The 66,356-nt window shown below is 48.2% G+C and overlaps 16 protein-coding genes across 16 annotated transcripts; 4 read left to right on the top strand and 12 right to left on the bottom strand.

The window, feature by feature from the left end:
• Positions 1-16,169: 16,169 nt before the first annotated feature.
• On the bottom strand, positions 16,170-16,896 carry VC83_09379 (uncharacterized protein; the record flags this gene model as incomplete). Its single annotated transcript, XM_024472818.1, has 3 exons — positions 16,170-16,360; positions 16,640-16,776; positions 16,799-16,896. 3 exons carry the CDS (start codon positions 16,894-16,896, stop codon positions 16,170-16,172), a joined length of 426 nt encoding a protein of 141 aa, XP_024319640.1.
• Positions 16,897-19,047: 2,151 nt separating this feature from the next.
• Positions 19,048-24,000, top strand: VC83_09378 (uncharacterized protein). The gene is made up of 8 exons (XM_024472817.1): positions 19,048-19,301; positions 19,364-20,023; positions 20,091-20,267; positions 20,353-20,424; positions 20,473-20,988; positions 21,039-21,183; positions 21,227-23,332; positions 23,425-24,000. Exons 2-8 carry the CDS (start codon positions 20,000-20,002, stop codon positions 23,451-23,453), a joined length of 3,069 nt encoding a protein of 1,022 aa, XP_024319638.1. The 5' UTR covers positions 19,048-19,301; positions 19,364-19,999; the 3' UTR covers positions 23,454-24,000.
• Positions 24,001-24,247: 247 nt separating this feature from the next.
• Positions 24,248-25,677, bottom strand: VC83_09377 (uncharacterized protein). Its single transcript, XM_024472816.1, has 3 exons — positions 25,535-25,677; positions 24,478-25,478; positions 24,248-24,421 (listed from the first exon to the last, which is right to left on the bottom strand). Exons 1-3 carry the CDS (start codon positions 25,535-25,537, stop codon positions 24,355-24,357), a joined length of 1,071 nt encoding a protein of 356 aa, XP_024319639.1. The 5' UTR covers positions 25,538-25,677; the 3' UTR covers positions 24,248-24,354.
• A 195-nt stretch (positions 25,678-25,872) lies between these two features.
• Positions 25,873-27,857, bottom strand: OLA1 (Obg-like ATPase). Its single transcript, XM_024472815.1, has 4 exons — positions 27,584-27,857; positions 27,432-27,503; positions 26,893-27,378; positions 25,873-26,709 (listed from the first exon to the last, which is right to left on the bottom strand). Exons 1-4 carry the CDS (start codon positions 27,656-27,658, stop codon positions 26,158-26,160), a joined length of 1,185 nt encoding a protein of 394 aa, XP_024319646.1. The 5' UTR covers positions 27,659-27,857; the 3' UTR covers positions 25,873-26,157.
• Positions 27,858-27,997: 140 nt separating this feature from the next.
• VC83_09375 (uncharacterized protein) lies at positions 27,998-29,047 on the top strand. The gene is made up of 2 exons (XM_024472814.1): positions 27,998-28,272; positions 28,351-29,047. The coding sequence occupies exons 1-2, from the start codon at positions 28,165-28,167 to the stop codon at positions 28,996-28,998; spliced, it is 756 nt and encodes a 251-aa protein (XP_024319642.1). The 5' UTR covers positions 27,998-28,164; the 3' UTR covers positions 28,999-29,047.
• Positions 29,048-29,057: 10 nt separating this feature from the next.
• Positions 29,058-30,105, bottom strand: VC83_09374 (uncharacterized protein). Its single transcript, XM_024472813.1, has one exon. It carries the CDS (start codon positions 29,946-29,948, stop codon positions 29,217-29,219), a length of 732 nt encoding a protein of 243 aa, XP_024319641.1. The 5' UTR covers positions 29,949-30,105; the 3' UTR covers positions 29,058-29,216.
• On the top strand, positions 30,106-32,372 carry TIM44 (protein translocase subunit). Its single transcript, XM_024472812.1, has 2 exons — positions 30,106-31,205; positions 31,255-32,372. Exons 1-2 carry the CDS (start codon positions 30,262-30,264, stop codon positions 31,928-31,930), a joined length of 1,620 nt encoding a protein of 539 aa, XP_024319645.1. The 5' UTR covers positions 30,106-30,261; the 3' UTR covers positions 31,931-32,372.
• A 44-nt stretch (positions 32,373-32,416) lies between these two features.
• VC83_09372 (uncharacterized protein) lies at positions 32,417-34,038 on the bottom strand. Its single transcript, XM_024472811.1, has 6 exons — positions 33,720-34,038; positions 33,587-33,665; positions 33,478-33,534; positions 33,373-33,418; positions 33,023-33,317; positions 32,417-32,943 (listed from the first exon to the last, which is right to left on the bottom strand). Exons 1-6 carry the CDS (start codon positions 33,782-33,784, stop codon positions 32,454-32,456), a joined length of 1,032 nt encoding a protein of 343 aa, XP_024319644.1. The 5' UTR covers positions 33,785-34,038; the 3' UTR covers positions 32,417-32,453.
• A 317-nt stretch (positions 34,039-34,355) lies between these two features.
• VC83_09370 (uncharacterized protein) lies at positions 34,356-37,758 on the bottom strand. The gene is made up of 2 exons (XM_024472810.1): positions 35,323-37,758; positions 34,356-35,260 (listed from the first exon to the last, which is right to left on the bottom strand). Exons 1-2 carry the CDS (start codon positions 37,370-37,372, stop codon positions 35,001-35,003), a joined length of 2,310 nt encoding a protein of 769 aa, XP_024319643.1. The 5' UTR covers positions 37,373-37,758; the 3' UTR covers positions 34,356-35,000.
• On the bottom strand, positions 37,759-42,666 carry VC83_09369 (uncharacterized protein). The gene is made up of 3 exons (XM_024472809.1): positions 40,853-42,666; positions 40,209-40,802; positions 37,759-40,154 (listed from the first exon to the last, which is right to left on the bottom strand). The coding sequence occupies exons 1-3, from the start codon at positions 41,918-41,920 to the stop codon at positions 38,166-38,168; spliced, it is 3,651 nt and encodes a 1,216-aa protein (XP_024319630.1). The 5' UTR covers positions 41,921-42,666; the 3' UTR covers positions 37,759-38,165.
• Positions 42,667-43,940: 1,274 nt separating this feature from the next.
• VC83_09368 (uncharacterized protein) lies at positions 43,941-44,730 on the top strand (the record flags this gene model as incomplete). Its single annotated transcript, XM_024472808.1, has 3 exons — positions 43,941-44,406; positions 44,467-44,552; positions 44,616-44,730. The coding sequence occupies exons 1-3, from the start codon at positions 44,269-44,271 to the stop codon at positions 44,728-44,730; spliced, it is 339 nt and encodes a 112-aa protein (XP_024319631.1). The 5' UTR covers positions 43,941-44,268.
• A 3,846-nt stretch (positions 44,731-48,576) lies between these two features.
• GWT1 (Glucosaminyl phosphatidylinositol (GlcN-PI) nositol acylation protein) lies at positions 48,577-50,299 on the bottom strand. The gene is made up of 2 exons (XM_024472807.1): positions 50,096-50,299; positions 48,577-50,048 (listed from the first exon to the last, which is right to left on the bottom strand). The coding sequence occupies exons 1-2, from the start codon at positions 50,189-50,191 to the stop codon at positions 48,672-48,674; spliced, it is 1,473 nt and encodes a 490-aa protein (XP_024319632.1). The 5' UTR covers positions 50,192-50,299; the 3' UTR covers positions 48,577-48,671.
• A 2,207-nt stretch (positions 50,300-52,506) lies between these two features.
• On the bottom strand, positions 52,507-54,387 carry VC83_09366 (uncharacterized protein; the record flags this gene model as incomplete). The annotated part of the gene is made up of 6 exons (XM_024472806.1): positions 52,507-52,999; positions 53,211-53,350; positions 53,402-53,499; positions 53,592-53,722; positions 53,772-53,820; positions 54,219-54,387. The coding sequence occupies 6 exons, from the start codon at positions 54,385-54,387 to the stop codon at positions 52,897-52,899; spliced, it is 690 nt and encodes a 229-aa protein (XP_024319633.1). The 3' UTR covers positions 52,507-52,896.
• A 3,849-nt stretch (positions 54,388-58,236) lies between these two features.
• Positions 58,237-59,173, bottom strand: VC83_09365 (uncharacterized protein; the record flags this gene model as incomplete). The annotated part of the gene is made up of 2 exons (XM_024472805.1): positions 58,237-58,645; positions 58,701-59,173. The coding sequence occupies 2 exons, from the start codon at positions 59,171-59,173 to the stop codon at positions 58,237-58,239; spliced, it is 882 nt and encodes a 293-aa protein (XP_024319634.1).
• Positions 59,174-59,222: 49 nt separating this feature from the next.
• VC83_09364 (uncharacterized protein) lies at positions 59,223-59,682 on the bottom strand (the record flags this gene model as incomplete). The annotated part of the gene is made up of 2 exons (XM_024472804.1): positions 59,223-59,426; positions 59,608-59,682. 2 exons carry the CDS (start codon positions 59,680-59,682, stop codon positions 59,223-59,225), a joined length of 279 nt encoding a protein of 92 aa, XP_024319635.1.
• A 581-nt stretch (positions 59,683-60,263) lies between these two features.
• On the bottom strand, positions 60,264-62,303 carry DLD1 (D-lactate ferricytochrome c oxidoreductase; the record flags this gene model as incomplete). The annotated part of the gene is made up of 3 exons (XM_024472803.1): positions 60,264-60,356; positions 60,413-61,863; positions 61,964-62,303. 3 exons carry the CDS (start codon positions 62,301-62,303, stop codon positions 60,264-60,266), a joined length of 1,884 nt encoding a protein of 627 aa, XP_024319636.1.
• Positions 62,304-66,356: the final 4,053 nt, after the last annotated feature.

Genomic DNA, 66,356 nt, shown 5'->3' with positions numbered 1-66,356 from the left:
TTCAGTCCCTCAACCTACAATAGATTCGAACATGCAAAACAAGACACAGAAGCTGTATCGACCACCGCATCAAGATCCAGCAAAAGAAATGCTCATGAAACTTGGAAATGCTTCATATGCCGACAAAATGGACATCGAGCTCGAGACTGTCCCCAGAAGCTCAAAGCTCAAGTGAATGAGGTATCTACAGCTGAGTCTATCATTGATTCGGAAAACGAATAGCCTCTAGGACAAGTCATCACTAGAGGCAGTGCAGCCAGAATTGCAGGCTTGTTCCTCGAGATCCAGTTTTGATCCGGGACACCCCTTTCTTAGCTACTTGTAGAATAGGAAAATACAAAGCTATTGTCCATGCATTGATCGATACTGGTGCCACAGGTGGAAACTTCATTAATGCTGCTGATGCAGAAAGAATATGTGAAATCGAAGGGATAGCCCCAGTCGAACTTGTGAAGCCAAAACAAGTTGAAGGATTCAATGGAGAGGCTGCCCCTGCTATCACACATGCTATATATCCTCGACTACAAGTGGGAGAGCATGTGGAAAGCCTATGTCCATTATTCATCACTTCGCTAGGAAAACATTCCATCATTCTCGGGAAAGCTTGGATGAAGCAACATGGAGTTGTTCTCGATATGATCAATGATCAAGTCCTCTTCACTGGAGATTATTGCAACCATTCTATACCAGATCGAGCCCTCGAAACAGAGTATATCGAAAAGCAAAAGACAAAGGCCAAAGAAGAAAGCCAAAGAAATGCCTCCTCCGGAACCTGCTCCGAAAGTGGAAAAACCAAAACCTTGCACCATAGCAATGATTGGCGCAGCACCATTTCGAATGCTCATGAAGCAAAGAGGAGCTCAAGTCTTTGCTATATCAATGGAGGACATAATCGAGCACAAGAACAAGACCAAAACTGAAGAAATTGACTCTCGACTGATCCTTCTGAAGGAATTTCATGAATTTTTGGATGTTTTTTCAAAAATGGCAGCAGACAAGCTACCTCCCCATCGACCTTCAAACCATCATATTGAACTCGAAGGTGATGCAAAGCTGGGATATGCACCACTCTGGAATATGTCAAAGGAAGAACTTGATTTGGTCGAAGAATATGTCTTCGAGCACTTGCCAAAAGGGTTCATTGAAGCAAGCAAAGCCCCATACTCTTCACCCATTATGTTTGTAAGAAAGCCAGGTGGTGGTCTTCGATTCTGTGTTGACTACAGGAAGCTAAATGCCATAACGAAAAAGGATCGATATCCCATACCACTCATTGATGAAACACTGGCCCAAGTCATAGGAGCAAAATATCTCACCAAACTGGACATTCGACATGCCTTCAATCGAATTCGAATGCAGAGAGAAGAAGATGAAGACCTCACTACATTCAGAACTCGATTTGGATCCTACAAATACAAGGTCATGCCCTTCGGACTCACAAATGGTCCAGCAACATTCCAGAGGTACATGAATGAAACCCTCATGGATGTCATACTGACATTCGTTGCACTCAGTTTGCTATCAAACTCAAGAGCAAACTTGGAAATCTCCTCCTCAAACCTACAAGTCACTATACATATTTTGGCTTATCACACCAACAACAAGAGCAATACTACTCAACGATTGCTACAACCATCTATGATTCATTACACATCATCGCTCCTTAGTTACTGGGCCGATATTACCACATAGCATATCTCTACAACCCTCTATGATTCATTACATGACATCACTCATACTACCACATGACATATCTCTAACAACTAGAGGCCTAGGAGCATGAACGATAGCTCTAAAAGCTCCTACGAACCTCTATGATTCATTACATGTCATCGCTCTTTAGTTACCCACAAGATTGGTTAAGTTCTGACATAATTTGTCTATGACATAATTTGTCTATGACATAATTTGTCTATGACATAATTTGTCTATAGGGGTACTCTGACCTTGGACCTCCTTTTACTTCCTATAGGCTACGAACCTAAGAGATGGTTCTATGGGATTCTCTTATGTCGACTACAGTTACCAAGCCTGGTAAGTCATGGAAAGTCTTGGAAAATGAGAGAACTATACTCCTTTAGCATAAATAGGATTGCCCTTTCCTTAAGAAAGGGCAAGCAGACAATACAGTAAATCGACTATCACATACTTCCACGTCTTTTCCAAGCTTCCAAGCATTCATCTTGTTACTCCTTGTTTCTGAAAAGTCAGTGAGGTGTTAACCTCTGACTTACCCCTGAGTTCCCAGACTCAACATTTGTTGCAACTTGTCTGAACCACTTCACTACATCACACACCTGATTGCTGCGTTGTGGAATAGTCTAAGCTACGACCCTTTGGCTCTGTTTTCTAAGACAGTGTGTTGTCTTAGTAAATTCATCCCTTCCTTGGGTGGCTAGATTCTCACATCTGGTGCACCCACCATTACAATGGATTACCTCAACCAATTCGTCACCGCATACATGGATGACATTCTTATCTACAGTGCTACTCGAGCAGAGCATACAGAGCACATAAGGAAAGTCCTACAGAAGCTTCGAGAAGCTGGACTGCAAGCAGATATCTCAAAATGTGAGTTTTTCGTCCAAGAAACCAAATTCCTAGGACTCATTGTGGGAGTCAATGGCATTCGCATGGACCCTGCAAAGGTTTCTACTATATTGGAATGGGGAACTCCAAAATCGCTCAGGGATATGCAAGCTTTCATTGGATTCTGCAATTTCATCAAGGTTCATCCGAAATTACTCCAGCATCATGAGGCCATTGGTGAACCTTACCAGAAAGGATCAGATATTGGAATGGACTCATGCATGCCAAACTGCATTCGAGCTGTTGAAACAAACAGTCACAGAAGCTCCTGTCTTGAGGCATTTTCGATAAGAAACAAGACAGCCTATGTCGAAGCAGAATCCTCAGACTTCATCTCATCAGGAGTCTTGTCACAAAAAGATGATCAAGGGGTTCTACATCCAGTGGCATACTTCTCGAAAAAGCTAGCACCTGCAGAATGCAATTACGAGATATATGACAAGGAATTGCTTGCAATCATCAGATGTTTCGAAGCATGGAGACCAGAACTTGAAGGGACAGATTTTCCAGTCCAAGTCTTGTCTGATCACAAAAGCTTGGAATACTTCATGTCCACCAAGAAGCTGACAAGAAGACAAGCTCGATGGGCTGAATTCCTCTCTCGATACAACTTCCAGATCATCTATAGGCCTGGGAAGCAAAATGGAAAAGCAGATGCTTTGACTCAAAGGCCTGGTTGCAGAGCAGAAGGCAATGATGAGGATGATCGACAAAAGCAACAGCTTCAGATGTTGCTACCACCTTCGAGGCTACATCCAGACATTCAGAAACTCGAAGAACAAGGCCAAACAGCTCAGCTAGCTCCACTGGAAACTCATATCAGAGAAATGACAATTCTTGAGAAAATCCAAAAGTCTCAACTGGAAGACAAATTCTGCAAGGCTACACTACAGAAGCTTGAGTATGGTGATTGAACAAGCAAAGAGGTTGCATTGGCTTATTGCGAACTCAAAAACGGCATGCTAGAATATCAAAATCGAGTTAGGGTGCCAGAAACCATTCAGGTGGACTCGTCGAGAGAAGTTCATGAACAACCTTCTATGGGACATCCAGGAGCTGGAAAGATGCTGCGAGTCATGAAACAGCACTATTACTGGCCAAACATGGACAAAACAATAGTTCGATATGTCAAAAACTGCCGTAGTTGTCAAAGATTGAAACCATCTCGAGATGCCTACAATGGACTTCTACAACCAATCCCTATTGACAGTCGACCATGGATAGATATATCAATGGATTTCGTGACAGGATTACCACTCTGTGAAGGGAACAATGCTATCTTAGTTGTTGCATGCAGGTTGACGAAAGAAAGACATTTCATTCCGTGTTTCGCTGGGCAAGAAGGGACTACTGCAGAAGCTACAGCACAGCTCTTACTTTGACATGTATGGAAGCACCATGGTCTACCAAACTCGATAATATCAGACAGAGGTCCTCAGTTCATTGCAGAAGTCTGGAGTTTGCTCTGCAAAATTTGGAAAATTTCAGCCAAACTTTCAACTGCCTTCCACCCAGAAACAGATGGACAGACTGAGCGATTCAATGCAGAGCTCGAACGCTACTTGCGAGCTCATGTGAACTATCTTCAAGGCAATTGGGTTTCATACTTGTGCATGGCGGAGTTTGCTGCCAACAGTGTGCCATCAGATGCAACCAAGACAAGCGTGTTTTTTGCGTAACAAGGGCTATGAACCAAGAATGAGCTTCGATACAGAGCAGCAAGCATATCACGAAGCCAAACAAGAGCACAAGTACATAGCTCAGACCATGGCAAAGGTTTGGGAGTTTCTGCAGGATGAAATCACGCTCTCGCAAGCAAAAATGGAACATTTCGCAAACAAGAAAAGGAAACCTGCACCACGCTATCAAGTGGGAGACAGAGTATGGCTTTCAACTCAAAATATAAAGACACAGAGGCCATCAAAGAAGCTAGACCACAAGCAAGTGGGACCTTTTGAAATTCTAGAGTGAATTGGGCAAGTTGCATATCAGCTCAAACTTCCAAACAGCATGAAGATTCATCCAGTCTTTCATGCCAATCTATTAAGACTCGACTCGAATGATGCAATCGAAGGGCATCAACAGGAGCCAGAGCCTCCAGTTATTGTCAATGGCGAAGAGGAGTGGGAAGTGGACGAAATCCTCGACTCAAAAGTTATACGAAAAAAGCTTTTCTACAAGGCAGCTTGGAAGAACTACTGTTAACCTCCTTAAAGCAATACAGTGGACTCGAATTGCATGGAACGATTGCATTACTAATACAACAATTCAATGCTACTTCGTCAAGTTAACAGTAGTTAAGAAACCAGTTGAGATTAAGGTTTGAGAGGCTGATGAAATTGCTGATCAAGAGGCCCTCCTTCAAGCTTAAATGGCATAGATACTAGAGGTTTAAGATCTATTGACAATTAAAGAATTTGTTAACCCTCCTGCTAAAGAGATCGATGATCTGGATGATGAAATAGAGACAATTATCGAAACTTACAGTCAAGATCAAGAAGATAATATAGGAGATGTTTACGATGGTCATAGAGGTCATGATGCCAGTCCAGGAAAAGTAATCTAGATTGAATCTAAAGAGAGAAGAAGAAGAAGAAGGAAGGAAGGTGAGGCTATTCCTCATAACATACAGTTGTCTGCTTAGCGGTTGTAACCTTGGTGGCTAAGGCTACACCCATAATCCCCATAACAACCGTAATAACCATAATAACCGTAACAACCGTAACAACCGTAACAACCGTAACAACCGTAACAACCGTAACAAGCTGTGACAAGCTGTAAGCTATAATCGTAACACTACCCCCCCCCCCCCACTAAGATTGATCTCCTGATCAAGAGTAAGATCATTGTGGCTTCTGTGGGTATTTTCGAGGGAAAGCTTGTGTGAGTTCAGGTGCATTGTTGAAGTTTGTAGCGGGATACCAAGTGTTGTCTGGTGGGTGGTTCTTCCATACTGCCATATAGAACAGCTTCTTCCATAGGAATTTAGAATCTAGGATTTCTTCAACTTCCCATTCAAGTTCATCTTCTATAATGATTGGCAGGGGTGGTTCATGGTGCTGGGCTTGTAAAGCATCATCTGAGTCAAGTCGTAAGAGGTTGCTATGAAACACAGGGTGTGTCTTCATGCTTGGTGGTAGCTGGAGTCGGTATGCAACATTCCCAATTCGCTCAAGGATTTGAAATGGACCAACTTGCTTATGGTCAAGTTTCTTTGAGGGTCGTTGGGTTTTGATATTCTGAGTAGAAAGCCAGACTCGGTCTCCTATCTTATATCTTGGTGCTGGCTTCCTGTTTTGATTTGCAAAATGCTCCATTCGGGTTTGTGAGAGGGCAATCTGGTCTTGTAGGAATTCCCAAATATCTTTCATGTTTTGAGCTATGTCCTTATGTTCTTGAAGGGCAGTTTGGAACATGCTATCCTCTATATCAAAGCTTATTCTTGGCTCGAAACCCTTGTTTGCAAAAAATGGGCTAACTTTTGTTGAGTCTGATGGAAGGGCATTTGCTGTGAATTCAGCCATACAAAGATATTTAACCCAGTTATCTTGGAGATAGTTGACATGAGCCCGTAAATATCGCTCGAGTTCTGCATTAAACCTCTCAGTTTGCCCATCCGTTTCTGGGTGGAAGGCTGTAGACAATTTGATTGTAACTTTCCAAACTTTGCAGAGGATTTTCCACACTACAGCTACAAACTGGGGCCCTCTGTCTGAGATGATGGAATTTGGTAAACCATGGTGTTTCCATACATGCTGGAGTAGTAACCTCGCTGTAGCTTCTGCTGTAGTGCCTTCTTTACCTGCAAAGCATGGGATAAAATGGCGCTCTTTTGTAAGTCGGCATGCTACTACAAGGATAGAATTGTTTCCTTCACATAATGGTAATCCTGTAATAAAATCAAGTGATATGTCCTTCCATGGTTGGCTTCCAATTGGGATTGGTTGTAGGAGTCCATTGTATGCATCCCGGGTTGGTTTTGATCTCTTGCAGGTATGGCAATTCCTCACATATTGAGTGATAGTCTTGTCCATCCGGGGCCAGTAGTACTGTCTCTTAATGATTCGAATCAGCTTCCCAATTCCAGGGTGTCCCATTGCTGGCTGGTCCTGAACCTCATGAAGGAGTTTAACTCGGACGTCTTCTGGGATCCAAACTCGATTTTGGTAGAGTAGGAGTCCATTTCTCTCTTCGCAATGTGCTAAGGCTATATTTGGGCTATCTCGCTCATTGTTCTGTAGTCTTCGGATTGTATCCTTGCATAATTCATCCTGGAGCTGCGCAGCTTGAATCTGGTCATGGATGCTTTGATCTTGTGGTAGGATTGGTGCAAGTTGAGCATCTTGTGCCTGCCCTTGACTTTTGAGTTCTAGCTGCTGTGCGAGATCCAGATGGAGTCTCTCAAGGGGTAATAGGGTTTGAGGCTGTTGTTTTTGATGGTCATCTTCTTCATTCCCTTCTGGTCTATCTCCTGGTCTTCGAGTTAACGCATCTGCTTTTCCGTTCTGCTTGCCAGGTCGATATATGATTTGGCAATTGTATCGAGAGAGGAATTCTGCCCATCGAGCTTGCCGCCTAGTAAGCTTTTTTGTGCTCATGAAATATTCAAGACTCTTGTGGTCTGACAAAACTTGTACTGGCATTGCTATGCCCTCAACTTCTGGTCTCCATGCTTCGAAGCATCTAATGATGGCCAGTAGCTCCTTGTCATAGATCTCGTAATTGCACTCAGCAGGTGTCATTTCCTTTAAGAAGAAGGCAATGGGGTGTAGTACTCCTTGGCCGTCCTTCTGTGATAGAACTCCTGAGGATATATAGTCTGAGGTGTCTGCTTCCACATACGCTGTTTTGTCCCGGTCGAAGTGTTGTAGCATGGGTGCTTCTGTAACAGTCTTCTTAATCAACTCAAAGGCTGCCTGGCAGGCTTGGTTCCATTTGAATATTTGACCTTTCTTTGTCAGATTTACCAGTGGCTTCATAATAGTAGAGTAGCTTCTTATAAACCACCAGTAGAACACACAGAACCCAATGAAGGCTTGTGTATCTCGGAGCAACCTTGGTGCTTTCCATTCAAGTATAGTTTGGACTTTTGCGGGGTCCATTCTCATGCCATAGATTGCAATGATAAGCCCTAGGAATTTTGTTTCTTGGACATAGAATTCACATTTTGCAATGTCTGCTTGTAGTCCAGCTTCGCGGAGCTTCTGTAAACCCATTTGCACGTGCTGGGTATGCTCAGATCGATGAGCACTATAGATGAAAAGATCATCCATATATGCTGTAACAAATTTGTTTATGTATTCCATAAGGGTTTCATTCAGGTAGTGAGATCTTCATCTTCTTTTGTTTGCATACGGATCGATTTGCATGACGAATGTCAATCTTTGTAAGATATTTGGCACCTGTGATCTGAGCCAATGTTTCATCGATGAGGGGTAGCGGGTATGAGTCTTTTCTTGTAATGGCATTTAACTTGCGGTAATCAACACAGAATCAAAGTCCGCCACCTGGTTTGCGGATGAAAAGGACAGGAGAGGCAAAGGGAGCTTTGCTAGCTTCAATAAATTCTTTCGACAAGTTGTCGTCAATATATTTCTTCACAAGATCAAGTTCCTCCTTTGACATGTTGTAAAGGGGCGCATTTCCTAATTTCGAATCTTGTTCTAAGACGATGTGGTGGTCTGCATATCGGTGAGGGGGGAGTTCATCTGCAGCCTGCTTTGAGAACACATCGAGATATTCATGGAACTTCTTTGGGAGGATCAGTTTTGGGTCGATTTCCTTCACTTTCTCCTTTGCCTGTTCAGCGAGTATATCTTTAAATGATACTGCAAAAACCTCAGCTCCCTTCTGCTTCCGAAGCATATTAAATGGTGCGGCTCCAATCATTGCGACAGTGCATGTGTTCTTGTTCTTATAAGGAGGCTGGAGGGCTGGCTTCCAAGCTTTGTCATCTTGTATTTGCTTATTGACTTGGGGTAATGTAGGTTTTGGATTTTGAGTATTCGTTGGTGTAGTGTGCTGGCAATGACCTTTAGTAAATATGACTTGGTCATTTACCATGTCAAAAATAACTCCATGTTGCTTCATCCAAGCCTTCCCAAGAATGACAGAATGTTTCCCAACAGTGGTGATGAATAGAGGGCATAGACTTTCAACATGGTCTTGGACCTGTAGGTGAGGGTATATAGCATGAGTGATGGGAGGGGCTACTGTTCCATCAAAGCCTTGAATAGGGCGTAGCTTTAAAAGCTCTACTGGTGATATGCCTTCTATCTCACAAATTCGTTCTGCGTCAACAGCATTCACAAAGTTTCCTCCAGTAGCTCCAGTATTGATAAGAGCTTGTGCTTTGATTTTTGATTTTTCTATCATACAAGTAACTATGAATGGAGTATCTGGATCTAATCCAAAGCTTGAGGAAGAAGTTGCAATTCTGGCTGTCATGACACCTTCAGTGACGTCTTGTCTGAAGGTTATTCTTTTCCTGAAAGTGGAGCATCATAAGTGCTAACTTCAAGGACTTGAGCATTCTTGGTAGGACATTCATAAGCTCGGTGTCCAGTTTGCTGGCAATGGAAGCAGCGGCCTTCCTGCTTTCTCAGTTGCAGGGTTCTGATGTGGTGCACGATATAGTCTTGGTGGTCTAAAGCCAGCAGGTGGGTTTGTAGTAGGCTGCTTAGCCTTACTGTGAAATGTCATACTGACATTCGTTGCACTCAGTTTGCTATCAAACTCAAGAGCAAACTTAGAAATCTCCTCCTCAAACCTACAAGTCACTATACATATTTTGGCTTGTCACACCAACAACAAGAGCAATACTACTCAATGATTGCTACAACCCTCTATGATTCATTACACGTCATTGCTCCTTAGTTACTGGGCCGATATGACCACATAGCATATCTCTACAACCCTCTATGATTCATTACATGACATCACTCCTTAGTTACTGGGCTAATACTACACATGACATATCTCTATCAACTAGAGGCCTAGGAACATGAATGATAGCTCCAAAAGCTTCTACAACCCTCTATGATTCATTACACGTCATCGCTCCTTAGTTACCCACAAGATTGGTTAAGTTATGACATAATTTGTCTATAGGGGTACTCTGACCTTGGACCTCCTTTCACTTCCTATAGGCTAGGAACTTAGGAGATGGTTCTATGGGATTCTCTTACGTCGACTACAGTTACCAAGCCTGGTTAGTCATGGAAAGTCTTGGAAAATGAGAGAACTACACTCCTTTATCATAATAGGATTGCCCTTTCCTTAAGAAAGGGCAAGCAGACAATACAGTAAATCGACTATCACATACTTCCACGTCTTTTCCAAGCTTCCAAGCATTGATCTTGTTACTCCTTGTTTCTGAAAAGTCAGTGAGGTGCTAACCTCTTGACTTATCCCTGAGTTCTCAGACTCAACATTTGTTACAACTTGTCTAAACCACTCCACTACATCATACACCTGATTGCTGTGTTGTGGAATAGTCTAAGCTACGACCCTTTGGCTCTTTTTCCTAAGACAGTGTGTTGTCTTAGTAAAATCATCCCTTCCTTGGGTGGCTAGATTCTCACATCTGGTGCACCCCCATTACATGAAAGTCTTGTGGCTTAAAGGCTTGCTGAATAACTCGAGGGACAGTGCGAGCATCTTGGATTTGAAGTTGCTGGATATTCTGATCAATCAGTAAGCACTTTTGTGCAAAGGCATGGAGAGAGCTTGGATTTATCTCTGCTATTAAAGCAGTCTGCATCATCGTATTAACCTTATGGCGGAGGTCATCAATGAGGGTCTCCTCTGAGTAATCCAGTTCAACAGTGAGTCTCTGGAACTCTGCCCAAAAGGTAGCAAAGTTATCCTTGTTTTGGAAGAGCTTTCTATAAGCGCATTGTGCAGTAAAGCAGCGGTCTGGATCACTGAAGACTCTGTCTAGGACTTCAAACATTTCCTCTACAGTTTGAAACTTGTTCTGAGTAGATCGAAGGCATGGATTGATGTGAGAGGAGGCTTTGCCACCTAGTCTGCTTTGCACATAACCCATCTGAAGGGCTGGAGTAGGAAAATGGTCAAGGTTCACCTTGAGCTTCATCTTTATCTTAATGCTCCAATTGTCATAAGCTGGCTCTATTCCATCTGTGAGAGTAGGAGGGTCTGGGATCTTAGTGGATTTCCGGCATGATTCTCTATTGCGAGTAGTGCTGCTTTTTGACTTCTCATTTTCAAGATATTTCACAACAGCAGCTTGTCCTGCCATTGTCTGCTCATGAGCTTGGATAACCTCTTGTAGCTGGCTGATATTGTCATCATATGTAGCCTTCTCCTCTCGACTCTTCTGGAGGGTAGTATTGTAGAGCTGGGTGACATGATCATAATCCTCCATCATCTGCTTTTGGATTTGAAGCGCAGCCGGTTGTAACCTTGGTGGCTAAGGCTACACCCGTAATCCTTATAACAACCGTAATAACCGTAATAACCATAACAACCATAATAACCATAACAACCATAACAACTGTGACAAGCTGTGACAAGCTGTGAGCTGTAATCGTAACAGGAGAGGAGGGAGACAAAGAGATAGAGCCTCCTATCTCTATATCTAAGGCTATTTGTGCTCTTAAGACTCTATAATGATTTGAGATAGCTAGGGAGGACAGATCACACAATATTAAGGTGTTAGATAGACTTACAAGAGAGCTTTTGATGTTAAAAGTCTCAAAAAAGAACCAGAGCACTCTAGATAACTTTTTTTATGTAAATAGAACAATACTTGTGAAAATACGTCTTGAAACTCATGACCCCTAAGATAAGTGTCACGGTTCACCAAGGCATAGGGTGCCAGTTGGGTATTATGAATTAAACTCAATCTAGAGAAGAAAGGAAAGAGAAGAGGAGCACTCGAGCAGTGACTCGATCTATATACAGCTATGTTGTTGTGGAGTGGATTCTCTTTAACGTAAGTCGTGGCGTAACGCGGGGGATGGCGTAACGCGGTGGAAATTTGAAGAGAACACAACAAATCTGTAAATTTAACTACAATCAACGATAATACATGATCCACCGTCACTCTTAGATTGTTCCCCTGCTTCTTCCTCAATATACTCGTCAATTTCAATGTCTGAGGAGGCGTTCTTATCCTTTGTTTTGCGCTTTTTCTTACTTGGGTTATGTGTCACCTTTTCCGCCTCCATCACCGCATCACACAACTCTTGCATAGAAACATGAAAGTGACCCTTCAGAATAACCCTTTTCCCCTTCGTACGTACCGTACGTTGCTTTATAACTGATCGCAGGTTGTTGGCATCGAGTTGGTGGACAATGCTGCGTGCTCGAAGTTGCTCTGACGCAACTGTGAGTTTTTGGATGTACGTCCGCACTGGTGTTGACAGCACCCCACCACTATTAATCGTAGTTGTAAGAAGCACATTTGCAGAGCGTAAGGTCATCCCATCTGGGGGGGAGCTGTTGATAAAGACTCGGTCAAAAATATCATACTGATGTGGTGTTTTTGGTCGGTCAGCCTCGACTGATGGTTCAGCATTGAGCAGCATACGCAATGCTCGCTGGGGATTAAAAGGAAACAAGCCAGCGCCACAGTATGCTGACTCAATGTTCTGATGGTTGCATACATCAAGCCGTGCCTGGATGTATGCCTCCATCCATTCATACTTCTGTATGCGCGCAAGTTGCGCTTGGTTGAGTGGGGAGAGCGCTGCTGTCAGACGCTTTTTTAGCGGGCCGAATATCGCAACATCCAGTGGTTGTAGTAAGTGCGATGTATGAGGGGGAAGTATCAGTAATACAATATGGTTCTGCATGCAATGCGCAATGAAACTCCCGCTAATGTGTGAGTCGTGGCCATCACATATAAGAAGCCGGTGCTGACCATCTGCTTTTGTACGTGTTGTTGGCTCGAAGATGCGTTTTAACCACTCCAACCCATGGAGGTTGCTTGTCCAGCCTTTCGTATTCGCAGAGAAGAACCACTGGTCGATGACTGCAGGCGGAATCCATGATTGGAGAACGTTCTTGCCCTTAAAGATCCCGAGGGGTGGGAGGATGTACAGGTCGCTATTGGGCGACGGATCGAAACTGTACACATGGATGGTGCAACAAAACCAGTGCTTACGGCATGGTTTAACGCATACACCAAGGTGGTTCAAGAGTTTGGAATCACGCAAGAGAACACATATAACATGGATGAATCCGGATTTTCGATTGGGACAATGGAATCTACTTGGATTATACTTGATTCACCGCTTCGTACGAAGCATCAAGCACATCCTGGCCGTCAGGAATGGGTTTCGATGGTCGAGTGCATCTGCGCAGATGGAGGGGATGTCGTTGTATGAATCATGGTACCCAGTCACGACCAGGGAAAATCGTGGTTGGGGTAGAAGTAAGTTTGGCGTCGCGTCGTCAAAATTGAGTGACCGGTGCGACCGGAGTTCTTCAGCTATTTCCTTCAACAACCGATGCCCTGGAGAATAGCCGCTGATTGTTAGGTTTTTAATCCACTTTAGAAGTATCTGTTCTTGCGCGCCTGATAAATTCTACTGTTTCTGGCGGGCTTGGGAGCGTGTCAAACCTCCATTGACGCGTCGCGTCACTGAACTCTTCTGCAGCCCCAGCACTTTCTCAGCGTGATATGCACTCTTATACTTCTTAGATTGGACGTCTAATACTGCCTGGGCTATTAAAGTTTCACGCTCAGCAACACCCAGGCTTTTACAGCGAACCATTGTTGAGTTATTCACAGTTATCAGAAGTCGGCGGGGTGAATTCCCCGCGTTACGCCATCCCCCGCGTTACGCCACGACTTACGTTAGCGAGACCAGTTCTGAGAATTCACTCCACAACTGAAAACTTCGCTCCAACCCCAGAAAGCTCCCCACACCCCTGAACCCTCACTCGAGCTGCAAGGCGCACTTGATATCGTAACAATAAGGATACCCCAGTTTATCCTTATTTTATTATGGCCCTAATGGTATCCTTATATCAGGGTTTTACTGCATTATTACTACAACTACGAATACTACCTAGCCTCCTTACTCTCACCAGCCTTCCTTATAGAGGATATATCATTGCCTTTACAGCTGTTGCTATAGCAGTGTACTACTACTAACAACAGTGCTAGAGAAGGGTGATGGCACTAACTACTTATGAATATAAGCAGTTTAAGTTTGGCCTTAATTCTTAGGGCCGAGCCAATACTGAACAAATCCTCTAGTAAGTCCCCCCCTCCCTTTATTATATCACATTACTAACTATCTACAAGCTTTACATGTGACGAGATCTGCTAGATTAATGAGCAACATAGAGTTTGCCCCTCCCTTAAAACAGCCCTCTACATTGTCCTTATAAGGATTGTATATCCTAGACAGTAGACAGTTTATGTTAAGCTTTTTAAGGTGTAAGGAGGAGGGGAGAGGATCTAGGGTTTTGTAGATGGGACCTTTTAGGGGTTCTGCTGTCTACTCTAGCTATGCTTAACAGCATGGCTAGAGTGGCCAGCCATTATAGGACCTAACACTATCGTCTAGTCCCTTACTAGTCTATTGTTAGACTAGTAAATGACTAGAAGGTGTAGCAGGTCTCTAAATTAGAGACCCCTCTTTAGAACCTAATTAGAAATCACCCTTTACTTGTTGTATATAGCAATTCTACAATTAGGCAGCTTATAGGGTGATGCTACTATAGACACACTATATTAGCTGCCATCTCCTATTGCCTAACAAGAGAGCCTTCAACTAAAGACTCTCTTCTGTCTAGATTGCTGTTAAGCATGCCTTTAGGCATGTTTAAGTCCTTTGGACCTATATAGCCTTTAGCAAGGGACTAAAGGCTAAGAGGCAGCTAGTTACAGCATACTTTGCCGTTGCTATGCTGCTTACTAATTGCTACACTTGTCTATGTAGGAACTAGACAAGTTAGAAGTTTAGATCTCCTCTACTAACTAGAGGAGTATTTAAATTAAACTCCCTCTTCTTCTCCTTCATTCTGCTACCTCTAATCTAGTTCCTCCCTTTCTTGTTCTTCTATCCCTATTCCCTCCTTTGCCCTTAACAGTTATAGGACCTTAGCTAACCCATTTTCTAGTCCCTTAAGCTAAGAGCATACTTCAATTTGCTCTTAGCTTTCCTCTATATTATTTGCTTTTATAGAATATACAGAGACGAATTAACAGAAGCTAGTCTAGAAGCCTAATTTAATTTAGGACACTTAGGACTAGGATTAGGACTAGGATTAGGATGTCTGCATTTAGGACTAGCAACAACGCTAGGAAGAGGAGGATATTCTTACAGCTACTGTAACGTAATGTCATGGTTATAGGGCTAGTAGGGCTAGACTATAGTAACGTGACAGAATAGCAGGAATAGTAGGAATAGCTAGAGAGTTTGCTATTCTAACTATTCCCTAGGGCATGTACATGATGGAATAGCAGGAATAGCAGAAATAGTAAGGGAGTCTACTATTCCTACTATTCCCTACACATAAGAGAATAGCAGGAATAGTAAGGAAGTCTACTATTCTAACTATTCCCTTTAGCATGACACCACTATATAAGTAGATAGTATTTCCTTAGATAGGATCTTTGTGCTCAACTCAATATAGTATTCTTTACAATAATATAACATGTTACTAAGAAAGCCTTTGTGTTTAGTCCCCTGCCTCCTCTGTTAAGTCAACCTTATGTAAGAAACCTCTATACATCCTATTAGATAGGAAGTAGCATTATAGATATATCTAGGGTTTTGGATTAGGAGGCGTCATTCTCTATAAGAGGAGAGGGAGGAGGAAGAGAGGTAGCATCGCTACTGCCCTTGCTGCTATTATTATTGTTGTTGTTGTTGTTGTTAGAGAGAGTGATTACTTTCTAGAGCTTTAAGGAGGGGGTGGTAATACGCCAGTCCTTTTTATACTATACATAGGTTAAATCCTAGCCAAGGGAAAGGGAGTTCTCTATGTCTATGTCTACAGGCCCTTAAGCTCTATTCTACAACTAAAGAACTTTAGCATCATTATTAATTAATCTAGTCATTAATAATGATGTTATACTCTAGGGAGCTATCCTCCTCCCTACTCCCTACTACTACTAGCTTCTATTTCCATCTCTTAATAATATTAGTAACAGGACAGGCTACACTAATGTAATCCTAGCCTGTCTCCTTCTAGAGGTCATTCTAGATCCTCTTCTAGAATGCCTTCTAGGAGATCTAGGGCTAAACTGTTACGTCTCTAATAACTAAAATCCTTGTCTTAGTATTAAGACGAGTCTAGAGAGACTTGGTAGGTAGGTGATGGCTTAGTCTTGCTATAAGAGGCAGACTGTTGCTAATATTAATGTCGTTAACAATGTTAATATTAGCATATGCATTACTAAGTAGGCTTAGAGAGGGAGGAAGGAAGTTGCTAGGGCTAGTTACTTAGCCCTAATTCACATTATTCGTAGCTATAGTTAGTATATAGAGTATATAGATAATATATATATGGGCAAAAACTCCATATACCCAGTAAAACAATAAAATAAATTCTATATACCCAGTTCCATCCCACGTGACCCACCCAAGCCCAATCTAGAAACTCCCCCCGTTCTCATATGAGAACGGGCTGTAAACCCCCCCGTATACCCCCCTGTTCTCATATGAGAACGGGCCAATTATTAGGCCTGCGGCAAGTCCTGGAATTATGCCCAGGCTCGCCACAGGTGCCGCAGCATGTAAGGATGCCTTCTTGTCCCTCACTCTAAGTAGCAGACTCTGAGTAGCTGCGGATCACGTGTGATCATTTGGGCGGGCTAACTGAGTCAGATGGGTTTCGGGTACTTGAGGTAAATGACTCATGAGGTTCCCCCTGGTCACGTGTGATCATTGGGGTGGGCTAACCGAGTCGGATGGGTTTCGGGTACTTAAGGGAATTGACACACGGGGTTCCCCCTTCATCTTTTTTGTATCCTTCGTAGTAGACCTATAGGATAGCATCCGTTTAGCCTCCGACTCGCACTCTCATATGCTATTACTGTGAGCTGGGTGCCCTGTGTTCTTACATTCAGCGTGTGCGGACCAAGTCCAGCACAGCTGCAACGACTGCCCCAAGTGGCAGAAGTCCTCCGTGATCCTGGCTAGCCCGGCATCCTTGAGGACGCCAGGCACAAACGGCGGTTGCCCCGTCTTTGTCCCTCTTCTGGAGCTGCCAGGAGAACTACTCATTGACGGCCCAGTCATCCAGGGCGCGGGACCAAGCGTCCAAGTCGAGGAACTCGCTACTGTCGACAGGGGCAGCAAGTTCAGCTAGCGAGGCCATCATAGGAGGCAGGGGCAGGGGCAGGGGAGGCAGGGGAGTTTTTGCCTCGTGCGAGGGCTTCCGAGGGGGGTTTCGAGGGGGTTGGAGGAGGGAGGGAGCCTGGGAGGTGTCAGTGGGGTTCTGTGGTGGAGGGGAGGAAGGGAAGGGGGAGGAGGTTTTGGGGTCTCAATTGACCACTGACTTACCGTGCAATTGAGCTGGTATATTGCCAGCTAAATTGCTTCAAAAAGGCCATATTGTAATGGTGGGTGCACCAGATGTGAGAATCTAGCCACCCAAGGAAGGGATGATTTTACTAAGACAACACACTGTCTTAGGAAAAAGAGCCAAAGGGTCGTAGCTTAGACTATTCCACAACACAGCAATCAGGTGTATGATGTAGTGGAGTGGTTTAGACAAGTTGTAACAAATGTTGAGTCTCAGAACTCAGGGATAAGTCAAGAGGTTAGCACCTCACTGACTTTTCAGAAACAAGGAGTAACAAGATCAATGCTTGGAAGCTTGGAAAAGACGTGGAAGTATGTGATAGTCGATTTACTGTATTGTCTGCTTGCCCTTTCTTAAGGAAAGGGCAATCCTATTATGATAAAGGAGTGTAGTTCTCTCATTTTCCAAGACTTTCCATGACTAACCAGGCTTGGTAACTGTAGTCGACGTAAGAGAATCCCATAGAACCATCTCCTAAGTTCCTAGCCTATAGGAAGTGAAAGGAGGTCCAAGGTCAGAGTACCCCTATAGACAAATTATGTCATAACTTAACCAATCTTGTGGGTAACTAAGGAGCGATGACGTGTAATGAATCATAGAGGGTTGTAGAAGCTTTTGGAGCTATCATTCATGTTCCTAGGCCTCTAGTTGATAGAGATATGTCATGTGTAGTATTAGCCCAGTAACTAAGGAGTGATGTCATGTAATGAATCATAGAGGGTTGTAGAGATATGCTATGTGGTCATATCGGCCCAGTAACTAAGGAGCAATGACGTGTAATGAAGATGACCTTAGAGAGATGATTGAATTGGCTCAGAAGATTGACAATCGTCACTACGAACGGCAACTCGAGAAGAAAGGGGGACCATCATAGAGGGTTGTAGCAATTGTTGAGTAGTATTGCTCTTGTTGTTGGTGTGACAAGCCAAAATATGTATAGTGACTTGTAGGTTTGAGGAGGAGATTTCTAAGTTTGCTCTTGAGTTTGATAGCAAACTGAGTGCAACGAATGTCAGTATGACGCATATGAGAGCACATACTCTCAAATGAGAGTACGCCTGTCATTGGCACGTTAATCTTTCCAAAGGAGGGTTAGCGGCCAACTGGGTAGATGGAGTTTTCTTACTGGGTATATCGAGTTTTTGCCCTATATATATTATCTTATGTCATTAGAGTAGAGCCTCTGCTAAGGTCTAATTTTATACACTAATCTACATGTAGGCACGTCTAGGTATGACCTTATGTAGACGTGAGGACATACTTACATATGCTTTGGGTTTGGCGCCAGCAAGGTGGCGCCCGCTAGCATGGGGGTATTATAGGGGGGCTATAGGGAGGGGGTGGTGTAGATCTTACTGCTAACGGTATGTAATCATGTTATGTTCTCCTAGCTGAAACCCTCTATTGTGGTATCACATGATTGCTAGCCTCGAGCCGTGTTTAAAGTGGGACGAATGATACGACTAATTGCGGGCATTCCAACAGGCGTAATTGCTTTTGTTAATCGGGCGCTGTTGGCCACTAGAGTTTCCAGAATTATCGGGGTTGTGCCGGCCCGGGCAACAGCAGGAAACGACGACGACCAACGCCGCCTTGTCCCTAGTGTTACCAAGTCTAGATCGTGCGACGACACCGATCGTCATGCCAGATCTGTAGCACAAATACGCTGTGACTGTCTCTGTATTTTAGCGCGTGAAGGGTGCCTAGAATCTCGAGCAAGAAAGGTAAAGAGCCGATTTGCGAATCCTTGGTGTATAATCTCAGGGGGGACTCGATTGGCTTGATGCCGTCGTTCTGATCTGCAAGCCGGGTCACAATGGGCTGGGGATGACTTGTGGCCGAAAGAATACGGGTATATCCTATACAGTCATGACGCGTTAAGTCGATACTCGATTCACGTTACGTCGATACGTTTTGCTGGCCTCAACCCCCCTGTCCACTACCAAAATACGTTCGATATCTCGATATTTACCCTATCTCGATGGTATTTACGGGACCCGAGCTATCGACTTAACGGATTATGACTGTATGCTCGAAATCAAACTGCAGACAAGAACAGAGCAGGGTATCTCTCTCCATTGCTTGAGCATTTACCAGCGTAGGTTTTGGTTGGTGGTTTCAGCGGTAAATCCTCCGCCCTGAGACTCCTGGGTGGCACCACTAAATCAAACATGGCGAGATAATCATATCGGGATATGGTAAGCTGGAATCCATCCCACTAGGTAATAATGTGTCACGAGGCTGCGGCTTATGCAACAAGGCTGACGAGTCCAACAACGTATGGCTCATCTATTTTCAAGATCGACTATAGCAAACCCAATTAGTACTCTTCTTTAGTGTTTATTTTTCTAAGGGATTAAGGACGAGTTGGAATGTGACTCAACTAATAGTCGTGCATCAACGTTGGTTTCGGACATCATTGCCATTGTTCGGCGTCTCTCTTCTCACACAGCCACTGGCCACCAACGAGGCCATAGATCTCAACAAGGATTTATCACTCGAGAATTCCCCATTGTCAAAATCCACGCCACGCAATAAAACGACAAAGGTTGAAAAGAGGATAGTACGCCCGAGTATAATAAATTGTGGGTAGCTCGCATATAACAGGCAGTCTCACTCGCCTCAGGAGGGGAATATCCGCCAAGGTTGCAGGCACAACATCCATACGTTCCTTCCTCCGTGTAACCAACCCACTGAGACAACGCGCCACAGATTTTTCTTTCGTCTTTATCTTCCTCAACCTCTACTATCTCCCTTCGTCCGCAAGGAGACCTCTTTCATCAACTCATGAATTGACTCTATAACAGCACTCTTACAGGAAGCCCGCTAGTCCCAACCGTCTCAATCAATAGCAGGAAAACCACTCATACCGCTGGCGTTTGGCAGCCCAATTGAAATGGATTCAACACGTCCGCATCAGGTAAATCTTCCAGCCACCAAATATGATGCTTTTTATTGTTGACTACATGCTAAAATCATTCCAACAGGCCACTCTGGCTATGGGAGTCATACACTACGGCTACCCAGCACTATCGCTCCTGTATTTCATATTTACGTCTACGCTTGGGTTTTGCACGACACCTGCAGCTGCCAAGAAGAAAAGCGAACAATATGACAAACGACGAGCCCTTCTGTCACTTATGGTTATGGTTGTAGGAACATATGTAAGCCTCCCTTGCCCTGTTGACACGGAGAATGGTTTTTTGCGAGCAACAACCAAACGATAGGCATGCTAACTCTGACCTATAGGCTGCCAATTCCGTCAATATCTTAATTCGGATGCTCGTTGATAGGCCATGGGCCGCAGAGCAGCACGAGACAGTAAATCATCGACGTCTATTACCTTCAAATTTATACTGACTTTGACAGGTTTACCTCGTCTCATCCTTTCTGACATGGTTGATTCTGACTTCGGCGCTTCTGGAGTTTGAGTTGCCGGTGTGGTATCCACACTATGGAGCATCAGCGATAGCTGCTCTATCTGAAATCGCGCTTTTCATTCTTTCCAATATCTTCATTCGCAAGTATGGATTGTTCGACTTGATTTCATTGTCCATTCAAGGTGTGCGGATATGTACGCTGGTAATATTGCTGTCGTTCTACGCGACGCTTCGAAACCGCAAAAGTTTCGACGAACACGATGAAGAGTGCCAGTCTCTGCTTCCCCATAGCTCCAAAACTAACGGGACTGCAAATGGGAATGGTGCCAGCTATGGGGCTACGACAAACTCTTCAGAAACTGCAAACGATAATTCCAAGGATGGCAGTTCGTCAGACTCTGACGAAAATGATATCTATTCCAAGCGACGCAATAAAGCCCAGGAACGAGTACAGAAACGATTGGAAACCGACGGAAACTGGTGGGCATATGTGAAAGGCTTTTCGGTATAGTGCACTGGAAATACGATTACACTGCAATTGCTAACTCCTCCAAGATTTTTATTCCACACGTGTGGCCAGTCCATGATAGAGCCATGCAACTTCGCGCTGTTGCAGTAGGAGCCTGTCTTTTGACGGGCAATTTTCTAAACATTATGATACCACGACAGCTGGGTGTGGTCACCGACGCTCTTGTCAAAGGTAGGCACCTATTCCAGATTCCTGACATTTCTAACTTTTGTAGGAAATTCTCCGTGGTTTGCAGCGACAGTATATGCTTCCCTGACATTTTTGAATTCTGGTAGCTGCATTGGCTGGGTGCAGTTTTGGTTATGGCGACCTCTTGAACAATACGCCGAACAGTCACTGAGTACTGCATCTCATCAACACGTAATGAGCTTGTCGTCGGATTTCCACGAGGGCAAAGACTCCGCAGACATTCACCGCGCCGTTAACCAAGGACAGTCGGTCACCAAGCTCGTAGAAATGATGATTTTTGAGGTTATGCCCATGATGATTGATCTCTCCGCTGTTTGCATATACTTGAACTACCTCTTCGGTCCATACATGGGACTCATTCTAGCTGTTACAAGTGTCGTATTTGTGTACTGCACTACGAAGCTAGTGTCACTGGCGACCAACAAACGTAGGCAGTACATGAAAAGCTACCGGAAAGAGTGGCTATCAGTTTACACAAGCATCGACAATTGGCGAACGGCCAGTTACTTCAATAACATCCCGTACGAAGAAAACCGGTACTCCTCGAATGTGAAGAATCGGCTGCGACGGGAGAAGGACTACCGGTTAGGGATATTTCTTGTCGGCGCTGTTCAAATCTTCGCCCTTACAGTCGGTCTCGTCGGTGCATGCTTCCTTGCTATATACCAAGTTATGCGCAATGAGAGATCACCTGGAGATTTTGTCATTCTTTTGACCTACTGGGCACAGCTCAGGGGGCCTCTGACATTTTTCAGTAACGCCTACAAGAAAATATCCGAGTCCCTGATGGATGCCGAGCACTTGCTGGAACTATTTCGAGCCAAACCTACTGTCGTGGACAGAGAGGATGCACAGCCATTGGTTTTCAAAAAAGGCGAAGTGGTTTTTGAAGATGTACACTTCCACTATGAGGCTCGAAAGGAGACCCTTAGAGACATCAACTTTTCCGTTCCCGGCGGCTCAACAATTGCTCTCGTAGGCGAAACTGGAAGTGGAAAATCAACGATACTCAAGCTTCTCGACCGATTTTACGACGTTACTGATGGCAGCATAAAGATTGACGGGCAAGACATCCGGGATGTGACCGTAAGAAGTCTTAGAGACAAAATTGGAGTCGTACCCCAGGACCCAGACCTTTTCAACGAGTCCATCCTGAACAATATACGTTATGCCAGACTGGGATCCAGCATTGAAGACGTCCATGAAGCCTGCAAAGCAGCTGCTCTCCACGATAAAATCTTGTCGTTTCCTGACGGTTATCAATCGGTTGTTGGCAGTCACGGAGTACGACTTTCTGGTGGCGAGAAGCAACGCATCGCCATTGCTCGAGCAATTCTAAAACGTCCAGAGATAATAGTTCTTGATGAAGCAACTAGCGCAGTTGACAGTGCTACCGAGCAGTTAATACAAAACGCATTTAGGGAACTATGCAGAGGGCGAACCACTTTTATCGTCGCCCATCGCCTTTCCACGATAATGAGAGCAGATCGCATTTTGGTTATCAAAGACGGAGAAATTATCGAGAACGGCTCTCACGACGAGCTTATCCATGCAAAGGGCAAGTACACTGACCTGTGGTCGAAGCAACTTTTTGTGAAACCAGGAGAGAGTCTTTCGTCTCCTGGGAGCCCAAAAAATTCCGACGCTACCATTGTAAACGATGTTCAAAAGCAAAAAGGAACCACGACTCTTGCTGCAGCATTGCAAAAGACAGACCATTTTGAGAAGGACTGTTCAGTAGCCTCAGCAGATGGGCCCAAGGTGAACAAAACCAAACTCAAGGCGGACAGTCCAGAGTTTGTGCCTGTCCGTTTGAGGACTGCCACACAAGAACAGAATCAAAGTTCGGAATCAAGAGGTACTTTTGGCAGTGGAAGCTTGCACGACACGCAAAGCCAAGGCGAAAGTATGGTTTTCTCAAGCGGTTTCCATGGAACAGCCGAGACGAATGCGCTGTCCGAGAGGCCTGGAAATGCTAGTGGAGTAGATGAGCCCAAGGGAGGAAGATCAAGTGCCAAGCGCCCACTCTCTCGGTATGGGCGTCGAAACCATACGAAGAGCGATCCAGCGAGCTATGTAAATGGTCCCTCGAACAAGACTGAGGCGTCTGGGAGTGGAATAAACAGCTCTGGTGAGATACAACTATCATTTGCCCCCTATGTCCAGGCAGTACGACATCTTCGTTTGTAACCTTGTGTTAATGATATGCTAATATAAAAATAGAATCATCGACGCGTGACAGCCCCAAGTGATCCACCGCCTTGTCATTCGGACAGTTGAAGTCGCGGGAGGCCTTGCCGACGCGGTCGTCATTGGAGGCTTAGAAGCAAGGTCAGTCGCAGCTCCGCTTTGTCGGTGCAAAGTAAATCGCGCGACGATTCTGCTGATACCGGGGCTCCGCCGATGGGTCTCTCCACTATACCTGCCGACAGATTTCTGTAATCTCATGGTCACCCGCACAGAAATCTTTCGACGCAGCATGATTGCCCTCGTGGGATATCTTAGGGGGGCGGACGAACGGCGAAAAGGGTGGCGAAATCGGAGCAGGTTCATATGGGCATCTGAAGGGAAGAGTTTCAATTTCATATCTCGGTTTGAAAAAGGCATTTTTATCCCATTGGCAACATTTGTCGGTCTATACAAGCTGCGTCGGAGAACATTTTTAGAGGTTTTAGAGGTATAAATGGACTGGCGGCGAAGCGCAGGTGAGCATCAGCTTTGTAGTCTTTAGGTTAAGGAAAAGTTTAGTTTCAGTAGTTATCTATCTCGTTGGTGCATCATTAGATTTGGTACTGTCCGTTTGTATTCCTCGAGACTTTTAAGAAATATGTTGTGTGGTGAATATGTGGGCCGAGGTGAACGTGGCGAGGACTCAAAATTGGGAATATCAAAGCTCCAACTCTACCTTCGCGAGGCCAAAGACTCAATTGATAGCTCATTGGGGGGTTCAACTGAAGCTCCCTCGCACAAATTAGTTCAAGCTATACACGTAAAGGCTGCCCAAGACTTGCAGCGCAATCCACAGACGTTCACTTTGCAAATTCAGCCTGGCACTTATGGGACATTAAAGTATTTCTCTATCCAATCTTTATGTTGTACCCAAACGAAAGTCGTGGCATCATATCCTCATACTCCAGTCGCAGCCCTTCAAACTTAGTTTCCAGCTCCGCGTCCAGCGCCACCAGCGCCACGACCAGCACCGCCCATCATATTCCTCGCCCTAGGGACATGTATTAGCGTCAATCTTCCAACCTGAGCACGGAAGGAAAAACTTACATCTCGGCAATGCTGGGATCCTGCATCAAGCTTGCCAAATCTGGGGTTCCGGCACCCTCTCCCCCGCCACCACCACCACCGAATCGGCTCGCCATGTCCCGTAGTTGCGGGTTGCTCATCAGGTTGTTCATCATGTCCGGGTTGCTCATCAGGTTCTGCGCCATCGACGCAAACATTGGGTTGCTCATGATGCTGCTCAAATCCGGCATCCCTCCTGCTCCGCCTGCACCACCCCCGAACATCCCCGCCAACGAGCTCAAATCCGGCATTCCCCCAGCACCGCCCGCACCACCAAGACCCCGCGCACTTGGCAGCTCATCATCATCCCCGCCGCTGGTCAGAGCCTCCTGCTCAGACTTCCTCTTCGCCGTCTCAAATCCCCTCCTCATTGCCTCGCTTCCTCCGTTCCCTTCATACTCGATGCCCTTCTCATACGCCTCCATGCTGCCCTTGGCGTCGCCGAGGGCGAAGCGCGCTAGTCCGAGCCGCGACCACGCCTTCGTGTACTTTGGGTCCGCAGCGACGGACGCCTCTGCGTCGGCACGCGCGGACTCGTGGTCCTTGGATGCCGAGTAGGCGGCTGCGCGGTTGGAGAGGAAGATTGGGTTTCCTGGGACGAGCGCGAGGGCTTGGGTGTACAGGTCGATGGCGGAGGCGTAGTCCTTGGTCGCCATGGCGGAGTTGCCGCGGCTCTTGAGCGACTCAGCCCGCTTCTTCTCCTCGTCGGTTGGGGCGGCTGCGGAGGGTGCAGGGGCGGCAGCCGAGGCGGAGGAGGAGGCGGCTGTCTTGGAGCGCAGGTTCTCGTAGACGCTATATACCTGGAGGAGCGACTGGGACTCGGTCGATGGTCCAGAGGGCGTCACGTTGAAAGCCTCGGAGATGCAGTTCGTGGCGATCTCGATGGACTCGGCGTCGTCGGCGGTGAGGGTGCCATCTTTGAGGGAGGTGTTGAGGAAGTCAATGATGGACAGCGCGAGGCGCTGCTTGGTTGTTTGAGTCGCCTGGATCACGGTTAGAGGGGTCTGCTGAACTGTACACAGGGATTGGGTGAACTCACCATTTTTGCGACGGGTAATGATGCAAGTTTGTAGGTTTGTTGAGTTGGGTGGGGGTGAGGTGGGAGAAGGCGATGGATGCAGCTGGTGCTTTATGAACGTGTGCGCTAGGGAATTTGGGTCTGGCGGGGCAAGGCCTTTTTCGAATTTATCAAAACGTGGTACCTTAGCTCCAAGCGACGAAACCAAAACGTATGAGAAAGCTATAATATGGGCTAAACAGTGCTAAATGAAGCTAAATAGGCTTCATATTTTGGTTTTTGGGTGAGTATGTGTCCTTCACTGATGCTAGATTAATAAAAATCCAGTCTTTGTTTTAAAACAATTGATTTATGGAATAGCATTGAATACTGTATAGTCACACGAGAAAATATATCACACAATCCACCAGACCCACACATTGATTTATTAAGTTCATTGCCTCACAGTTTACGGCATACGCTTTGTATTATGGCTGCTTATCCGTAGATTCTACGGAATACCCTCATTCTATGTGAGTGATTGGGTTCATTTCCGCCAACGCCAACCCAACCCAACCCTGCCTCAGCTATACAAAAGACATAGCGTCAAAAGGCATGCAACCACAACATATCTTCTTTATTAAGATTTATTAAGATATGTAGATTTAGCTCTTTGCGGCTCCAGCCTTGATCAAAAGGATGTCACCATCGTTAACCACGTAGTCCTTGCCCTTGGTCTGAATCTGTCCCTTTGCCTTAATCTCAGCCTCGCTACCAAGCTCCTTGAGTTTCTCAAAGTTGTAGACAATGGCCTGGATGAAAGTCTTCTCGAAATCACCATGGATGACACCAGCCGCCTGAGGTGCCTTGGTGCCGTTGCGGATAGTCCACTGGCGGACCTCATCGGTTCCAGTCGTGAAGAAGCTGCCGAGGTTCAGGACCTTGCGCATGGTGACGACGATCTTGGGGAGGGCGGACTCGACGCCGAGAGACTTCAGCTCAGCCTGGACCTCCTCCTCAGTCTCGAAGCGGGTCAAACGCTCCTCGAGGCAGACGGACAGGGGAAGAATTGGGTCTCCAGCGGCGTGCTCCTTCAGCCACTCTGCGATCTTGCCGAGATGCTTGTTCTTCTTGCGGATGTAATCTTTCTCGCTGAGGTTGACCAAGTACACGACGGGCTTGGCGCTGAGCAGGAACAGAGGGTTGATGTGCTCGACCTGTATTGTTGGTCAGTATCCAAGACGCTAATGTATTATCATATAATATTGAAGATGTTGTAATCAGAACATGTTTCTTATCTCATGGTGCACGTTGTGCCTCGACGAGCTGGGTTATATATCTGGTCTCTTGACCATTTGTCATCATATAAAGGGGGGGAAGATAAAAAGCGGTCAACATACCTCTTTTGGTGTCCAGGTGCCCTTGCGGACATCCTTGCCATCCTTCAGCATGGCAAGGACCTTCTCGATGGTAGCCTCCTCCTCCTTGAGCTTCTTGACCTCAAGACTCTGGCCACCACGACGGGTAAGCTTCTTCATGGCCTCGAGCGCCTTCTCGGTGAACTCGATGTCCTTGATGCGCAGCTCCTCGCTGATAATGTCCAAATCTCTGCAGGGGTTGACATCACCCTCGACGTGAATAATCTCGGCATCATCGAAGCAGCGAACGACCTGGAAGATGGCATCGACGGCACGGATATGCGACAAGAAAGCGTTTCCGAGTCCGGCACCGGTGGAGGCACCACGGGTCAGACCAGCAATATCGTAGACTGTCAGGTTGGCAGGCACGCGGGATTTGGGGTTGTATTTCTCGCAGAGCCAGTCGTATCTCTCATCGGGCACAATGACGCGCGCCTCCTCGGGGTCGATGGTGGCATATGGGAAGTTCTACGTCCCATCAGCAAGAGCAACGTGCGGGGGCAGGTGTGTAGTCAACATACGGCGGGGTTTCCGAGCGAGCACTTGGTGATAGCTTGGAAGAGCGTGGACTTTCCGACGTTGGCAAGGCCGACCTGAGATTTTCGTCAACGACGTTACTTTTTATTCATCATCGCGATGGCTGGCTGGTGGTGGTGGTAGTGGTCGAACATACGATTCCGCTCTTCAAGCTGTTGCCAGGTCGGCCCAAGAGGACCTTCTCCTCCACGGCGGCCTTCTTTGGTGGCATCTTACGACTTTTTGCGTAAGTTCTTGATTGAGAAGTGTAAACCGTGCAGCTAAGCAGGTTCTTGTGTACGATTGCAGTTCTTGCTGCAGATCGAGTAAAAAGATGAAATATAGAAGAAGAAGCGATGCGCAAAGCACCAGGAGAAGTAGTGTGTGGTGTTATGGTGGCGGTTGGAGGGGCTAACTGGGGGGAGGGAAGGAGGGGGAGGTAGTGGGAAGGACGTGTGTGGGAACCCCCATAGGTCGCTGTCCGGATTAATCTTGGTCCCTCGGATCATAGTTGATACGCGCCGATCCTTCCTGATTATCACGCAAGGTAGCGCGAGTTAGGCCGATAAGCCTAAACCCCAGTCTGAGACCCATCCAAGCTCCTACATTCCTCAAAACCCTAGAAACGGATACATACCACCCCTTGAACCGATTCTGGGCATCATCTTCTCAATCCTAATAGCTCTCTTTCTACACATTTCACCACCGTTTCCCTCTTTCTGGAGCTTAACCGCCACCATGCCTCCCAACAAACCCTCCAAAGGGCGTCATTCGGGTTCGAGACATCGACACACTTTATCGCTGCAAAAGACCGAAGTCATGATCAATGTCTATGATCTGCTGCCTGTATGTTATCTGCCACCCTGTTTTATATTTATTTGGTGAAACTGGTCTCTATGGCACGACGCTGACTGTACGATGTAGCCTGGCAAGTTCTCGACAGTTCTGTGGGCAATAGGCTCCTCACTCCTCCACTCTGGCGTCGTCATCAGCGGAAAAGAATACGCATACGGCGGGCACGACAAGCGCGGCATGACGGGCGTCTACTGGACGAGGCCGCAGTCTGAACCACCTGGAGGCACGTTCAAGTGCGAGGTCCTCCAAGGCTTCACCTTGGCACCCGCAGAAGAGATAGAAGCCATCATCAAGGCAGCTTCCGAAGAGTTTCAAGGAACGTCATACAATATCCTCACACGAAACTGCAACCACTTCACATCATACCTGTGTGAGAAGCTGACCGGGAGACCTGGGCCCGGCTGGCTTAACCGGGCAGCTAGCATCGGTATCGCTTTGCCATGCGTCGTACCGAAAGAATGGATCGCCCCCCCGGACTTCGACACTGCAGATGGAGAGTTGGTTGATGGAGACGAGGATGATGCAAATGAAAGTTCAAGGATGCTTCCTACGCGGCAATACCGACGTAGCTTCAGCGACGAGACAGACGATGACGAGTATGAGAACGACAGGGAAAGAAGGAACGGTGCGAAGGGGAAGGGAAAGGCTCCCATCAGGGATACATCTGGGCGAGTGGTGCCACCAGCAGAACGGGCTCCTTTACCACGAGGCATCTGATCTACCCTCACGACCTATATGCAACCACGACATTCTTTTAGCAAGGGAGGGCGGGCGGGCGGCGTTTATGAGATTTTGATACCCAAGGGTTCTTCCGTTTCTAGTAAAAAGTTACATATTTATAAAATACAGCGTGAACTCTGCCATGTGATGAGCCAACCGCATCCCCGTATCTCCAGCCAACACTCTAATACAACATCCATGGTAGCATCTGCGGCTTACAATCTCTTTGGCCTTGGACTTCTCGTACCACCAAACTTAAGCCTCGTAGCATCCGTAACCCTCACAATCTTCCCTCTGAACGGCATCCCCTCCACCCCCAAAATCGCCTTCGTAACTGCCTCTCTCCCCTGCCCAAACCCTCTCAAGACAACCTCCAACTTCTTAATCTGCGAGAGCAACCCCGTATCCCTCATCCGCCCAAACACATAACTAGCCAGCTGGAACGCCGTATCGTAGTGCTTCCTCTGCGAGTGCTTGAACCCAATGTTCCCTGTCGACATCGAGATAACCGGGTCGCGGTTCGGCCGTGTCACCGTGATGTGCGTGTTATGCTTCGTGGCGTACACGTGCAAGTGGTGCGGCTCCTCATAGCGCTGCTGTGCGCTCAGGTTGTTATATGCTGACAGTCCGGCTGGGCTGGGGAATCGCGAGCTCGACTTCGAGGCCTGTCCTTCTTCGAAGATGGCGGAGAGGTCGCTGAGGGCGGGGCGTTTGGCAGGGCTGGAGGCGCTGGAGGATGACTTGTTGGATGAGAGACCCAGGGTCGAGTCTGCTTTAAAGGGAGCAGATGTCGGGGATTGCTCGTCGCCCTCTGCTCGGCGTGGGGGGGCTTGTGAAAATTGCTGTCGCTGCAGGCATTGGAAACCAGGCCTCGCGATGGCGGGAGCCTCTGCCCTTCCAGAGAGCGCCGTAAGAGCCACCACATGTCTGACCGCCGTCCTACTCATTGTGCTTTGTTGTTGACTGCGATGTGGAATGTCTCGTGAGGAGGAACTTGATCAATAAACTTACATCGCATGTACTAGTTCCGCTAGTGCCGAGCCGGCAACTCCCGTCGCCCTTATATTTTTGTCAATTTGGTAGTTGGGGAAAATATATCGGAGCGCCGCCACAGGCACAACATCGACACCCGAGTTGCCCCCCCCCAATCCTCTCTTTCCCCAGCGACTCTTGTCCTGTATCGGCATTGCCTGCATTTGTGGGCATCTATCATATCTAGCGACTTTTTTTTTGCCTGCGAAGGGAACATCAAAGGGCGACATGAACGGTTTACGGCTGTCGGCAACAGCGCTGCTGAGCTCTCCCTTAAGGGCTGCGACTGCGGCAAGGCCTGTGAACACACGAATCGCGGCATATACGCAGTCTATCAGCCAGGCGCAGATTGCCGGTCTTCACTCTACTTCTACATCTTCTCTACGTGTTGAATTATTACCACTGAGATCCCAATTCTTACCCGAATCCTTTCTAGCCGACCAAGCCTCCCCCCGATCTAGGCGAACTCTTCATCAGTCGGCATCGCTGAGACGGGAGAAGAGCAAGGACACGGCGAAGGACGTCCCCAAGGAAGAATCTGCCACCCAGGAGACTGCAGAGGAAGCTGCCAAGAAGGCCAGCGAAAACCCCGAGCAAGCTGGAGAGGAGAAGCCGAAGGACGAAGAGAAGTCCGAAGGCGATAAAGAGGAGAAGAAGGAAGCCCCACCACCCCCTCCACCTCACGGAGAGAAGTCACCGTGGCAGGTGTTTACCGAAACATTGCAGTCCGAGTTCAAGTCCTCGAAGGAGTGGAACGAGGGAACCAAGGCCCTGTCGGATTCAGCCCATCAATTCACGGAGAGCGAATCGGTAAAGCGCGCACGTCAAGCATACGAGGCTAGCACAAGCAGAGTCTCGTCTACCGGCGCGAAGGTGTTGAAGACAACTGCTGGTGCCGTGGGTAAAGGAGCTGCGTGGACGTGGGATACACATGTGGTGAAGGGTGTTCGGTCGACGGTCAACGCCACCGGGGACGTGCTTGAGAAGTCAACCCGGCCGCTTCGCGAGACCGAAGCATACAAGAACGTGAAGAATGTTATCGATGATGGTAGCAGCTCGAGATATGGTGGATGGGTTGAGAAGGAGGAGAGGAGGAAGTCGAGAGAGGCCAGAGAGCTCGCTGAAAACGGCGGTGTTCCAGGTCCTCGGGAAGTCGCCAAAGAAGATCCAAAGTACGATTATACCCTCGCCTACTAGAAACTTGATGCTAACAATTTGCAGTGCCGGAACCAATGTCACTCTTCACAAGGATGCAGCCTGGAAGGAGTCGTGGCGCGAGTTCCGCGACTCCAACAAGGTCATGCAGGGTCTGTTCTCAATGAAATCGGCCTACAACGAATCTGAAAACCCCCTCGTATCGACTGCGCGATCGATCTCGGACCGCATTGCCGGCTTCTTCGCCGAGAACGAGACGGCAATGGTCATCAAGAAGTTCCGCGAGATGGACCCTGGATTCCAGCTCGAGCCGTTCCTCCGTGAGATGCGCGAATATATCCTTCCTGAAGTTCTCGACGCATACGTCAAGGGTGATACCGAGACTCTTAGACTGTGGCTCAGCGCAGCACAGTTCTCGGTCTACGACGCGTTATCAAAGCAGTACACCACTGCTGGCTTGAAGTCGGACGGAAGGATCTTGGATATCAGGCACGTCGACATTATGTCCGCGAGAATGCTGGAGCCCGGAGATGTCCCAGTCTTCATCGTCACCTGCAGGACACAGGAGGTTCACGTCTACCGCAACGCGAAGTCCAACGACCTCGCTGCCGGAATGGAGGATAAGGTCCAGCTGGTCACCTACGCCATCGGCGTGACCCGCATCCCGGAGGAAGTCAACAACCCCGAGACCCGCGGCTGGAGGCTTATCGAGCTGCAGAAGAGCGGACGCGACTACATATGAGGAGCGCGATCATCTTGAATTTTCTTTTCGAGTACTAAAAACGGGCCCTTTTTTGTCGGCATTCTTTTGCATAGCGATTTCCTTTGTGGCTCCGGGGATCGATCTAGGTTTCGCCGCTATGGAAAATACGTATTTCAGCAGGGGGCAGCCGAAATGTACTGTAATTGTAAGGCATATTTTGTATGTATATAGCATGTGTGGAGGTGGGAGTTCGTTGCGCCCGAGCGATGGCGCTTTGGCCCAAGGGGTCTGCTTTGGTTACTGGACTCGACGGTCTGGCTCTCCCCACTCTTTGATCGAAGTCATGGCGGCATGTCTTTAGATGTACGATTTATTATAGGTGTGGTGGTTGCAGGTGATTGGTTGGCGAGGGAAAGGGGTAAAGGGCGCTCGTATGGGCGGTTTGAAAAATCTAGCCCGGAATGTACAACAAAATAGAAGCATAATCTACATGTACAAGCCATATCCATTTAGTTCTGTTCCATTGCCATCATTTATATGCCTATCATTTATATACCCCCATCTAAAGCCGTGTAATCCCCTTGACCCGATCCAAAAAATCAATCACCTCAATCATATCCCGACACTCCATCAGTCCCCCCCTCTCCTCCTTCCCCAACAACGCTGGCTTCCCCCCTCCAGCACTCCCCGTCATCTGACTCAAATGATGCAACACAAGCTTAAACGGAATCGGCGCCCTGACAACGCGATTCATGAAGTGCTCCACCGCCTCCCACGGACACGCATCGTGCCCCGCGAACAGGGCCGGGTTGGCCAGGATATCGCGCGCGGACATGACGCCGTCGATGCCCGTTTCGGCGGCGATGGAAGATGCGATTGCGAGGGTTGAGACGTCGCCGTTGGCGATGAGGGGGACGGTGACGTGGGGGCGGAGGAGGGAGAGAGCTTCTGTGTTGACGGGTTCGGAGGAGCGTTGGGATTTGGTGCGACCGTGGATGGTGAGGAAGTCGACGCCGGCGTCTTGGACGGTCTTGATGAAGTCTATTGTTTGGCTGGTTTTGTCAGTCTCCCTGGTCTCTTTGTGGGGTTCTGGAAGTCGCGTGTGGAGTTTGGGCTGTCAGGAGGGAGTACCGTAAGTCTTTGTGTATCCTGATTTTAACACTAACTGTTCTCTGCCCTTCATACCCGTCCCTCTTCAGCGTCGCCTTCGCTTCTTTGACGATATCAGCAACGAGCTCGCGTTTGTTCATCAGCGCGGCGCCGAGACATTCTGCGCATGCCCAGGACTGGGGACAGCCGCAGTTGAGGTCTACGCCTGATACGAAGGGTGCCAGTGTGCTTGTTGCGCGCGCGAACTCGAGGGGGGAGTTGGCGCCGAATTGGAGGATGGTTGGGACGGAGGTGGGAGAGGGGGGGAGTGTAAAGTCTTGTGGGGGGTTAGAGTCTGTGGAAGGAAATGGGGCGAGGGAGGCTGTTTGTACCGCTGTCCCGGGCGAAGACGCTTCTGTTGAACTCTTTTGCTAGGATCTGCGGAAAGAACGTAAGTGGTGATCCTTGATGATGGCCCAGGGCAGAATGGAGCATACCATCGGTGTCCAGCATAGGTCAACGCCATACTTATGCACTGTCTGACGAAAAGCAAGCTATCCAGTTCATCAGCCACAGTCCCGTAACATGCCCTCCAGTCCTGCCTACCTTGCTATACCTCACCATAGGCGCCGAGGTATACAGTGGTCTTCCCTGCTCTCTAGCAATATCAAACAGCTTCAAGGGACTGCGCAATGCTTAGCAACTGCAGACCAGGGAAGTAAAAGGGGGCGGCGAGTACTTCACGTGATCGAAAGGAGGAAGACCATCTTTCACATCCGAGTCACCAACATAGTTTCCGGCCATATCAAGAGATAAACTGGAGTATGGTGTGTGTTAAGAGCCAAGAGGCGCCCGGAGTTGTCCTCCATATATCTGCTCACATGAGCTGGGTTGAGTGCGAGATGACACAAAGATTTCAAAAATCCTCAATTTCGGGATTCGATTGGAGGAGCGAGGTGTAGTGGAGTATAGCATACTATAGTTTTAAAATCGTACAACTGTCTGGCCCTGTGGCGAAAAGGTACCGCGTTGCCCTCCGACTAACGTGACCTCACGTTTATGAAAGGCAGAGATTGTGGGTTCGATCCCCATCAGGGTCGAATATTTTGTTTTGCGTTGTAAGTCTTCTAGATACTGGAATGGGTTTCTACCTTTTTGCAATGCTGGATATCTATTACGACGAACGTTGTGGTTATTTTTGTCTGGTGAAAGCCGGCGATATACGGTGCGTGGGTGTCCCCTGAGAGTGGTGGGAAAGGGGTAGGGGAGTAGCAGACAGTTTAGAACTAAACGACCATCACATCACTTGCTCACAGGGAATTATGAAGCGGTTTATTACCCTCTTTAATAATTTGCCACTCGTACAGCTCGATCTCGAAGGCTCAATGCAAGTTGCCCAACGCGGATTTCAGAGGCCCCACGGCGAGATCTTTGAACTGTGCCGACCGCAGTCAAGGGATGTATGCTATCTCGCTGTTGAACCCTTACCCTAGCAGGCATCGCGACGAGAAGCCCAGACCGCAGGAACAAGAAGAGTTTGAGTCTGTTCAACGCAACGTACAGGAGCGTATCAACAACCCAATTCTCTTATGGACGACTGTTATATGGACTGCCATAGCGGTCTACATAGCTTTTCTACTTGGCCCAACTCCACCGTGGAGAAGTTAATTCCACCAAGGAACCCTCCAAACGACAACCAAGGCGGAGTCTTTTAATTATATTGAGATATGCTTTTAGCCATGACCATGGCAGGTGCGTAGTGACATAGATGGTCTCATCGTACAGCTTGTAAGGTTACATATTGCCTGGTTGCAGGCTATCCATGCAAACACGACATATTCAAAAATGGGCATAGTCTCCTGAACAGTGTAGTTTTATCGGTTGCCCGTTGCAAATTCAGTTCAACTACCTAACTACAGAAGAACAGAAATTCACATAAGTGTTTCAAAGCAACCCATCTCCTACCCCCCCTCTCCTCACATCCTATCACCCCCATCTATCCACCTCATCCTCAACCCATCTAGCTACCAGCAGCAGTATTACCGCCCAACAAACTCTGGTCCCCAAGAACTGGGTAAAAGAATGCTGCCACGGCGATAATAACATATGCAGCACACAACAGCGCGCCCTCAAGGTAATTGCTGCGACCGTCCAGGACGAGGAAGTTGACAATGAAGGCCGACACGAAGAGACATACCGTCTCGAAGAGGGTGAAGTACAGTGACATGGGTTTATCCATCATCCATCCCAGGAGGACGATGAAAGGGGTTACAAAGAGTGCTGTTAAGAATGTTAGCCCACGTTCTATTTTTCAGAAATAAGGGGGAAAGAGGGAGACATACCAATCTGAATACTACTTCCAACAGCAACACCAATAGCAAGATCAACCTTATTCTTCGTCGCCACCGTAACAGCCGTCACGTGTTCCGCCGCATTACCAACAATAGGCAGGATGATCAATCCCACAAACGTCTCGCCGAGGGCAGTATGCGTAGTAACATCATTGATACTAGCAACCATGTACTCGGCGCACACGGCGACCAAACCAGTAGAGATGAGCAGGAGAATCACAGCCGTCGTGCGCGAGATATCATCCTCGTCCTCCTCCACCTTCTCGGTATGAGGGTGGATAGGAATCGACGACGACGCGTGGATGATCTGGTTGGGAGCGACTGCTGCCTCGGCGCCAGCAGGGGTGTCCAGTCGTAATGGCAGCGAGTTCGTGCGGCGGATGCCGTAGCGGATAAGTGGGACCGGGCCTGGCGTGGCTACGGGGTGAGGCGACGCGGAGGGCGGTGGTTGGGTGAAGACGCTCTGCGAGAGAGTCTTTGGCAAGGCGGGGCGGATGCTCTTCAGGAATGGGCGTTTTGGGATGGGTGCCTGGATCTCCGTGTCTGCGACGGCGAAGTCGACGCGGCGGGGTGCATAGTCGCCCATGGGCTCTTTGGCTTGGGCCTCTTCCATCTCGGCCTGCTCGCGCAGTGCCTTGTTTGCCTTTTTGCGCTCCTTCTTCTCAGCGTGCTTTTGGCGTTTGCGCTCCTTGCGTTCTTTACGGGATGGTTTTTCCTGCTTCTCGTTGATGCTGTTGTGGCGGCTTCTGCTGGTTGAACACAGGGGCGTCGAGTTATCCTCGATGTCTGCGTCGGCAGCACCCACGGGCTGCGTGGATGGGCCGCCAGTTTCCTCGTAAAAGGTATTCCGGGATAGGTTCGCGCGATCAAACGTGTTGGCGGTGCTCACGCTCGACTTGCGGCGTCTTCGGCCACCACGCCTGATAGCGCGCTTGATCTTAGCGGCTGTGCCATTCGAGTCATCAGAGTCATCGGAGCTAAAGCTAGAGGAAGAATCATCGGTTGAAGACTCCATCCAAAGCGCCACTGGCCCAGGTGCAGATTCCTCGTCGATGATGTGCTGTGGCGTACTCTGATACAAGTACGCGTGCGAGTTGAGCTGGAAGACGAGGTAGAGACCATAGACGAGCAGCAAAATGACGCTCGTGCCTCTGCTGACCTTGACAACTGCTTTATCTGCCTTCGCCTGATTTTGATCGTTGAAGGCAGCGTGGAAAGCAGTAGGCAGCAGAAGACTCATAACACTCAGACTGAGCAGACAAGCGCTCATCTGCGTAATCGTGCTATTGTAAATCTGCTCCCGGAATCTCAGCCCACCGATAAAAAAGGCAAGTCCAAGAATCAGTAGCAGATTAGCCAGGATCGATCCCAGCAGGGACGCCTGCACAATGCGGATCTCGTTTTTGGCCAGAGCGATAATGAAAATAATCAGCTCGACCGAGTTTCCAAATGTGACGTTCATCAGCGCCCCGACAGTGTCACCCATGCGCTTCGCGACGCTCTCCGTCGCGTAACTCAGCAGTCCAGCCAACGGCACGATGGCAATTGCGTTCATCACGAAGATGATGATTGGGCTAGCGTGGGCTGCCTCAACGGCGATGCCCACGGGCACGAACACGAGGATGACATTAAGCCAGCTCGAGCCGACGATTTTCTTAGTAGTGAGCGCAAAGCGCACTGCAATATTCTTTTTCTTCTTCTCCTCCTTGCCGCTCACGACAAACCCCGTCCCCTCAGCCTCCGTATCGGGCTGAGGCGTTGTGCCGGAGAGAGATGCGATGTTGATCGCGTGGCCATTTTCATGGGTTGCGGCGCCGTTGCCATTGGTGTCTGCGAAGGTGATGTTCTTCTCGCTGCCGTTGGAGCCATGGTGGCTATGGGTCGTTGAGGTGGTGGGGGAGGTGGTGGGGGAGGTGGTGGGGGAGGTGGTGGGGGGGAGGGTCGTGGGCAGCTCTGTGCCCTCGTTTTCGTCTGGTTTAGGGTGTAGCCATGAGCGTAGACGGTCCGTGACTGTTGCTTGGGTAGGCGGGGGCTCCTTCATCGATTCGGGGTCTTTTGAGGGTGATAAATTTGCAGATAAAAGGAGTTTGTCTTTTTGATGTCTGGTACTCCGTAGATAGAGCGTGACTCTAAGAAAGTACAAGCTTATCACAAGCGCTCCAATTTCCCCTGCTGGAAGGAATGGATGACGTCAGAAGCCCAGCACCGCCACATACAGACAGCCACAGTATGACTGACGCGAAATTACGAAGTCAGGTGACGTGGCGTTTATTTTTTTACATTGTGAGCACAATCATATTATGCACATTTATGAAGTAAACACTGAGATGGGAAATGAAGAGATGAAGACTCGATTGAAGACAGACACCAATCGTGGCCAACACTTGCAATATACTATATAAGGCGGTAGTAGTGTGGGGTATTAAAAGCCAATTAAACAGTACATCCTTCTTGCTCCATCCACTCCCACTTTCTTCGCTCTTCACGCTGACACCAACAACACTCTCTATCTCCTTCCCACTCCTCCTCCCCCCCTCTCGCAACTTCGAAAACCAATATCAAAACATACATTCCGCCCCTCCCCAATGCATCGCGTCCCATGCCCAGGCATCCGCCTATTATAATCGCACAATCAATCATCGCACCCTCCAGCAGCCCCCCCGTCCCTCGCACGCAAAAATAGAAGCGATCCCCAAATGGCGAAATAAGAGCAAAGCACAAAAAGTAGGACTCCTTCACGCCCCGCCTGCCAAGAAATATATCAAAACTTTGTCTTCACCTTGCTCGCTTGCTCTCTCTCTCTCTTTTCCTTGAAATTCTCGTCGCTCAATCGCTCACATCTCACCTTCTCTCGCCCGTCCTCTTCGTCTAAAAAAGTCCATCACCTTCCTGGCCGCGCCGCTGCTGCCAGACGTGTGGTTATTACCTCCGTACCCTCCCTGGTCTTGTCCACCATCGGCCTCATACGCTTCCGTAAACTTGCGGTTGTTCTTTTGTAAGGCGCCTCTTCCACCCTTGCCGGCCTGTCTGTCAGAATCGTAATCGTTATACCCTTGGTTCTGGTTATATCTTGCATTCTGCGCCGCCTGGCGCGTCTGGCTCTTGGCCAGGTTTGGATAGCTAGAGTGCGCTGGTTCCGTGGGTGGCGGGGAGTCTATGGTCTTCGGGCGGTATGTTGGGCGGGGCCCGAAGTCAGATTGCCCATCGTATGCTGTGGGTGGAGGAGGCTGCTGGGTTGTAGATGCGTAACGTTGGTGTATCGGGGTCGCAATCGGTGGAGCTTTTGCAGCCTGTTGAGACCCATCGCGGCTTCGAGTGTATATTGGAGCAACCGCGTTGGTCTGAGGCCTGCTTTGGAGTTTCTCAACCGGCGGTGCTGGCTCGCCGTACGCAGCGGAACGATCGACTCCATCGTCGTAATAGCGACCATCTTCAGATGGAGTTGCAGAGTCAGACTCTTTTCCAATACCGATGGATTTCAACGAAAAGCTTGCTGGGAGGAGCGAGAATCGTCTCGTTGATTTCTTTTGGTCAGAATCACCACCCGTAGACCCAGTAACGCTGCCACTCCTCTTCTTGCCAAACCCAAAGGATATAGAACGGCGGCTAGAATCAACCGATTGTCTGCTGACCTCGCCAGCTGCAGCTGGACCAGGGTAGCTCACTGGCGGATAGGACTTCTTCGGTTTCTCGGCGTTTGTCTTGCCTCCGAATATCGACCCATGACGACCGAATATGCTACCAATAGTGCTAGAACGCTTGTGCGAGCGAGTTGGAGGTGCGTCTGCAGCGGAGTCTTCCAGGCCAGAGAGTCTGGCGAACTTCGGTGGAATTCCTTGGCTAATGCTTGGACGGCCGTAGTCAGATTCACCTTCAGGGGAGACATCGTATCGCTGCCCATTGCTCGTAGTGGGTTGAGACATGCGGCCGTGAGCGTTGGTGGTGGCAACAGTAGGAGCAGCCGTCTGGCTGTAATGTGTTGTATTAATTCCGCTTTGAGTGGACGTCATAGAACCACCAGTGTTAGGCCTTGCAATACCCTGGCCCAGCAACGGTGCCATGAATGCATTTTCGGAGGTGGAACGTGCTGGTTCTCTGCCAGGCCTGGATGGAGCGGCCATGGGTTGGCTGCGATGCGCGCTGGGAGGCTTCTTAGAGTCCCGTGCAGATCCAGGTGCCAGGGGCAATGGCTTCTCTGAAGACGCGACCCGTCTTTTCTCTTGTGCGGCAGCGCCCACTTCAGCATGGCCCTGGCTGTCAGCACCAGCACGCGTTCTGGATACTGATTGAGGAGCAGAGGAGATATCTTCGCCTCTGACGGTCTGCTGTCGAGGTGCCACGTATTCGACCTGCAATGTACGGCGTTTGGCATCCTTGTTGGCTTTGGGGGTGGTGTGGTCTTCGGCGTCTTGGTCGACGTTCCCATGCTTTCGTGCAAGGTCTCCAACAGCCGGCGCAGGTTTCTGCGACTTCGTTGGCTCTCTGACCGACGCACTGCGGGCAAGTAATGATCCGCCGTCCGAACGCTCTTCCTTGACGGTTGTATTGGCAATATCTGCTGGCGAGGTGGTATTGCTGGTAATAAAGCCCACAACATGAGCGTATTCGCTCAGCCAGCTGTGTCTCGCAACCTCGAAGAGGTCGGCGCGCTTTCGTGGATCTGGGACAAGAATTCGTCTGAGAAGGTCTCTGGCATGAGGAGTGACATATTCGGGGAATGTTAAAGGCGTGGATACGATATATTTGTAGAGAAGGTTAATATTGTCACCTTCGGGGTTCGCTGGGTCGTCATCGAAGGGAAGGTACCCTGCAAGCATTGCATACTGAAGAAAGCAAGTTAGTTCTATATCTTGACACAATCTGGGGCTGGTGCATACCAAGATAACTCCGCAACTCCAGACATCAACCTTGCGGCCGGTGTACAAGGAGTCGCTAACGACCAGCTCCGGGGCAGCATAACACGGACTTCCACAGCTGGTCTGCATCAGATCGCCTCGTCGGAAGCCACCAGGCAGGATCCTGTCAAGCTCCATCCGCCTCACATAATCACGACTCGATAGGCCGTACTCCACCTCTTCCCCGAGCTCATCCACGGGGTTGAAGGTATTGGCAAAGCCGAAATCAGTGATGATGATGTTGCGGTTGCGGTCCAGTAGTAAGTTCTCCAGCTTCAGATCACGGTGGACGATTCCCTTCTTGTGAAGGTAGCCAACCCCCGAGACCAACTGAGCAAACAATCTCCGTGCCGAGTTGTCCTTCAGGTATCGGTGGTTCAGGATGTAGTCGAAAAGCTCTCCGCCCGACGCGTATTCTAGAATGATGCCAATGTGTTTCTCGGTTTCCACCATCTCATGGAGTCGCACAATGTTCGGATGTGAAATCTCTCGTAGAATCGCAATCTCGCGGTAGATTTTGGCAAGTCGCGTAGGATTCGTTCCAACGCTGTCTCTCCGGATTAGTTTAATAGCAACCTGAGGTATATTAGTATACAATCTCGTCGAAGCATCATTCCAAAGCCTACCTGTACACCGCCTTCTTGCTTCCAGCCCATCTTGACCTTGCCAAACTCGCCCTCACCCAGGGTGTTTCCGAGGAAGTATTCACCAAACTTGGTCGTCTTCTCTCGTTTTGTGCTATGGTCCTGTCTTCTGCGTTCTCCTGCGCGACCATCATCATTTCCATCGTTGTCAACAGCGTTGGGGGCCGCGGCAGGAGAAGAAGCATCTCCAGTGTAGGTCCGCGGTACAGCCTCGGCCATGCGTTCGCGTTCCCTGTCCAGATCCACCTTAGGTTGGCTTATGACCAAACGGCTCAAGACATCGTTGGTCTCTCTTATCGGGCCATTCGCGTCATTCGCCGAATTGCCCATGTCTTGTTGCCGATTCTGCGGCTGGGGTTGTTGGGCGCTACGGCTTTCACGCGTGGTGTTTGATCTGTGCGGTGAATCTTCCCCTGGCTGCTGTGCGCGCCTTCGTGATCTAGATGCCGAATCGGTTGCAAGCGCGCTGTCGTCGGCAGCCTTGGATCGGTGGCCGTTGGTTTGCCAGGATTCCCGCTGGTCGGAGTGGGGGCCGTCACCAGCAGCAGCTACTCTTGCCGCGTGTATTGCCCGGTCGTCAGCTTGCTGTGCATTCCATTTCGGTCGGTCTGTCGAAGTAGTAGCTGCTGCGGCGGCTGCGGCGAGAGCAGGGCCCGAGGATCTCTGGTTTGACGAGGTTCTCGGCGGCGCGACCGGCGGCATACCACGTTGGTACTCGGCGCCTGTCACGTTTGAGCGAGAATTCGCGGATTCGGAAACTACGGGCGATTGGTGGTGTTGGCCCGTCATCGGAAACGCGGATGTTGTGGGGGAATAGTATTGTTGTGGTTGTTGCTGGGTTACAGGAGATGCGCCATTCCCACTTGGCCGCTTCGATGGCCGCCGCGTTGTCGACGCTGGCGACGCGTTTCCGGTCTGTTGATTGTACGCCTGGTCTCTCGGCTGCTGCGCCTGTGACGAATATTGTCGCGTCGATGGCGATGGTGGCTGCGGGAGCGAGGTTATCGTGGTTGATTGATGTGGAGCCTGGAGCGACACAGCGGACGACATGATCCTGCTCAACGCGATAGATTGAGTTTGTAGTTGGGTCGCCGTTGGATATCTCGTCAGATCGAGTTCTCTCGGAGTCGAAAAGTTAGATCTGACGGTGTGTTCGATTGCCTGTGATCAGCGATTGTGTCGCCTCTGTCACCAATGAGGACCTCCAGCTACCATGATGTTGCAGCCCAAACAGTGAAACCAATGTAAGCAGATCACCCCCTTAGCACCTGTCCGTATCCGCGACTCTGCGTGATTTTGGGCGTGTTCAGGGCTGTTTACACTGGCGATAAGACTATCTTTTGGATTGAGTGAGAGATGAAGTATATTGGAAGATTGGATGAATTGAAGATAGAACGACAGTGAATGAAGTCAGAGACGGGGAGGCGTTGAAGATGTTAAAATTAAGCCTCCGCTCGAGGGTATGATCGGCCTGGCGTTGAAGGCTGGCTGCTTTTGGGGGGGGGTGTGGGGGAAGAGCGACTGGAGTTGTTTGGCGGTCGGCCGCTGTAATTTCTTTCCCTTTTTCGCGACTTAAGCGATGAATTGTGAGGGAGAAGTGGAGTTTTGGGTGTACCTTACCGGGATTTCACAATTGAATAAGGGTAGCACGACGGTAACGGGGACCGTCACCAAAATGGGCTGGTGTTCCCACGGTTTTTGGTGCGTGCTCCGTGGCACCACCCGTTTCTCATGCCAACGGTGATTCCTCCCAAACGGTCGACGCCAAGCACCAGTAAATAGAAAAGAAGCCGTAGTAGAATAGTAAAATTGACTCACCGTTTTCGTTCCTTCTTCGGTGGCCCGTAAACGGTGATGGCGCCATCTTCAAGGTATTACCGATGCCAGAAGTCGGCAGTATACTCGGAATGAACCATCGCCGGCGTGGCCAGCAGTTGAAAAAAGTGAGAATCGCACCCAAAAAGCAAAGCGCGGTGATAAAAGCAGTGAGGTGATAGGAAAACCATACGGCAGCAAGAAAATCATACGGTAATAAGAAAAAACCTTATTCTAACGCAGCTTCAAAAGGCCGAACAAAAAACAAGTGAGGGAAGCAGAAAGTGAGACCTACCGCGGCAGCCCGTATGCTGCAGTCGACAGGAAGTGTCGGTTCGTTCTAGTTGGCAGGGTAAACAGACAAACGGGCCTCAATATATACCCAAAAATCTGGGAAGAGGCTTTGGGAGTAGGGAAGCCGGGGCAAAAGCCGCCGTCATCATTTTGATCATGGCGATGGGAGAGGTGGAACATATGGCAGCTAGCAGCACCAAGATGATTACGGCGGAGGAGCATGGGACATAGGGAAGCAAAGGAAAAGAAGGCATCAGGAACAATCTTATATTCTATATAGCTTCAATAATATAGCCATCATCCATGCAAATGCCAGCCCGAATTGCCTCAATGTGATCATCTATTCCGCCCAGCCCGACAGCGACACGACAAGCAGCCCATGACATTCCAGCCATTCCATCACTCCGAAACCAGCAAGTCCAGCAATGCCCAAGCCCACACGCCGAAAGCACCAAGTCCAGCTGAGATGTGCACCAAGGTAAGCCCATACTCCCAAGCCAAGCCAGTATCCATGCAGCAAAGTGCCGCTGCCTAAAAGACCCCATCCATACTTCGAGTTTCACTCCGGCTCAAGCGGCGTTCATTCGAGACCTCCTAGTAACATAAGGGAAACTGGGAGGATGGCAGCGCTTTTACAAGTTAGAAGTGAAGCCGTAGATATAATAAATGAACTCAATTTCTATATCTATCTACCTATTCATATTACTCTATGTGATGTCGATTTCGATGCTTTGAATACGGCTTTATGAAAATAGGTGATACGTGCCTTCCATATTTGGTGGTTTCTTCGCCCACCGTAAACTTCACTCTAAATTTCGAATTCTGTCTCTGAATCGACCTTTACCTATGTAAAGGTAGGATATGCCATCAGAATTGGCACTGTGAAGGTAAGTTCAATCTCATTTGAACGAGTATTCAAACTCTCACTTGTCATGTCAACCGCTCGCTCTCGAGCTTCGTTCTGAGCTGTCGCGCTCTATTCTTCTTGGCTCTCCAAGCCCGCCAAAACATTGGCTGACCTTGCCACAACTTGCCCAATGTGGTTAGAGCTCTGTTTGGCATTGTCGAGGCCTCTTTGAGCCTCTCTGAACCTTCCTCAATCATTTTCGAAGCTCATTCAATGCTGTCCGGAGTACTGTCCAGGATAGTCTCCCCACTCCAGCCCAAACCTACAGCTGGCTGACCTTGTCACAGATTCAAGTCTGCCACTATTGACAGCTTAATTGAGCCATATCCATCGGGCTTGCCTTTCGAAGGCAAATATCTCTGGCTTCTCGCTCTTCGACACAATGGCCACCCTCGCTGGCATGCTCACCAAGCTGCCTGCAAACGCAAATATCTCTGACCTCCTCCTCACCATCGAAAGCCCTCCCCCCAAACATGAGCTGGATACTCCGCCTGGCGCGGCCACTCCCAGGATATTTAAAGTCAGTGATGAATGGCTCCCAGCCATCACCTTGTATTGCCGAACGGTCCCCGATTCATAGGCATTATCCAAAGCTCCCCCACCCTCATCGCAATCCACCAACCAGCTCGACCATAGAGCGCTCCTCTTCGACATTGCTGCTCCCAGGTAAGTCCTCTATCCTCTCACCGAATTGCCTAAATTCTACTGACCCAAAACACAAAACTCTAGTCACCTTTCGACGCCAGGCATGAGCACTCCCTGGGCGTTTTTGGTCGCGCCGCCATACTCCCTAGCCATTCCCAGGATGTCTGGAATGCACACCATCTTGCGCACCTCAATTTGAGGTATGTCAAATCGTGTGCAGACTCTGGATTTGTATGGGGTTTTCAGAGTCCAAAGGGGGGGCCTTTGGATTTTTGAAAAAACAAAACGTGCATTTCCCCAGCCTGGTTTTGGCCCTGTTTTGGGCACTTTGCTATGAGCACTCCGTGGAGTGTCTTCGGGCGACTATCATAGGTGGCACATACTTATGTATCGCATTACCAGTAAGTTTGACTATGTTTCCATTCTACAAGCTTCAGTGTCCCTGGTCATGGCCACTTGTGGCCGACTACACACATCAGTAGGTTGAAACTTCATGTTTGGAATGCCTCAATTCTTTTCCTTTTTATTTCCTTTTTATTCGTTTAGTGGATTGATATGTTTAGAGGTATGTTGAAGCTGATTTCCTCCAGCTTGGGCATGCATTTCTACATGTCGATACTCAGTTAAGTCAGGTAAGTGTTTCAATTTTTATTTTCTCCATGTCCTTTCGGTTTTGGGTATATTCTAGCCCGGTAAGTGTCTATTTTCTCTATCTCTGTTCGTTTTTGGGTATATTACAGCCAGTAAGTATTTTTATTTCTCTATGTCCTTTCGCTTTACCTCTCTTCTTTCCTTTCCTTTTCTTTCATTGATACTGTCTGGACAACCGCCGACTGAGCTAGCTCCAGCAAGCCCAGTTTTTAAATCGGCCAAGTCCAGCGCCTTTCTCTTTCGTTTTGCTTTGCTCAGTTCAACCGTTAAAGCGGATCTGCCCACTCCAACCTGCACCAAACTGTGAGTCTCCCAACCCCCCCTCATCTATTACATGACTACCAGCTATTTAATTTGATATAGATACTCAAGAACCACATGTCGAAGTGGCAGAGCGCTACCACAAAGCCCGACATCGACCTACGAACTCGACACTTGGTAGCTGGCTACCCATTTCGACATATAAACGACACTTGGCAGCTGGCCGATGCACGGAAGGAAGGATAGGAAAGGATAAGACCTGGCGATGGTCTGAACGAACTTGAAATAAACAGCCTGGGGTAGGTGCGGGGTCTGGGGGTTGGTGCGCGAGAGCTATGATGCGAGCTTTCGGTGGCCGCTTGATGCCACAGCTCAAATGTGGCATCAGAACTTGGGTAAGGAGTGGCAGAAGGGTGGAGGATACTGGCTAGATATATCTATGTAGTAAATATAATGTTTCTGTGCTTATTAACTGTTTCCTGGCCGGTCAACAGTGATCTTGCTGTCACCGATACCACCCAACTACCATTATGCCACCGCTATGGCCGGTTTTGCCATACCTGGGCCAAATTAAGGTGGTGATACCGGCGAATCCTCATTCACTGGCCATATATATCTACAGTAAATCTCCAGTTTCACCGAATCCATATATTTACTGTATATGACTACGTAACCGCTATTATAACGTATCCGTACAAGGCGCATAAACCGTTCACTTTAAATATGGTTGGCTCTGGGCACCCGTAGCTCACCGATCGCCCACCCCTACTTTCGCCGTAACTGTTAAGTCCAAAGTGCCCTCATGCTGAGCATAGGGTTCTTCAGCTTTTGTCGCAAGGAGAGAAGCGTATCGGTGTGCGATGGGAAAACCGTTCTGCTACCCTTATTTAATTACGTGGATCCCCGGTAAGGTAGATAGGTGGGGGCGGTAGTGTTTGGTGCGTAAAGGGGGACAACGGGACACCGGAGACACAGCTAACGCCAGCTAACACCAGCTAACACCAGCTAACACCAGCTAACACCAGCTAACACCAGCTAACACCAGCTAACACCAGCTAACACCAGCTAACACCAGCTAACACCAGCTAACACCAGCTAACACCAGCTAACACCAGCTAACACCAGCTAACACACCAACTAACACACTAACACTAACATACCAACTAACACACAACTAACACCCTAACACCCTAACACCCTAACACTAACACACTAACACACTAACACCCTTAGGGGGGCCGGCCCTTTTTTGAAGTACAGTAGGATTAAACAACACCAGCTAACACACAAAATGGACAATGGACAGCGAACAACCTTGCTGGCGTTAATCCAGGTACAGGTACAGTACGAGTTAACTGTTTCAAGCACGGATAAATAATAACGCGCTTAGAGCAATCTGTCGGATATGACAGGAAAGAGGAGAAGAGGAGAAGGGTAATCTAGGGATTTCCTTATGCTAGATGGAAATAAGCGTGGTAAGCGTTTGTTGTTAGTGTTGTGTTATTAACCTCGTTCCTACACTTCCTTCCTCGCTCTGGGCCTCAACGCAGCCACAATTCCCTACTCTCCTCCAGCGCATTACATGAACTGACTATGCTCTCTAGTTCCACAGTGCATACAAATATGATATGATACAATACACTCTCACACTCTTCATGACTCGAACCTCCCTCTCCCCATTCCCTTGCTCTTGTTCCCGTATTTCCCTGTATCTGTGCAACCACCTCTCCCTGCGCACTTGTGCTCAATACACAAGTGCGACCCATCTCACGGGAAGCAAAACTCTCTCTACCATCACGACTACCAGACGACTACCAGGCTCCCCCGTTTTCTCCCCCGTTGATCGTACTCGTACCGTAACTCGGCAGTATGTACTCCCAGCCCCAGTTGTTTATGTGCTCATCTCGACGAATCGCCACTGCCCGCCCCACTGATGGAGAGATTTGTTTATGCGAAGCTTCCCTCGGCCTTACCCGTGCCACACCACACGTGAATTGGCGGCTAATAGATGAGGATGAGCTCATTATCACATTCGTCCAGCGGCGGTTGGACTAGACGGACTGGGCAGAGCATTGCTGTATCCGTACGAACTGTAAGAGTGGCGCAAGGCTGGCGCTCGAGAGCATCCCATCTCCCATCCCACCTCCCCGTCAACAATCCCGAAACTTGCCCGCGACGGGGAGCGCCATTTCCCCTTTTGGCCGATGGCCTTACGCCTTGCCCGCTGGAATCGGTATGGTAAGTACCTTAACCTAGATCCCCCAGATCTCACCAAACTTACTTCTTCATCTGATGGCAAAAACATCTCCCCTAGCAATTTCAAAAACCCGCGACAAGGCCCATGCTCCAGCGCTTCGCAAATCATGCCCTCCGGCGTGTGCGACGGTGTATGACACATGTAAGGGCGCTTACCTATTTAAAAAAGGAATATTTCCCCAACCGCATCGTCAGCCTCCCCTACCTGCATTGATATGGGAGATGAAGGCCCTCAGGCATATGCGAATAACCGCCCCTCCTCCTTCCTCATATCACCCCACCTTACCCCAAAGTGACGACAACCTCCAAGTAGACACCAGAGGCAGGGGGGAACATGTCACAAATGGTATGTGTCACACATCACATCACGCCACATACATATCACATGCATCAAACCACACACAAGGCAGGAATAAAAACAACAAAAGTTAAAAGCAAAATTTCAATCCAGCCAGCCTAGACCGGCGAGCAGTAGACAACACACAGCGCGCACCCTCCCAAAAAGAAGGCACCATGCGCGTGCGACCAGCTCTCCAGACCCAGGCCAATAACCCCTCACTTCATCCTCCGGAAAGCATAATAGAAGTAGTAGCGTGTGTAAAAAAATCCCTGACAGAGTATTGATAGTTGCAAAAAGTCCTGATCTGGCGGAGCCAACCACGCGTGGTGGTTGCGGGACCGAAATAGAAGTGCGGTGCATTGCCCCTGCATGCACAACCACACGGAGTTGTACTGTACTATGTACGCAGATATGCACGGTGGTAGGCAGGGGCTGGCTGTCTTACTTGGGTGTCTTACCAATGCAAGCTTCATCCTCCGAATAGTGATGGCAACGACTCACCTGGGTTTTAGAAGCCGTGTAAAGTGTGTCCAAGTTGTCCCATTCCTGCAACCCTCAGCTCATTCTAATATATTATCATTAAGCTTACAATAATATTGCAACAATTAATACTTCAAGATAAATAACTACTGTTACAACTTGATACTGATATCATACACATCCAACAACACGGCTAATCCGGTTATCACGCCCCCGTAAGCGAGCAAAATGCCCACCGCCACGGAATCTTTAACAAAAAGAGTCGAAACCGTGAGGTTGACCAGCCCGGTAAGCAGGTTCGCGACAAGGAACAGCGCCAGGCCGTTCCGGTTATATGCCGTCATAATCCTACTCGTTGCTTGGTTATAGTTGCGCTCCTCCGTCTTCTTGTCTGTGGCCTTGTAGACTTCCGGGAAGTAGAACGTCTCAATGGCACAGAATGCCGTGGTTTGGATGCAGTTGAACGCTGCTACGAAGAGGAGGTAGGGCAGGTTTGCAAGTCGACGAGACACGGTAAGTCCCAGCCCGTAATAATGCGTCGTAGCCACATATAAGAGACTCCAAACCAGGGATGTGGTCGCCAGCGTAATAAGGAGCTTCTTCCGCTGGGCGAAGCTTCCAGTGGGCTCCTTTGGTGAGATGTTTCTTGGAATAACGGCCATCCCAATGCCCTGTCCAGCCAGGAATATCGACAGATACCCAATGAAGCTAAATATCCCCTCTCTGTTCTTTGAGAAGAGATCTGTTCGAGGGGCTGTCAAAACAAACGCCTTGAGGTTGGTATTGTCCAGGACAATCTCATAGACAGCTGCAAGTAGGAAAGCCAGCACCTCAAATGACGGGATCAGCTGGAATGCCCATTGAAAGATTGCCACAAAAGGTGGCAGAAATCCAAGAGTGAAGAAGAAATTCCAGTGGACTCCGTACTCTGTGACATGCTCAGCATAGTCAAGACCCTTGACCGACCAAAGACGAATCAGGCCCAGTACAAAGAGCGGCAATGAGTGTCGAATGGACGAGTATAACCGCGAGCCCAGCGTAGTATATATCCCACTAATCTTCTCCCTGAGAACAGGCCTCGCAGCGACGACACCTGCTGAGAACACGAACGAGCCAACCCCGAGGTCCATCAGCGACGTGCCCCAGTTCTCGACCTTTGCGAATCGTCTAGGGAAGATCGGGAAGTCCACGGCGAGAATGGCCAGACATGTTATGATCATCATGCATCCTCTGTATATGGTGAGGAATGGCTTGCGGGGCAAAGGGTCGAGAGATGCCTCTGACGCGGTGACCTTCTTCGCCTGGGGAGGCTTGGCCTTTTTCTTCGTCGGTATGGTGTAGAAATATGAGAGTATTATCGCCGGGCTCAAGAGAAGGATGTCGAGTAATAGAGGGTTAGGGGAGTATAGCGTGGTCGCGAGGAGGACGGCGCCGACATTGAGGAAGAAGTCGACGGCAAAGGGGATGGCTGTGTATTTCGCAAAGAACTGATGCCTTGCTTGTAGAGCAGACCAGGCGATGATAGATATCTGATTCTCTATCAGCTAGGTCATCAAGAGCGGGGTTGGGGGCATACAGGAACAACAGCTGTGACTGCGATAATATCACCGATTGACCCGCCCGTGAGGTTCGACACGAAGTCTTCTTTCAGGGTTTTGTAGTCTTTCGCCATGGTGAGAGGAGCAGCGCAGCTAGAGGGGTATCAACGCAAAACAAATATTACATAGAAAATCACACATTCATGTCTCAGAAAGGAACTCTGGTTGTGGAGGATAGAGGGGGAGCTTGGATGATGCTGTCCTTTTCGGAAGCTAGGGTAAATGCGCGCCGTCAAATCAGTAGCCTCGTTGGACAAGGCTAGGTGAGATTGCTGGATTATTGATGACTAAGCGATTTCGCGTCTTCGAATGAGTTCCAGTATACGGACACCGGTGTCCGAATACTAAGCGAACGACATCACGGACACCCCTGGATTTGTAAGCGGTTACGTAAGTAAACCCCAACCAACAAACCGCTCCAGCAACCCCAGAATCATAAAACGGGCCAAATTGATAAAGTGATTCATAGTAGGGAAGAATAGCTATAGAATAGACTTGATAAGAAGTGATTCATAGTAAGAATACCCCTCTTTCTACTTGCCTTATTCCTCTTCGTACTTTTCCTTTCTTCTTACGAGTATTGTCGACCGGCGCCGTGGGCGCCGGTTTGTAAGCAGCCTGCCGTGAAGCCACTAAAGCACGTGATTGGGCGTTGGTCACGTGACCCCAACGCGTCAAACGCGAATATTTCCACAACCCCCCACCAACCTTTCCTTCTTCTTCAACAACGCGATGGCCACCACCACCACCCCCACCACCAAGGCTTCTGGCCTCAAAGCCACCGGTAAGTTCAATTCCTTCCTTTTCCTTTGTTTTGTTTGATTGATTACCTTACCGGGAATTACAGCATTTGAAATAAGGGTACCACACCCGTATTTCGATGGTTTTTTCGAGAATACGGGTGCCCGGAAAAGAGGGGTGGCTTACTAATATTCTACGGTTGGTCATAGCTCCCAGTTTTCGAGAAGAACGGTTCAGGCGGTCTGTACGGGAGCAGTGGAATTGAGGTTATATAGATATATACAGTAAATAGAATGATTCTATGATTTACTGTAGATGTATGTGGCCGGTGGATGACGATATACCCGCATCACCACCTTAATTTGGCCCAAGAGTGGTAAAACTGGCCATAGCGGTAGCATAATGGAACTTGGGCAACATTGGTGGCGGCAAGATCATGGTCTACAAGGTCAGAAACAGATATTCTTCACAGAAACCATTATATTTACTACATGAAGCTATCTATCCAGTATCTTCTGCCATTCTACTGCCCCCCTTGCCTAGGCTGTGATGCCACGTTTGATCGGTGCCATCGAGCGACTGCCAAAAGCTCCCATCACAGCTCTCGCCCAGTACTCCTGCCTAGGCTGCGCACTACTCGCTCAATACTCGGCTCACTCGCTCAGTGGGTTACTCAGCTGGGTGAGTAGCTGAACCTTTTACTCGACTCGGTGAGTGAGGTCAATACTCAGTTACTCTGTAAAAACCCGGTGAGTACTCGGCTATCACGTGTAAGATTTATGCATCATGTGAACAGTCCCTCATACGATTAATACTGTTTTATGGTTAAGTTAAAGTATTACATCTATTAGCATCACTCTCGCCATCTCTAGTAAGCTGTGAGAACGAATCATGTATATTCCTCTATCTAAGTACCATGATTATCAGAAGATTATTAGAACGCTATTATCTATTATATATGCTTAAGAACATCCCTCCACCTTGCTTGATGAGGCCGGCCAGACCTACTAATACCTAAAGTATTTATAGGGTCTTGATGAGGATCCTCGACTGAGCGGAACGAGCTATGAGTCAAGATAACTGTGTATAGAACTTGTTCATAAAATGTCTCTTGTGTGAGAATATGATCTTATTATAGGTATTAACCTACATAATTCTGGTAATAATCTGGTAATCCTTACTTGTTGAGGTTGCATTTGATTGATTCGCATTTGATAGAGACTATCCTTCCCATCTGTGACTTCTTTTTGCAAATGTCTGATGCAAGATGTGTTGCCATAGACTTTGGGCCAGCAGACTTGATTGCAGGATGCGTAAGGGCCTTCGAACAATAAGTACAAATAACACATGGTTCTCCAGAAAGCCGGTCTGCTCCTTGGTGATAACTTCTCCAGTATTGAGAACTCCAGTTGGTTGAATCCCATGCAATCTTCATAAGGAGTTTTGTAGTATGATCTGAGTGTTGTTCATACCATCGTGATAGCTTCCACCACTCAATGAATATATCGTGTGTATCCTTAGTCCATTTGACGAATTGGTTTAACTTGCCAATATATTCAAGGCCTGCAGGGACTTTGTAAGGATGCCTGTCCCTCAGTGATGGAAAGGATCTGAGTCGGGCAGGTTACGGTCACATGATAAGAGTTAAGGCAGGTTAGCTGAGTCGGACCCGTTTCGGGTACTTAAGGAGATTGACCCAACGGGGGTTCCTCTCTTCATCTTTTTTGTATCCTTCGTAGTAGACCTATAGGATAGCATCCGTTTAGCCTCTGACTCGCACTCTCATATGCTATTACTGTGAGCTGGGTGCCCTGTGTCCTTACAGACTTGATTTAATGAGGATAGTCGTTGAGAAGACGGAATAGAGTCTGAGAATACTGTCAGAATCAAACAACTCTGAGTATTGAGATGGCATTTGGCAAATTGCTCGATTATCAGAAGGTTACCAGAAGTCTGGCTACGATGAAGTACTTAAATACCTGGTTTTCCAACGCGAAAGGTACTCCAGCGCTATAACTTTAGCAACTCAAGTTCTCCTCTACTCTAGCTCCAGGAACAACATATCCTGTGCAGCTGATACCTTAGCCCACTTTTCCTTATCAAACTTCTTAGAGTAGACAAGTAAGAACGCCTCTTTGAAGCTAGAACTATGAGTGGATATTTGCAACCATCCATTGTCGACAAGATTGTAAGACTTTGGGTACCACTGCACAGGTCCTGGTAATTAGGCCCACTTTCCAAACTGCCTGCTCGTACAAACAGAAATATTTATGTGGTGGGATAACCTCGTGAAAAGTGCTATAATAAACAATTAGTATTGCCAGAAGATTGCTAGGATGATCAGAGACGTACCCTTCCTCTACATCAATCCACGGCATATACTCAAAGAGACGCTCAGGCTTCTTTCTCAGCTTTCCAGCCTTTCTCGTATATGAGTGGATACAGCTATCCCAGAAATGTTGCCACTTGCGGAAATTGGACTCTTCATGGGCCTATCAACTATTAGTATCACCAGAAGATTACCAGATTATGAGGTAGCATACATCAATGTGCGCTTGAGTTAAGAGAGCCTGGGTGCTAGTGATCTCTTCATCGGAAAGCTCATCTGGTAGAACAGCCTCGTCATTTAAAATATCTCGCGCTGTAACATAAGCTCCAACTCCAAATCGTCTTCAACCTCAGTATCCTCCCATTCGCTGTTATGATTGTCATCGATTGGAATACTTGAGATACCCTCAAATGCAGCAAGCTCAGACAGAAGTTGTTTGGGCGGAGTAGATGGTGGGGCTTGTGGAGAAGAAGAGGCGCTAATATTCTTGACTTTCTGATTCGCAATGCAAGATGCATGGGTACCCTTCTCAGTCCTGTTTATAGTTAGATTGAGGCTACCAGAGATTACCAGAAGGAACTTACCGAACACAAATACGCTCAACCTTCAATTCATTCTGTAGACGTGTCTTGTCTTCAGTAGAGGCAGCGATATACTTTGTGTAATGACACAGGGCACCCAGCTCACAGTAATAGCATATGAGAGTGCGAGTTGGAGGCTAAAAGGATGCTATCCTATAGGTCTACTACGAAGGATACAAAAAAGATGAAGGGGGAACCCCGTTAAGTTTGTTTCCTTAAGTACCCGAAACGGGCCCGACTCGGTTATCCCAACCCTAGCCCTGAACCTTCCACCGCAACAGGTCCGCATCGACCCTGAACCCTACACCCTTACTGTCCCCCACTATAGTGTAACTCGCTATGTCCTCCTCTACTGGTCCGAAACCACACCGAGTCGGATTTCATGCTTGTGGTGACCGTAACAGCTCTGAGGCGGGTTCTTCGAGTATCTAGGTAAGGAGGCATCCTTACACTTTGCAGACTTATATAACTTCTTTAAGTAGTAGCTCAGATCAGCATGGTCAGCCTTGAGTGCTAAGTGAACAGCCTTCTCGTCTTCAGTAAGGTTGGAGACGCAGTTGCGAGCTTTGATAGTATTCGCATTAGTGGAGAGTTCTTCATGTGCCTTGAGTTTCGCCATACTAACTAAACATGTGATTAGCAGAGATCTCCAGAAGTTCTGGCTATAGAATCAAGATAATAAACTTAGTTGAAGTCCTAGTGAAGAGGTAAAGGCTCAAAAGGGAAGAAGAATGTGTAGATCGGAGAGTAACCAAGGAAGGTGGTTCTAAGGTCGTGGTTATTTTAAAGTTGCAAACAAAAATATTTGTGAAGGAATATTCACCTACAAAGAATTACTGTTCCAAAAACAACACCACAATGCGCACCTTCATATAAAACACATACCTTTCAACCTCTACCTCTTTACTATACTCTTCTTCTGCAATATTCTTTCTACAAACTCACTGTAAGTACACATATCTTTTGATCTACTTCTTTATCTTGTGTTTACTTTACTAACTCACCTTGATATTAGCAAATGACTCGTACCAAGCAAACTGCTAGGAGATCAACTGGCGGCATAGCACCAAGGATGCCACTTGGATTACGGGCTGGCTCTGGGCTTGGCGGAAAGGGACAGGAAAAGGCTGTGGGCACAGCAAGAAAAGCTCCAGTTTGCTCATCTCAAGCTAGCAACAATCATGCTCAGAAGGCCACGCGCTGCACAAAGTCTAGTAAGAGGATTACCAGAGGATTACCAGAGGGTTACCAGAACTCTCTAATAAACATATAGGCACCAAGGCTCTCCGCGATATCAGAAGACAGCAACTTGATACTAGCTCCCATTCCAGCGTCTTGTTAGGGAAATCACAGAAGACTTCAAGTCCAATCTTCGCTTCCAGCAATCTGCTATCCTAGCTCTTTAGGAAGCTGCTGAATGCTTCCTCATTCGAGAATTTGAGAGTATGATGTTTAAACATAGTGACAGGGACATACTAACAGTTATAGTGACAAACCTCCTCGCTATTCATGCGAAGAGAGTGACAATTCAGGCAAAGGGTATGATATTGGTTCGGCGTTTGCAGGATATGATGTTTAAGCTGTGGGCTTAATCGATGGAAATGTCTCTCACCCAGGAATGAAGGTCAGATGAGTTCTGGTAACCATCTGGTAACCTGGTACCTAAAGGCCAAAGGTTATAGTGTGGAATAGGACATCAACAATATGGGAATGGAGTTGGAGTTATGGCGTCTTGATCAATGAAGTCGCACCCCGTTTTTAACATAAGTAATGGCTAATCAAACACGTGATATAACTGAGTTGCCAAGACCCATACTAGGTACTCAGCAAGTGAGTAATCCTCATTCAACAATACTCGGGACATGAGCGAGTAACTCAGCTGGGTGAGTAAAAATTCTACTACTCGACTCGTGAGTACCCAGTGCGCAGCCTACTCCTGCCACCCCCCCGGTTGACCCCAAATTACCCTAGGTCATATGTTCCAAGCTCTTTCAGACCGTTGCTAGGTCGTATCCATCCTTGTCCCCCTTGTGTATGTAGGCCAGCGGCCAAGTGTCGTTCGTTTGTCGAAAAAGGTAGCCGGCTACCAAGTGTTGAGTCTAAAGGTCGTTTGTGTGCTACGCTTGCACAGTGTCGAGCTCTGCGGCAACGTTCTGCCATTTTAACATGTAATTCCTGTGTAAGATACACCAAGTTAGATAGTAATCAATGGCTGTGGGTGGGGGGAGGATGGGAAGCTCACCGTTTGTTGCCAGTTGAAGCGGGTTAGTCCACTTCAACTGTTCACCGTGCAATAAGAAGAATGGGGGAATTTGGGCTTACCCTTGAAGAATGGAGTTGCTGGAGCTTGCCTAGTTAGCGGATGTCGCAGCTGTATCAAGGAAAGGAAAGGAAAGGAAAGGAAAGGAAAGGAAAGGAAAGGAAAGGAAAGGAAAGGAAAGGAAAGGAAAGGAAAGGAAAGGAAAGGAAAGGAAAGGAAAGGAAAGGAAAGGAAAGGAAAGGAAAGGAAAGGAAAGGAAAGGAAAGGAAAGGAAAGGAAAGGAAAGGAAAGGAAAGGAAAAAGGAAACAAGAGGAGAGAGGAGAGAGGAGAGTAAAAACGAACATGTAGAAACACACATTCAAGTCAGAGCAAAGCATGCGTCCAGCCATATTAAACTCCGTGCAAAGAACAGAGAGAGAGAAGAAGGAAATGGATTAAGGTATGAGAGAGGAGAGAGGAGAGTAAAAACGAACATGTAGAAACACACATTCAAGTCAGAGCAAAGCATGCGTCCAGCCATATTAAACTCCGTGCAAAGAACAGAGAGAGAGAAGAAGGAAATGGATTAAGGTATGAGAGAGGAGAGAGGAGAGTAAAAACGAACATGTAGAAACACACATTCAAGTCAGAGCAAAGCATGCGTCCAGCCATATTAAACTCCGTGCAAAGAACAGAGAGAGAGAAGAAGGAAATGGATTAAGGTATGAGAGAGGAGAGTAAAAACGAACATGTAGAAACACACATTCAAGTCAGAGCAAAGCATGCGTCCAGCCATATTAAACTCCGTGCAAAGAACAGAGAGAGAGAAGAAGGAAATGGATTAAGGTATTCCAAACGCGAATCTTCAACCCACAAGTGGCAGCAACTAGGGACACTGAAGTTTGCAGAATGAAAACGCCAAAGGAAAAGGCAAGACTTATATGTGATGTGATACGTAGGTATGTGCCACCTATGACTGTCGCCCGAAAACAGCTCCATAGTGCTGGCATAGCAAAAGGTCGAAAACAGAGCCAAAATGGGGGTCAAGAAATGCTATTGCCGTTTTTTCAAAAATCCGAAGGCCCCCCCTTTTGGACCCTCAAACTCCCATACAAATCCTGAATTGGCGCATAAATCAGTATACAGAACGATGAGGTGCGCAAGTGCTTCTGATTTGAGGCATCCTGGGAGAGGCTGGGGAGTATGGCGGCATAATCTAGGGCGTCCGGGGAGGCTCATAGCCGGTGTTAAAGGCAACTGAGGGTGCTTGTCTTGGGTCTGGAGAATCAAGGCAATTCAGTGGGAGAACAGATGACTTACTTGAGAGAGGCAATGCCAGAGAGGACACAAGATAGACAGCTTAGCGAGCTTTCTAGCTGGGATGTTTTGGCGATGCAGGCAAAGGATTGGAGATGTTTGGTGATGGGCAGCTCGGCGAGCTTGCCTATAGGGGAGGTTTCTTCATGGCAGCCAATGCCTGGAGGTGATGGCTGGTGATGGCTGGAGGGATCTGGCGATGGCTGGAGTGGTTTGGTGATGGCTGGTGATGGTAGGAGGTCTGGCGATGGTAGGATTTAGAGAGGTTTGGTGATGGCCGGTGAGGGCAGAAGAGGCCTGGTGATGGTTGGGGTGGTTTGGTGATGGCTGGAGAGGGCAGAAGAGGCCTGGTGATAGTTAGAGCGGGCAGAAGAAGTTTTGTGATGGCCGATGAGGGTGGAAGAGGTCTGGTGAGCTTTAGAAATGCCTAGAGAAGCTTTAGTAAGGTTTGAAGATGCTTGAAATGCCTTGGCCAAGGTTGGGTGAGGTTGGCCGATGTTTTAACAGGTCTAGAGAGTCCCGAAATGAAGCTTGAAAGCAAGCTTCCAGCCAGCTTTTCGAATTGGAATATTTGTTCAGGTGAAATTGACTTACCTGATCTTACCCAATTAATGCCAACTCTGATGGCAGATCAAACCTTCAATGAAGGTTGATTCAAAGACAGATCGTGAGCTGGAGGTGAGGCAGCCTTCACTCCGAGTGTGAGTGCGGGAACCAGCCCAAAATGGCAAGTACACATTTCCTATTTAGGCTGAGGCATCTTTAGAGCATCAGAATCAGCATCACCTACAGTAAATAAGAATACATAGTTAGACAGATAATTGAATTCATTTTTGTATCTACAAATTCACTTCCAGTCTGTAAAACTGCTGATATCCTTGAAGTATCCCCATGCCACCGGTGCTCCATGCCTACATCAACCCAATGTTCCACCAACAGTAAATCAGCTCCGGTGAATGGTTTGGCATATCTGAGGCATATGGCTCTGAATGGCCTGCTGTGTTATTCAATCTCAAGCTGCCCTTTGCAAATGGCGCCGGCTCGTTCCTTCTTGTCGAATCTGTGTCGATAATATAAAGTGGCTTGCTGCCAATTGCTGGGAGGCCAACGATGATCTGGGTTGAGTCCTTGATCTTCATTAACGGTAGCATAACCATCTTGTCCTTTTCACCGCAATCTTCTAATTCAGTAACAATGACAAAGAGGCGTTTCTCACCTGGGATTCGCTCATGTATGAAGCCGAGGTTGAAGCGGCAAATAGTACTGCCACGAGCAACGAAAGAGTTTCCGGCCTCGAAATTGATGCGGCGCTGGGACACTCTGTTTTCATTTTACATTAGCTACTATGGATAAAACGATGGGAGGAAACACTTACGGATCTGTAAAGCCAAGCTGGCTAAACCACTCAACTGCCATATCGCCAAGACTTGTGATGTATGGCATTTGATAATCTTTGGAGTATGCCTCCCGGAGCTGGCAAACAAACGGATGGTGTTCTGGGATGCCTTTGATATACAGCGGCAGGTCAAGCTCGTTTTTAACAAAGGCCCGCGAAACACAACGTGTAGCTCTTGGCCGGATGTGTTTTGCATCTAGGAGGACATCAGGAGCCATCTCTTCGACTATGTCCGGCTGCTCAAGAGAAGGCAGGATATGGCTCATGAGGCCAGGGCACCTTTTGTGGAGGATCTTAATCCTCATCGATATCTCTGGATCTGTGTGCTCAAAGGCACCTTGGAGGAGAAGCCGGAGCGAAGCATTAACGCACTCCCGCTGTATCAAAGTCCATTCGACAGATCTTCCATTTGATGCTTGACCTGGTATCCCATTCTCGAATTTGTAGTTCATGGTATATTCAAGCCGTTGAATTAGGCAGTGTACTGGGACAAACTCAAACTCATCCTCTAAGCTTCTCAGATTGAGAAAGCGGGATAGAAAGCTGAGACCTAATATCTTGGGCCTTTGGCGGCAATTCCATAGCTGAGTAAACTTTTTGGATCTTGATAATGATCCCGTTCTTCTCGATTGGTGCTGATCTCTTGTCAAATCCAATCCCATACACGCGACCAATTCTGATACTACCCCTTTCCGTTGACTTGTACTGGACAAAGTCAGAGCATATGATAAGGGATCCATCTGCAAAGGTAACTTGTGCACCACAAGTTGTCCGTAAGGAACACAGCCAGGTCCGACTCCCAAAATTCATTGGGCGTATCTGTAAACGAGCCAAAGCCGTTCCATAATCCCTTGGTGATGCTGTTTGCTGACAAGATTCATGTGACAAGTGGCGCAGCTTCAAACCAGTACGCATCCCCCTTTCTGTCCTTCTTCGAGCTGAGCTTCTCTTTCGGTGCCATCGTTGGCAACTTCTCTTGATTCAAGCTAACCATCTTATGTCGTAGGGGGAGTAGCGGCAGTTTCACCATCAGTCGTCGTTTGAACGTTATGAGTATTTGAGCAACTTAAGTAACTTATGAGTATCATGAGTATTTGTGCTAACCCTAGCAGTCGGCAGAATTAGATGAACTATGCCGATCGATTCGTCCGCCTGCTGCCTAGATGAATATTACGAAAGGATCCGACCAAATCGCTACGTCGCCACGGGGAATGGGTAGAGGAAGTCAAGGAAGAGGCTTTACGCCGTGGGTTGATCTCGCATTGATATCCTCGGCCACCTAGCCTCTCTCTAAACGGCTTTGAAGTACTTTAAGCGGTCAAGCAGCCAAAGAAATTGTCAAAGTAGTTAAACAAGCCAAACTAGTACTGTGCTATTGGCAAACACATGTGCTGTCACAATTTGCTGGGATATTGAAGATGCTACTAAAAAGTAACACCCCGATAATATCACGCTATGAACTCGTGGAGAAAACCTGTAGATAGATGCCATAGTATATAATTACATAGATGTTGTACTGTACATTCTTGCTCACCTACGATTCTACCAAACCAACATCTCGCTAGATTTTGGCTTCTCAACCCTAACAACCTTGTCGCTGTTCAGAAGGCACAGCGGGTCTAAGGCAAGTTTAATCTACGCATAAGTCGTTAGCAAAACAATCGTCGGCCGAGAGAGAGAGATAAACGTACCTTGCGCATAGCATCTACAGTCGTCGCCCCCAGCTCATGATCCAAGTAATCCCTCTTCACCAGTCCCACCCCATGCTCTCCCGTCACGGTCCCCTCCATCTCCACCGCCCTCTTCACCATGCGATGCACAAACGCCTCAGCCTTCTTGCGCTCCGCATCATTATAGATCAGGATTGTATGGAAGTTACCGTCACCAACGTGCCCCACAATCGCAGCCAGCAGCCCGATCTCCGACAAGTCATCCTTCGTCTCCTCAATGATATCCGGCAGCCTGCTAATCGGCACCGCCACGTCGCCGGTCCACACGTGGTCGCTGTCATCGCGCTTCAGAGCCATGACGCTCCATAGCGCCTCCTTGCGCGCGGACCACAGATCCGTCTTCTCCTGCTCATCGCGCGCGAACTCAAAGGTCTTGGCGCGGTGTTTGTTTGCGATCTGCTGTACCATTTGTACTTGCTCCTTGCACGCGCTCTCAGTGCCTGCGAATTTGAAGAAGAGTGTTGGCTCTTCGGCCCAGGTGCGCGAGGTGGTGCCGGATGCGTTGATGCACTTCATCTGAACGTCGTCGAGGATTTCGATAGCTGCGATGGGGATTCCGTCACCGACGACTCGGGAGACGCACTCGGCGGCGTCACGGATGGATGGGAAGGCGCAGACGGCGACAGAGGTGGCAATTGGCTTCGTCGTTATCTTCAGCGTTGCTTCAGTGACGAGACCTAGAGTTCCCTCACTGCCAATGAACAGCTTGGTGAGGTCATAGCCGGCGCTCGACTTGCGCGGACGTTGGCGCGTCTTGATAACAGTTCCATCGGCCAATACGACGGTCAGGGAGAGAACCCATTCACGCATGGTACCATATCTATAAGCGTTCGTTCCAGAGCAGCCAGTTCCGACCATACCGCCAATCATGGCGCCTGGTCCTGGGTCCGGTGGGAAGAAGAGGTTCGATTCAGCAAGGACTTCGTTCAGATACTCCCATCCAACTGCCGGCTGAACAACAACATCCATGTCTTTCTCGTGAAGCTGCAGGATCTTATCCATTCGTCCGAAATCGATGCAGATCCCCCCACGAGTAGCCGTATAGTGTCCTTCCAGAGATGTTCCGCCAGAATAAGCCGTTACGGGGATTCTCCTCAGGTGGCAGACCTTCATGATCCCGCTAACTTCCTGGGTGGTGGTGGGATAAACGACAAGGAATGGCTTCTCGGAGCCCTTGCGGAGATGCGAAGACCATTCAGAACCGGCGTGAGAGACAACATCATCCTGTGTGGTATTGACGTTATCCTTCCCAACAATGGCGACGAAATCCGCCCAGGCGGCTTCGACGTTTGTAGGCGCAATATTGTGTTTCGGTGGCTTCGTCGCGGCAAGAGGGAGTGTGGAGGTAGGCGATGCAGGAGCTGGGTTCTTGGTGCCCATGTAGTAGCATACTAAGGAGGAGGCGAGGATAACTATACTCCCACGTTAGCAATGGTCTTCTTCAATGCCTCTGCTTCCTGCCCCAGCCATGCGTCAAGGGCAGCTGCACAGTAAGCCCACAGCAGCACTCACCAAACGTAGTCGCCAGATTCCTCCCACCAGCCCATTCCTGCCGCTCATGTGCATGTCTCTCCCGGTCCATACGCTCCTTCGCCGTGCGCGCCGCCGTGCTGTCATACAATTGGCTCCTGAAAGCTCCATGCGTCTCAGCCTGGCTCGGCAGGCTCTCTCTCGGCGCCGCTGGCGGCGGAGTAGTGCCAGGGAGAGGCTTCGAGGAGCCTAGGTTCGACTTGGGGGTATTGGAGTCCGATACATGTCGTCTCTGGAGCTGTGTAGCTGTGCGGCGCAGACATCGCTGGGGCCCCGAGGTGCCGCGCTCCAAGGTCCGCAAGAGGGTGTGCGAGGCGGGCATAGCGGTTGTTGAGCGGGCTGCGTTGAAGAAGTCGGGCAAAGAAGCTCTATGAGCTATTTCGGAGCATGGCAATTTGCCAGAGAAACTAAGGGATGGACACTCAGTTCGCTGCCCAAGTCTGGTTTGGCGATGATGATGATGGTCCAAGCTACTATGGGGATTTTGCAGAAGGCATTGGAGCTAGCCGAGAACGCGATCATATGCGAGTGAAACACCCAAGCGAGTAAAACACTAACGTAAGTCGTGGCGTAACCGGGAGAATGGCGTAAACGGGATAGTGGGGGAAGACCGACCACGAAGAAAGCGAAAAGTAGAGTATTATTACTTTAGTATTCAACTATAATGCAGCCATATACTTCTTCTGGGTTCTCATCCTCCTCGACATTCTCGGTTTGGTCAGGTACAGTGATATTTGTCGCTGTACTCTTGCCTTTGGTAGTCGCTTTCTGGGTGGCCTCCTCGGCCTCAATGACTTGGGAGCGTAATTCCTCTGTAGTTATGTGGAATTGGCCCTTTAAAATTGCGCGTTTCCCTTTGCTCTGTGCTCTCCGTGTTTGTATTATCGATCGTAGGTTATCTGCCTCGCGTTGGTGTAAGAAGTTGCGTGTATTAAGTCGCTCAGTCTCATCAGCCAACCGACGGATATATCGAGTAGTGGGTGTGTTTAGGACTGTACGCGTCTCTAAGGCCGCAACCAGGACAGTGTTCGCTTTGCGCAATGTAGAACAGTCGGGTGGACTACTGTTCTGAAAGACATTGTCAAAAATATCGTACTCAGTTGGTGTTTTTGGTCGATCATCTGTCACATCTGTCTGTTGGAGCGTCACCATCCGGATCACCCGTTGAGGTTGGAAAGGTTGTAGACCAGCACCCCTCCACGCAGATGTAATATTATGAGTAAATAGCGCAATTGCTCTCGCTTTGATGTATGCAGATAACCATTCTGCTTTTTGTATGCGTGTAAGTTGCGCTTCATTCAAATGTGAGAGCGCACTTGTGAGATGTTTTTTCAATGGTCCGAAGACTGCAACATCGAGTGGTTGCAACACATGGGAAGTGTGCGGTGGGAGGACAAGGATAGATATTCGATTTTGCATACAATGGGATATAAAGCCTCTACTTATATGACTGTCGTGGCCATCGCATATGAGTAACCGTTGTTGTTGTGCTCCATTAGATGTCGCTTTCGCATGCGTTGCTGGTTCAAACACGCGTTTTAACCACTCGATGCCATGTAAGTTGCTTGTCCAACCCTTTGTATTAGCAGAGAAGTGCCATTTATCAATAACCTCAGGAGGGATCCAGTTTTGTAAGACGTTCCGACCCTTGAATATAATAAGAGGGTTAATGGTCGTTCCATCCATACAGATGCATTCAACAGCAGACACCCATTCCTGCCGGCCTTGGTGTGCCTGGTGACATGTACGGAGTGTAGAATCAACGATGATCCGAGTACACTCCATAGTGCCAATCGAAAATCCAGTTTCATCCATGTTATACATGTTGTGTTCTTGTATTCCTAGACGTGCCACAAGGTCCTTGTACGCGTCAAACCACCCCGTTAACACATCTTTTGTAACTCCACTCATTCTTTGTGCTTCGACCCGTCTGCCTAGTTGGACTTGTAAATACGGATGTCGTTTTATAAACCGTGGGACCCAGTCTTGTCCAAGGGGAAAGTTCGGAATCTCTTCGTGATGAGTGTGTTGGGCATGTTGACTGTTAGGGTGCGACAGTTCGAAAACACGGCATCGGTTGACACAGATTTCGTCAGCAATATCCCGCAATATACGGTGACTAGGAGCATATCCACTAATTGTTAGCACCTTAATCCACTTTAAAAGTGTCTGCTCTTGCGCTGGCGATAGCAGTTGTTGTTGTTGTCGAGCTTCTCTCCATGACAGTTTCCCATTAACGCGTTGAAGGACTGTGTCTGGCCGAAGGTGTAAAGCCTTTGCAGCACTGTACGAAGATTTGTATAATCCGGATTTAACTCCAGCAACAGCTTGTGCCAATAAAACTTCTAGTTCTTCGGCTTTCTGACTACGCTTTCGCACCATGTTGGGGGTTTACATTGGTTTGGTGATACTCTTGATGCTCAATATTCCCCACTATCCCATTTACGCCATTCTCCCGGTTACGCCACGATGTAACACTGACTTCTAAACGATAGAAGACACAGAGGTTCTCTTGCGTAAAGGTTTACTTATCAGAGGAGGCAGGGGATCAGACACAAAGGCTTCAAGTAACACGTTACTAGTATATAACAAATACTGTATTGAGTTGAGCACGAAGCTCCTATCTAAGGAAATACTATCTACTTATATAGTGGCATCGTGCCTAGTGGACTCTTGGGAACTCACTTGAGTCCTCGGAGTCCTGGACTCTTAGGACTCTTCTCATCATCCTGCGAGTCCGTCACGTGCCTAGTGGACTCCTGGGAACTCACTCGAGTCCTCGGAGTCCTGGACTCTTAGGACTCTTCTCATCATCCTGCGAGTCCGTCACGTGATACTTTCGGAACTACTATTCCCCGCTGCCCCTCCAGGTACCAGGGCCGGTCTCATGCGACCTCCCTCCTTCCTGTCCTGTAGTTGGCCAGCCTTCTTGTTCCGTCGTAACACTCGCTCCCTTCCCCTGGGCATTCGTCTCGAATCCTATAAGTACGTCCATGTCCCCGGGACTCTGCTGCTCCTCAGCGAGTCCTTCAACATGCAACATGCCTACTGACACTGCCCGCAAACTCCAGGAACGCAATGATCTTGTCCGTCGAATAAAGAACCACGGATACGAACTACCCGAAATGGATTCTTGCTCGAACTGCGTGAGGCGAAACGTTACTTGCGTGTCGTCTCCAAATGATTCACGGCGGTGCGCCGAGTGCGTTCGTCGCAACTTGAAAGAAAAGTGTGACTGTATGGGTCCTGAGCATCCCGACTGGGTGAAGCTCGAACGGGAGGAGGATCGCCTGGATCGCGAAGAGGAAGAAACCCTTTCGAAGTTACTTCGTCTGCGGAAGCAGAAACGCCTCATCCGAACCCGTGGTAAAGATATGCTCCAGCGAGGTTTGAAAACCCTCGACGAGCTTGATGCGGCAGAGGAGGCCGAACGTGTGGCTGCTGAGAAGCGTGACGCTGTTGAGGCCGAGGAACAGGCAGTTAGCGCTGCCTCCTCGTCTGTGACCGGGACCCCCGCTTCCTCCGATCCACTGGCCTACTCCCCTGCATCTTGGGATCAATGGCTGGCGGATGGCGGCGTCGATATTCCTCCAGCAGTTCTTTGCTGATGTTTCTTGTTGGTTCCCACGAATTATCCGTAGGTTCGTAATTTTCCCATTTTATCAAAAACTCTTCTCGACGTCCTACTAACCTTCTGTCTAGGATCGCTTCGACCTCATATTCGATTATCTCATTCTCGGGTTGGAGTTCGGTGTCGGTCGCAATTGGGGTATTTCCTCTTGCTGGTTCCAGTAGTGAGACATGAAATACCGGGTGTAGTCTAGACTTCTTGGGTAGCTGCAGTCTGTAATTAACTGAGCTGACTTTGTTCAATATTTTGAATGGTCCCAATTTCTTGAAGTCCAACTTTGTGCTTGGTCGTTTCGTTTTGATATGTTTCCGGAGTAGGTATACTTTATCCCCCTTCTTGAAGGCAGGTTCCATACTGCGCTTCTTGTTTGCGTATGCGGCGGATCGTTCATTTAAGAATTGGATGTCCGTCGCAAGTTGTTCGTGGAACGATTTAAGTTGTTCCACCACGATCAGGGCTTGTTCAGCTCGTGATTCATCCGGTCTTGGTTGCCTATATGCTTCTGGTTGCTAGCCATAATTGGCAAAGAACGGTGAGAGTTTCGTTGCTTCTGTCATCGCGCTGTTATATGCAAACTGTGCGATGGGTAAGATCTGAACCCAGTTATCCTGTTGATAATTGACATAGCTTCGCAGGTACTGTTCAAGGGTCTGGTTTAATCTTTCTGTTTGGCCGTCTGTCTGGGGATGAAAAGCTGTTGACAGCTTATGATTTGTTCCCAGTAGCGCCATCAATGATTTCCAG

Source organism: Pseudogymnoascus destructans (genome assembly GCF_001641265.1).
Source record: "Pseudogymnoascus destructans isolate 20631-21 unplaced genomic scaffold scaffold_45, whole genome shotgun sequence".
NCBI classification, from domain to species: domain Eukaryota; kingdom Fungi; phylum Ascomycota; class Leotiomycetes; order Thelebolales; family Thelebolaceae; genus Pseudogymnoascus; species Pseudogymnoascus destructans.
This window is presented reverse-complemented; position numbering and strand designations above follow the sequence as displayed.

Coding starts and splice junctions, on each gene's coding strand:
- VC83_09374 (XM_024472813.1), bottom strand. CDS start 29,948: ATGAGTAGGACGGCGGTCAGACATGTGGTGGCTCTTACGGCGCTCTCT.
- VC83_09370 (XM_024472810.1), bottom strand. CDS start 37,372: ATGAAGGAGCCCCCGCCTACCCAAGCAACAGTCACGGACCGTCTACGC. Junction 35,261..35,322: donor TGGAAGTAGTATTCAGATTG/GTATGTCTCCCT, acceptor CATTCTTAACAG/CACTCTTTGTAACCCCTTTC.
- VC83_09372 (XM_024472811.1), bottom strand. CDS start 33,784: ATGGCCGGAAACTATGTTGGTGACTCGGATGTGAAAGATGGTCTTCCT. Junction 33,666..33,719: donor CCTCCTTTCGATCACGTGAA/GTACTCGCCGCC, acceptor AGCATTGCGCAG/TCCCTTGAAGCTGTTTGATA. Junction 32,944..33,022: donor AGGATACACAAAGACTTACG/GTACTCCCTCCT, acceptor TGACAAAACCAG/CCAAACAATAGACTTCATCA.
- VC83_09377 (XM_024472816.1), bottom strand. Junction 24,422..24,477: donor GATCCCAGCATTGCCGAGAT/GTAAGTTTTTCC, acceptor ACATGTCCCTAG/GGCGAGGAATATGATGGGCG.
- TIM44 (XM_024472812.1), top strand. CDS start 30,262: ATGAACGGTTTACGGCTGTCGGCAACAGCGCTGCTGAGCTCTCCCTTA. Junction 31,206..31,254: donor GTCGCCAAAGAAGATCCAAA/GTACGATTATAC, acceptor AACAATTTGCAG/TGCCGGAACCAATGTCACTC.
- VC83_09375 (XM_024472814.1), top strand. CDS start 28,165: ATGCCTCCCAACAAACCCTCCAAAGGGCGTCATTCGGGTTCGAGACAT. Junction 28,273..28,350: donor ATGTCTATGATCTGCTGCCT/GTATGTTATCTG, acceptor TGTACGATGTAG/CCTGGCAAGTTCTCGACAGT.
- VC83_09369 (XM_024472809.1), bottom strand. CDS start 41,920: ATGTCGTCCGCTGTGTCGCTCCAGGCTCCACATCAATCAACCACGATA. Junction 40,803..40,852: donor AGCAAGAAGGCGGTGTACAG/GTAGGCTTTGGA, acceptor AATATACCTCAG/GTTGCTATTAAACTAATCCG. Junction 40,155..40,208: donor GGAGTTGCGGAGTTATCTTG/GTATGCACCAGC, acceptor TGCTTTCTTCAG/TATGCAATGCTTGCAGGGTA.
- GWT1 (XM_024472807.1), bottom strand. CDS start 50,191: ATGGCGAAAGACTACAAAACCCTGAAAGAAGACTTCGTGTCGAACCTC. Junction 50,049..50,095: donor CAGTCACAGCTGTTGTTCCT/GTATGCCCCCAA, acceptor ATAGAGAATCAG/ATATCTATCATCGCCTGGTC.
- VC83_09378 (XM_024472817.1), top strand. CDS start 20,000: ATGGATTCAACACGTCCGCATCAG. Junction 20,425..20,472: donor CCGCAGAGCAGCACGAGACA/GTAAATCATCGA, acceptor TGACTTTGACAG/GTTTACCTCGTCTCATCCTT. Junction 20,989..21,038: donor CATATGTGAAAGGCTTTTCG/GTATAGTGCACT, acceptor AACTCCTCCAAG/ATTTTTATTCCACACGTGTG.
- OLA1 (XM_024472815.1), bottom strand. CDS start 27,658: ATGCCACCAAAGAAGGCCGCCGTGGAGGAGAAGGTCCTCTTGGGCCGA. Junction 27,504..27,583: donor ACAGCTTGAAGAGCGGAATC/GTATGTTCGACC, acceptor CGAAAATCTCAG/GTCGGCCTTGCCAACGTCGG. Junction 27,379..27,431: donor GCTCGCTCGGAAACCCCGCC/GTATGTTGACTA, acceptor GATGGGACGTAG/AACTTCCCATATGCCACCAT.